The 57,689-nt window shown below is 45.8% G+C and overlaps 2 protein-coding genes and 1 non-coding gene across 3 annotated transcripts; 2 read left to right on the top strand and 1 right to left on the bottom strand.

Annotated features, from left to right (window-relative positions):
- Positions 1–3,800: 3,800 nt before the first annotated feature.
- Positions 3,801–19,680, top strand: LOC117057136. Its single transcript, XM_033167940.1, has 11 exons — positions 3,801–4,243; positions 6,053–6,169; positions 8,070–8,214; positions 8,586–8,895; positions 10,734–10,840; positions 11,667–11,821; positions 15,199–15,346; positions 16,537–16,668; positions 17,687–17,884; positions 18,780–19,112; positions 19,591–19,680. The coding sequence occupies exons 1-11, from the start codon at positions 4,070–4,072 to the stop codon at positions 19,662–19,664; spliced, it is 1,893 nt and encodes a 630-aa protein (XP_033023831.1). The 5' UTR covers positions 3,801–4,069; the 3' UTR covers positions 19,665–19,680.
- Positions 19,681–19,984: 304 nt separating this feature from the next.
- On the top strand, positions 19,985–49,088 carry LOC117057001. The gene is made up of 9 exons (XM_033167715.1): positions 19,985–20,034; positions 22,748–22,917; positions 28,275–28,470; positions 31,017–31,111; positions 33,388–33,508; positions 35,049–35,266; positions 38,282–38,367; positions 45,348–45,417; positions 48,865–49,088. Exons 1-9 carry the CDS (start codon positions 20,025–20,027, stop codon positions 48,940–48,942), a joined length of 1,044 nt encoding a protein of 347 aa, XP_033023606.1. The 5' UTR covers positions 19,985–20,024; the 3' UTR covers positions 48,943–49,088.
- Positions 49,089–52,132: 3,044 nt separating this feature from the next.
- Positions 52,133–52,204, bottom strand: TRNAC-GCA. Its single transcript has one exon. It is a non-coding gene; the product is annotated as a tRNA-Cys (tRNA).
- Between the last annotated feature and the right edge of the window lie 5,485 nt (positions 52,205–57,689).

The following is a 57,689-nucleotide window of genomic DNA, read 5'->3' as shown; positions in this document are numbered from 1 at the left end:
ATAAAGTTAAAAAAGCCAGGCACAAGGATTATCTAAAAGAGCTGCAAGTCACCATGGCTATTGGCAAATTCAAAATCCTGCATTCCCTTGCTCCCTTTTCCTTCTAATTGCTGGGGGTTTAAAAAAAGAAGTGCAGGAGACAGAGAGCAAAGAGGGTAATGATTAAGGCTTCAGTGTGTATTGATCATCCGAGGAGAATCACCGAAAGCTACTAATATTTTGACACTTCTGACTTAAGCAGTTTAGTCCAATCTGGTGCTTAATATTTCAGTGGTGTTTAAAACCCTTCACCCCCTCCCCACCCTGGCTGCAGCAAGCATTTATCATCTGCAGCTGAGGACCTGGCTGCCAGAGAGCAGTAAAGGCCACATTTCCTGCAGTGTGTCATAAAACCCGTAATGTGACAGCTGTGGCTGCTGTGCTCTCCGCTCCCCCTCCTCTTTTGCCTGGAGAAAAGTGATTGATGTTGATTAAAAACTGCAATAAACAAATAAAGGCAACTTTCAGGGAGAAGGGAATTTGGGGGTCCTTAGAGCAGCTGGGCCCAGAAGCAGCCACCAAACAGCAGCAGTTTTCAGATGATAAGGGTGCAGATCCACACCATATGTTTCAAGCACATCCAATGTGCATGGATTTCCCCAGTGAATTCTGGGAACTGTGGTTTGTCAATGATGCTGAGAATTGTAGCTCTGTATGGGGAAACTATGGTTCCCAGGATTCTAGGCAGGGAGAAGCAAGGGGCTGCTCAGGCTAAGAAATCAGGGAACGGGGGGGGGGGATGGGGAGTTAGTAAGTGAGAACATGAAAGAGGTGTGTAAAATTATCCAGTGGTGTGGAGAATGCAGCTGTTGTTTAGTCATTTAGTTGTGTCCGACTCTTCGTGACCCCATGGACCAGAGCACGCCAGGCACTCCTGTCTTCCATTGCCTCCCGCAGTTTGGTCAGACTCATGTTGGTAGCTTTGAGAACACTGTCCAACCACCTTGTCCTCTGACATCCCCTTTTCCTTGTGCCCTCAGTCTTTCCCAACATCAGGGTCTTTTCCAGGGAGTCTTCTCTTCTCATGAGGTGGCCAAAGTATTGGAGCCTCAGCTTCAGGATCTGTCCTTCCAGTGAGCACTCAAGGCTGATTTCCTTAAGAATGGATAGGTTTGATCTTCTTGTAGTCCATGGGACTCTCAAGAGTCTCCTCCAGCACCATAATTCAAAAGCATCAATTCTTCGGCGATCAGCCTTCTTTATGGTTCAGCTCCCACTTCCATACATTACTACTGGGAAAACCATAGCTTTAACTATACGGACCTTTGTCGGCAAGGTGATGTCTTGACCTGTCCATAGCTTCCCTGAGTTATTCAAGCCCCTTCGCCACGACAAGGCAGTGATCTATTAAGGGGATAATGCAGCTAGAGAGAGGTTTTTCTCCTGCTTCCATAGTCCTAGAATAGGAGCCATCAAATAAAGCTGAATGTTGGAAGATTCGGAGCAAGCAAAAGGAAGGACATCTTTGCACAGTGCATAGGTAAACTGTAGAATTTGCTCTCACAAGAGACAGGGACAGTCATCCACTTGAATGGCTTGGATTAGACAACTACAAGGAAAAAGAGGCTTATCAGTGGCAACTAGCCATGATGGCTGTGTTTTGCTTCTAGCTTCAGAGGCAAGATGTATCAGAATATCAGTTGTTGGGATTCACAAGTGGGGGGGGGTGCTTCTGCTGCACTCAGGTTCTGCGTATGAACTTCCTTCAGGCATCTGATTAGTGACCTTGGGAACAGGAAGCTGAACTAGATGGGTCTTTGGCCTGATCCAGCCAGGCTGTTCTTGTCAACAGTTATAGCAGTATAACAGAGGACTCTGCTGGTTCCTTGGGGCACCTGGATCCAGCTGTGCTGAAGAACAGCAGTACCATCTTGGAATGAGGAGCAAAAGGGCTGGAAGCATTAGACATGGTAAAAGGCAGGCTGGTGCTCTGATGGTGTGGCAGTCTTCGTGCCTAATGAGTGGGACACATTGCTGGAGGAACAGTACTATAGCGGCAGCCCACCCCCTGCTGGTTCCTCAGGTCACTTACTCAGGACCACAGTGCCTTCCTTCTCTGGTTGTTCTGGGGGTGGCAATCAGTGGTGGCTGGTGCCTGGTAGGGTGGAAGGCAGGGAGCCAAACAGTAGGGGGAGCCAGAGCCAATGGCAAATAGAGCCAACTCATTCTAGTTTTGTCCCCATCCTCCCTCTCTCTGCTGAGTTCTCTAAGGGTCAACTGAGGAGGAGAATCTGGCAGTTGTAAGCAGAGAAACTGGTTGTAAGCAGTTAAGGCAAGCAATGGCTGGTGGAGGGGAGACTGAGCTTGGTCAAACTGTGCCCCTTTTGCCCTAATCAACTAACCTCCACTGGTGGCACTGCAGCATAGGAAATACCATGCCCAGTAGCTCTGTCAGCCTGCAAACTGCCTCGGTGCCACAAAAAAACAAGCCTCCTGAGCCCCCTGTTGCTGCCTGAGCCCCCTGTTGCTTTACAATGAGCATTGTATCTGGTGTTTTCCTTCTGTTACAAAGGTGCCTTCAAAATTCTGTCTGCCAGCAATGGATGCTGTTGTTCCTGTTCTTATTTGAGGCATTTGTACAGCTGACATTCATACCAGTCGAGAGAGAAAACCTGATGGGAAACACATAAACCAAATCTTTCCGAAATGTCAGTTGCAGCAGAGAGAGAAAGCAAATAAACACCCAGGCGCTGCTTTCTCCTTTGGCAGCCTCCCGGGGGGGGGGGGGGGGTTCTTTTGTTGCTTGGATTTAACTCTCCAGCCTTTCTTGGCAGTGGCAACATGCAGCATCTCTGTGACCTCCTTTAAAAACACTTTTAATAGACACCTTGTGGGGAAAAAAACCTGACATGTTTATCTCCGCAAGTTATCTCCTTGGGGACCAATTTTTGTTTAAGAGTTGGAGGAAAGAGTTGTTTAACAATGCTTCATCTGCTGATGAGTTCAAGGTCCTTGCAGGACAGCCTTGAAGAGTATTCAAATAATATATACCTGCTTTTAGCTAGGTTAGCTCTCTCAGATAAGGAGAAGGATGTGAGGGAGTAAGTTTTACTCATTTGATCTCTGTGTGGACGGACGTGTGGTGTGCCCTTGCAGAACAACACCTCAGAACCTTCTAGAACTAACAAGAATGAGCAAGCACTCATGCCCCTGTCTTGAGGAACATATGAAGCTGCCTTATCCTGAATTAGATCATTGGTCCATCTAGTGCAGGCTTGTTTTCACTGACTAGAAGCAGCTCTGAAGAGTTTCAGATGGGGGAGGGGAATTCCCAGACCAACCCGGAGATGCCAAGAATTGAATCTAGACCTTCTCTGTGTAAAGCAGATGTTCAGCCACCAAGCTATTGGCCTTCCCCTAAAAACAGATTCTAGTCCTCATGGTTCCAAATAAATGACTGATAAAATTAGAAATGGCTGATATAATTAAGGAGATGTATTATACTGAGTCAAGCCATTGGTCCATGTAGCTCTGTATTGTCTTCACCAGGGATGGGGAACCTGTGGCCCTCCAAATGTTGTTGGACTACAACTCCCATCATCCCTTTCCATTGACCATACTGGCTGGGGCTGATGGTAGATGGTTCACAGTTTCCACATCCTTGATATACACTGTCTGGCACTAGCTTTTCAGATTTCCTTGAGATTTATTTTCTGTCCATGCCCATGATAATCCACTGGAATGCCCTTTCCTGTTTGGGGTGGGGGGAGAGAGAGAGAAATTCTGCTGCTAAGGAAGGATGTGTTTCACAGTCTGTTTATGAACTATGCATTATCTTTTTGATTTAGGCAATTATAAATGTTTGTTATTCCTATACTACCCGCTGCAAACAAGTCTGCTACATACTAATGCACAAAATATGGGAAGCAGTGCTGAGCTGTATTAAGATGCTAATAAAATCCCTTCCACTTTTATGTCCCAGAATACCATTTCCACTTTGCTTCTCATTCTAGGTATTTCGTTTGTTACCAGAGGACTAGGCCATTAATCTTGTGTTCCTTTTTTGCAGCCCAAGAACTCCCTTCAGGGAATGTCTCTGTTCCATCAGCAGGTCTCCATGTTTCTCTCTCAAACATCTCTATTGGATGTTATCTGGTGGAAAGCACAACTGGACAGTCACATGCAGAATCAGTCATACCCCTTCCTTCCTGAGATTCCTCCCATCCACTTCAGCCACTTTGCTACCCTTAACTCAGACTCCATGGTAACGTATCCATGCTTTGCCTTTGCCCCTGTTTACTGATGCTGACATGGGATGGGCAAATTTGTCAATTTCCGTTTCTCATTTTTCCAATTTGAAGTTAGTCTTCTACATTTGCACATCAATTTGCAATTTTAAAAAAAGTCCTCATGAAAATTCATCTGGATTTTAGTGCAATTTTCCCCAATATGTTTTAATGCAATTTTGTCTGATACACACATTTTTGCAAAGCAGTTTCCCCTGCCAAGATGCATTGGATTTTTAGGTGTGCCATCTCTAGTATATGCATTTTTGTACATATTACTTGGCTGGAGAACTGCATTGCAGAATCTGGAATAGTGTGAATTTCAAAGTTCTCGTTTCAGTTCTCGTACTGTTTCAGAAATTAAGAATTTGGAAGATTTGGCATCAAATGTGAACTGAATCAAACTTCTTCCCCATCCCTACCGATGGCAGCACTCCCAATAGTTTTAATCATTGTTAAACAAAGAGGGAGTGGACTGACGGATTGCACAAGCTTTCTCCCACTCGCTGCAGCTCAGAAGCCCAGGTCCAGCTAGGGGCTGGCATAACAGTCTCCAAGAGCCTTTCATTCCACAGAGCTGGCATGCTAATGTAAGCAGTGTGTCCAGCATGAAAGCCTGGAAGGATGGTGGAGTGCTAGGCTAGGCTCCAGGCCAAAGGGCTGCCCCTTTAAGCCTCCGTGCTCCTCCGTGAGAGGGCCCAAGAAATGTAGTCAGGGAAGAAACATAAAAGGGCTGAGTTGAGAAAGAGAAGCTATTGGAACAGGTTGTCTGCTCCCTGAGCTCTGTCCAGGGTGCTGAAAGACCTGCTTTTCTTAACCTCCTTATTCTACACAGGAATCCTATCCCCGATGAAAACTTTTTTCTGTTTCTGGCTTCTCTTCTTGTACACTTGAGGCTGCTTGCAGGATTAGTTCCCGTCTGACTATACCATGAGTTATGCCTCACACAACAACAATAAAAAGGAGGGGGAACTGTCCACTGGGGCACAATCCCTTGAGAACAGCCATAGTTCAGCGGTAGAGTATTTGCTTTGCATGCAGAAGGTCCCTGATCCAGTCCCTAGAAACCCCAGAGAACTGCTGCCAGTCAGTGCACACAGAACTCAGCTAGATGGTTTGGCCTGCTATAAGGCAGCTTCCTGTGTCCCTAAATTCTCATGTGTGAATGCCACTGGAATTAATAGAGCTGCATGAGAATATAGTTTCCATTTCAATGGAATTTATTTATTTATATTCCACCTTTTTATATCAAGGTGGTGCACACATCTCTCCTCTTCTCTGAGTAGACCCACTGAAATAATTGAAGACTGAAATCCATTTATTTCCGTGGGAATACTCTGAATATGACTTAGATACAGCCCAATCTTATTTACCAAGATGGATGAGTTTACAAAGCAGTTTTGATGAGCCATTGTGGCCATTAGTTTAACAGCAAATGACATTTTAATCCCCAATGCATAGTGCTGGTTTATCTCCCTTTGAGTGTAGTCACAAATCTGTAGAGATTCGGGGTGCAACTTGCTGGAATTTCTTCCTGCTGTTGTTTATTTGCCCCAAAGTGCCAATTAGGGCAAATGGTGCCACTGGATTTAGCTTGGTCTCCCTAGCATCGGACTGGCTGGCACAGAAACAGCAGAGGAAATGATGTGTTAGTGACTAATGCCTCTGCTGCGCCATCTCTTCTGATTTCAATCCTTGGCATTCACTGTACTGTCTTTATTTTCCGTCCCTGCCTTTGAAGAATCAAGATAATTCACAAACAACAGCTCTCCCTTTGTGCATTTCAGGCGCTGGAGAAGGCCTTTGCGTTGCCAGCTGGGTTTTACTGGCAGACCGTAGAGACGGATGAAAAATACTTCCCCAGCAGCAGTGATATCAGGGAGAGCAGCAACATGGATAGTGAGGTACAAAAGAACCAACACCCACCCCCAAAATATCTGCCTCCTTGCTTCTTCAGAAAGCCCAGGTAATTCATACTGTGCAGGCCTACTTCCTGCCAGTGTTAGGTCATTCAAAGGTCATGACAATTCTGTATGGAAATGAGAACTTCCTAAAGCAGGTGGCCCTCAGAAGACTGCCTGTGAGAAAGGTTGCCTACCCCTGCCCTAAAGAAATAACCAGAAATACATTACTTCACATTATTCCTTCCTGTATACCAGAGGCCCAAATGAAGTGAAGTGAAGTGAAGTGAAGTGAAGTGAAGCATCTTACGACCAGAGAGTTGGGGGCCTTCTTTGTGGTGGCACCACTGTTGTGGAATGCCCTCCCCAGAGAGAATCTCCTGAAAGTTTCTTTATGGTCATTTCAGTGCCGGGTAAAGACTTCTTTTATTCTACTAGGCCAGGTCTTTGTCCAGGGTCCTGACCTGACCTTAGTTTCCAGTCTATTCAGGAGCCCTGGGTCTACTGGTCTCCATCTTGCTTGGGCCATCATTTGATCTCAGTGGTGGATGTCACAGTGGTTCAGGACAGGTGGACCAGATAGACCCAAGTGTCCAGATGATTTCTACAGTTTGAACTGGTTACAACTGTGAGATGATCTCTAGATAATGTAAACCAGGGACAGGGAACCTATGGCCCTCTAGATGTTAGTGGACTCCCAACATCCATCATCACTGTCCATAGCCTATGTTGGCTAGGAGGAATGGGAGTTGGAGTCCAGAAACATCTGTAGGGCCACAGATTCTCCATTACTGATGCAGGCAGACCTAGGGCTGAAGAGAGTTTCAGAGGCTACTGGCTTGGGATAAGGCCTCATGTGAACAAGTTTTGATAGAATAACCTGTGGGTTGCAGAAGCAGGTGCTAAGGTCAAGTATGTCTTTACAAATGATTTGCAGATTCCAGTTTTATTTTTTATTATTAAAAAAATAGGGTCAGCATCCTTTATGCGATGGGAAATTAACTGCAGGATGGTTTCTTATCAGTCAGTTCAAGGCAAAGATCAATATATGGGGAGCTGTAATTAGTTTGATAGAGCAGAGTGGGTTTTATTCTTCTAGCTGGAGAAGGCTTTTTATTACCTTAGTAGATTTATAACTGTGTTTATTATAATGGAGTAAACCTCAAGATGCCTTTATGGAGAAGGAGCATTTGGTAACACTCCATTTCAAGTGCCCGATAATGATGAATTCATTGGGTGTTTATTGGCATAAGAACAAAGCTAGTTCTTGGAGGTAATTCAAAATAAAGTGTTATAGGAAGAATGCAGATCCTCTAGTCAACCCAACCACTAGAAAACAGCTATTCTTTCAGGAACTAAACCCACACACGTCTATAGAAAATGTTTTGCCTTTTTCCAATTTCTAAGTCTGAAATCAGATCAAACACAATTCCAAGTGAATCACATTCCTAACGGTGTTTTTAGCCAATGAAACCTGCAATTCATTTCAGCTGGTGGCGGAAGACTGAATACTTTGGGACCAGCAATGTAGGTGCAAGGGATTTAGGATGACCCTAAAATCTTGCAAGGCTGGGCTTAGAAAAACAACTAAAGCCAAAGGGTGTGTGCCATTACTGCGTAGGCCCAGTGGGAGTTGGTAGCCCAAAACACCTGGAGAGAAAAAGTTTTGGGAGAGGTGGATCTGTACTGACTGCCAATGGCTCCCCGAGGTTTCAGAGAGGGATCTTGTTTTTTGGCTTCACCCCTTTCAAAAAGGTTGTGTTAAATCTGTGAGGATTCTCTCTCTCTCTCTGAAATCTGAAAAATAACCCTTAATTGTAAATTTTAAAATGCCCCCTCCTCCTAAGTGCATGAATGTCTGGAGCCCTATCTGTTTTCTTCCTGCTTTCTGTTCCCTGCTCAGGTTGCCATGGCGCTGCTGTTTGAGACCCTGCTCAGAAGCCCCCTGGCTGTCCATCACACACTCCAGCTGATTCTTGCCTCTGGTTTGGATATCTGTGGATTCCGCCTGCTCTACCCGCAGCCGGACATGTTCTTCTCTAGCACAGGTGAGAGGCATGGAGTGTCTGGGCAACTTGGACTGCAGCACAACAACAGTAGGCAGTTATTGAGCCACCGCCGGTAAACTTCAGGTACATTCTCATTGCTGTAAAATAGTAAATGGCAGACAGTTATTAAAATATGGCAAACATATTGGACTGCAGCAAGGAAGGAAGAGAGGTAGAGTATCTGTTTTACATATAGATGGTGCCCGGTTCAACCCCCGGCATCTGCAAGTGGGAAAGACTCCTTCCTGAAACCCTGGAGAACCACTGCCAGCCATTGTAGGCAGTACTGAGCTAGATGGATGGAGAGTCTGACTCACAGGTTCTTGTGTTCCATTTTGTGTCTTCACCTCTCTGTTATTTCTCTTCCCCAGTAACGCCACCTTCTTGTTATACCCAAGAGAAAGGGCCCTCTGTGCTAGCACTGAGCCTGAGAGGGCCAAGAGCCCGTGGCATCCTGCAAGATATCATGGGCCCCTCTGATGTGCAGCTGGCCAGAGTTACGGACTGCCGCTCGATCAGCGCAATCTATGGTTCAAGCCGATCTGAGCCCCTTGCCTACCTCCCTCACATGGACAGCCGAGTACACAGGGAGCTGTGTTTCTGGTTTGGAGGGAGGGTGAGCTGTGACGGGACACTTCACGGTGGAGTTCCAAATCCTGTTGGCGAATGCAGCAAACCAAGGTGACAATCCCAGATGGGTGTGAGGTGCTGGAATTCTGCAAGAGTAGCTTGTGGGTAGTACTGAGCTGAAAGATCTCCATGGAAAGAAATTTTTAGTGAATAATCGGTGGAAGGGAATGTTAGCAAAGTCACTTAAATAGCACAGATGGAATCTGGGGAGAAAAGTCCTGATAATACTTCACTGAGGATACTGAGCAGAAAAGCAGTGTCCAGTTTAAGGAGAGGAACAGAGAGGTTTTGTCTTTTTTTTTTGTTCAGTCCTTGTACATAGCAGGGAGGCATTCAACCAAACATACAGAGGAAAACTCCCTCAGAATTACACAGCCAGTCAGAGCTCATGCGACCTCACTGTTGAAGGATAGCCATGTTTCAGTTCATGCATTGGCTTAGGAGGTGTGGAATTAAGTAGGTTCTCATTGAAATAAAAACCAAATCTGATTTCTCCCCCATCTGTAACTGCATCATCATGTAATGTCTTCCCGAGGGGGTTACTGAGGAGAAAAATTGTGATGACACAGCTATCAATAGGATCACGGCTGCTTCTTCTTTGGGGAGCAGCAAAACTAATTTGGATTTATTTAATTTTAAGGCAGAAAATCTATTGCTGGCCCCACTTTCCCCAGGAAGCCAGTCTCAGCCCCTGAATATTTGTAGAAACACCCCACCCCACACTTTTTAAAAAAGTTGTGGGAATTAATTCTAGGGAAAGTATGCTCCAAATCACACCATGAACTTGAACTGACTATAAAGATTTCAGTCCTGACCATTAGATTCTGCTTGTACTTTTGAACACCCATGCCCAGAGAATTTTCTTTGAGAAATTTGAGCTGCTGGTTGGACAATAAAGAGAGAGAGAGAGAGAGAGAGAGAGAGAGAGAGAGAGAAAGAGAGAGTTTCCTATTCCATATGTTTTGAGATGGAAGACTAAGACACAAACAGCTTGGGTTTCTATTACCAGCTCTGATGTTCTGTACATTTCACCTTGCTGGTTCCCTCCTCAGCTGGCCAAAAAATGTGTGAATCTGAAAGATGGCTGTGAATGCTTTTTATCAAGGCTATAGAGGCTGAGGGGTGGTGAGAATAGATATCGCTTGCCAAAAAAATTGCTGCTTGCTTTGCTCTTTTGATGTGATGTTGGCAGGTGTAAAAAGGACTAGGCTGTGTTTGAAACTTTGCAGTTCTATCCTTGTTGCTCTGCCATAAGATTTCAACTACATCCTGTGATAAACTTCCATCCAACAAGCCACTTCATCCCAAGTAGGGATGGATGACTCTGTCAATTTTGGTTGCTCACGGTGTCTCATTTTTCCAAGCTTAAATTCTGTTCTCCCCATTTTTGCAACAATTTACCAATAGTTGTGGGTTTTTTGTTTTCTTTAATACTCGTGAAAATTCATCAGTATTTTAGTGTGAGTATTTCAAAACATACACATTTTCATATGCACTTTTGACCAACATACACATTATTGCAAGCACATTTCCCTAAAATAATGCATATTTGTATGTTTTTTTAATGAATGTCTGCATTTTTAAGCTCACTGTCACCTACATTTTTGTACGCATTGTTTGGCTGGAAAAATGCATTGCAAAAATTCACAGAAGGGTGAATTTTGAAAAATAATGGTCTCTTGATTTAGGTATTATTGCTCTCTGCAAACTTCAGCCCAAGCAGTTGTTTGAAGGGAATATTTGTATAAGTGTTGGTGGATTGGTGCTCAATCCAAAATGCAATTCCCAGAAGTTGCTGGGGCACAACCGTGTGGGGTGATCCTACCTGAATTCTAGACTGCAACTGTTCAATATGTCTGTCTTTCTCACTTATACCACCTCTACCCCAGACTTCCTAGGCCTTCACTCCACAAGGCAGATGCTGACCAAGAACCAAGCAACTTGCAGGACGCTACAGCCTTATGGCCTCCAGCGGCTCTTGTCTCCACCACCAAAGGTTGTTCTTGCGAAGCAAATATTGCACAAGAAATTGAATCTCCTTTTCCTTACATAACTCTTCTTTCATGCTGCCACCACTTGTTTGCAGTAGGTCGCATTAACTGTGTCGCATTAAGCTCAGTCCTTAGCCAGCTAATTTGGTAACGTAACCCTGTGATCATCACCAGATGCCCTGCTTTGTGTGCCTCCTCCATGAGAGGTCAAATGGGTGGCAACATGGAGTGGCTCCCCGTTTGTGGGATGTTCTCCTTAGGGAGGCTCAACTGGTTCCTTTCACTATTCATGTTTTTAGGTGCCAGGCAAAAGCTTTGCTCTTCAACCAGGTGTTTGGCTGGTCATTTGGCTTATCATTCTATGTACTTTAAAAAAAAATGGGGTGGGGTGGGTAATTGGTTTGTTTTGTTCTTGTTTTTATTATGCATTTTGTGTTTTTATGTTGTATTTATATGCTGTGAACTGCCCTAAGATCAGTTGAAGGGTGGTCAAATAACAAATAGCAAAATGGTGTAGTAGTAGTAGTAATAATAATAATAATAATAATAATAATAATAATAATATAACCCTGTGGCCTCCCTGACTGATGTTGCCTGCAGAGAAGATTCAGAGCAAATTGGCCCTCATGTCTCCTCCTTTGCTTCCAATTTGTCTCTGATTCCATAATTAGGCAACAGTGATTAGAACAAAGGATGAGGATGATATTCTAGTACCAGCCTTCTTCTTGGGGTTAGTCACTCGTAAAAAGGTCCCTGCAGTGGTACAAAGAGCCCCTCAGAGCCAGTCTGATAGCCTCCTTCTGCTTCCCTGCCCCACATTGCATTTCCCAGGAGACATTATTTTGGTGGCATCTCCTGCTGTGCCTCCTCACATCTACGGCCTTGTGATTTCAACCTGCACCCAGAGAGGATTTGCACTCCAGGGGACCAAACAGCTGCAGCTGTCGCCCAAGCAAGCTCACGTGCTCGGTGTGCCAGCAAGCCAGGTAAGACTGTGATTTTGGGGTTCCTATCTCCTGCCCTCTCCAAGTGAGTGAAGATTGAGAAGAACAAGGAGGAGGAGGAGGAGGAGCTCCACCACCCACCCTCTTCTTAGCCTCGTTCTGGTGGGACAATGCCAGTTGGGCCCAGAAGGAAAGGCAACACATATTTGAACTGTGGAACTAACTCTCACAGGAAGTAATGGTGGTGGCCACTAACTTGGATAGCTTTGAAAGAGGATTGGACAAAGGCTATCAAGGGCTGCGATCCACAATGGCTATGCTCCTCCTCCACGGTTAGAGGCAGTAATGGAAATCAATTGAGTGGTGGGTGGGAGTGCCATTGTGCTTGGGTCCCACTTGCAGTTTCGCCACTGGGGTGTCAGTTGTCCACTGTGAGAACAGGATGCTCGACTAAATGGGCCATTGGCCAGATCCAGCAGGCTCTTCTTTTGTTCTTATGGGCAATGGCAAGAGTTCTATTGCCTTTCAATATAGATGACACTGACAGCTGTGGTCAGTGTGGTGTGAGAGCCAGTGTAGTGTGGTGTGGTGGTTAGAGTGTTGGTCTAATACCTGGGAGACCAGGTTCAAATGCCGGCCATGAAGCTCACCTTGGACTGGTGTCTGTCTCTCAGCCTCATCAACCTCACAGGGTTACTGTGGGAAGAAAGGTGGGGTGGGAAGGAATCATGTACGTCATCTTGAACTCCTTGGAAGAAAGGTGAAATATAAAGAGGATTATGATAATTCAGCCATTCTACCATGCTCCCCCTCCATGCATCCTTTTTTCTGTGGTAATAGCACACAGGTTCCAGCTTTCCAAATACAATACGTTCCCAGGAAATGGTTCCTTAGGCGAGCGTTTGCATAATGAGCGGACAATTGCCATTATTTCCTATGGGAACATTTCTAATCCGTGATTTGTTCAGTCTCCCACCTCCCTCCATGGTATCTTCCTGAAATGGCTGCAGCCAAGCACCAAGAGAGAGACAAAGGGGGGGAATGATTTGTCCGATCTCTCACTTTCCCTCCCTCCATGGTTTCTGCCTGAAAATGGCTGCTGCTACCAGCAGAGCACAAACAAGAGAGGAAGTAGCTGCTTGCACATCTGAACCAGCCATTCGTGTAGCGATAGCGGGACCTGTGTATTGAGCATTGTGATAGCGGGATCTGCGATCCAATTTCCACTTTCCTAACATAGTTGCCAAAAGTTGGTTATATCCCTCTAAGGCAAGAATGAGGAACCTATGGCAGCACAGATCTTGGGGACTCCAAATCCCATCAGCCCCAGTCAGCATGGTCAGTGGTCAGGGATGATGGGAACTGGAGTCCAACAACATCCAGAGGGCCACGGGTTCCCAATCCCTGCTTTTAAGGCATGGGAAATAGTTTTCTTCCAGTTTTTTATTCTGTCCTTATTACTAAGCTCCCATAATATATGCACTCTGTTGCACATGCAGGGTATGGAAACACTGGCCATGTAGCCCACATGCGCTTCATGCATTGATGAATGAAAAGATAGGAACATGGAATTTGCTACCAAGGAGTGTGGTGGAGTCTCCTTCTTTGGAGGTCTTTAAGCGGAGGCTTGACAGCCATCTGTCAGGAATGCTTTGATGGTGTTTCCTGCTTGGCAGGGGGTTGGACTGGATGGCCCTTGTGGTTTCTTCCAACTCTATAATTCTATGCTGCCTTATACAAAGCCCATTTCACTCAGTACTGTCTACATTAACTGGTAGCAGCTTTTCAGGGTTTCAGGCCAGGATCTCACTCAGCCCTAACTGGAGATGCCGAGAATCGAACCTGAAACCAGCTGAAGCCATTGCCTTATTAAAGGAACTGGTTTGGCAGGTTCTGCAGCCTCTTCTGCTAGATTCCAACCCTTAATGGATACAGGATCATAGGGTCACAACTTTTAAGGCAGAGTTGGGGGACCTGTGGCTCTCCTGACATTGCCAAACTTCAGCTCCCATCAGCACCACCGAGCATGGGCTGCAGTCAAGGATGATGGGAATTCTAGTTCCAACAGCTGGAGGGCCGCAGACTCTGCTTAAGGATCCACTTGGGATAGCAAGACGTCTTCTCAAACTGAAATCAGCCCCTGAAATTGGCACAAAAAAGGACGTTGCTTTTCCAAGGAGATCCCATATTGTTGATGACAAGCTTGCAGACATTTAAAGTTTCCCGTGGGATGAAAAGGCAACAAGACGAACACTTGGGCACATAATACAACCTTGCATCATCAAGAGGCAGCTTCCTGACACACCGACGTAAATGCGATGGTGAATCATCGCGCTGAATCATTGAACCACAAGAAATGTTTGAGGAGCTGTATGGATGAAATTTCAGGGCTAATAAATGTCCTCAAGCCCATTCGCCTGAGAGACACAGGCCAACGGTGGAGCACCCTGCAAGTATTGAAAAGCCATAGGTGGTGGTGTTGGGGAACTTGGTTGTCAGGGGCCCAGTGATTTCATGGATTTCCTATTTGGGGGAAAGGGCTGCATATTTAAGGGCATGAGAAGATCCCTGCTAGATCCGGCGCATGTTCCATCTAGTCCAGCATCCTGTTCTCACAATGGCCAACCAGATGCTCGTGGGTGTTGAGGCAGGCTTTTGGGGGCATGTAATTATCTGGTGCTTTTTAAAATCTCCTGCGCCTATCTCTGTTTTTATTACACTGTAGAGGCTCGATTTTTTATAATGTTATTTTTAGAACATTACTGTATTTTATAATGGATTTCAAATCTTGTTAGCTGTTCCGAGTGATGTGTAAGAACTAGAAGAGTATATATCATCATATAAAGAAAGAAATACATCTTCTGGCAAAGAGCCATAGCTCAGTGATAGAGCATCTGCACCCAGAAAACTTAACGTATCGGGGAAAGGTTTCTAGTTCTGGTGTGCAAGGCGGTCTTTTTTCTATGTGAGGAGATCTTAAGGGAATGTGGGGTGGGTTGTGGAAAACCAGCCACGCAGTCAGCTGCTTGCAGTCTGAAGTGGTACAACCCAAGAACAGCTTTTACCCGTTTTTTGCAGACTAGGCCTAATATCGTTGTGAAACCAGCACAGAGTCATGAGCAAATTGTGGTATCACAATGGCAGAGTCACCTCAACCTCTGCAATGATTGACTAATGTAGCAAGCCCTAAAATTAGCCCATTAATGATCAGTGTTCAATTTAAGTTTTCCAAAGATAATACATTAGTGGCACATTTTGAGTCCATTTCCAGGAGGCTGCAGATCTGCTGAAATTTTTGTGTGTGGGAGGATTTTGCTCAGATGGCAAGTGCCCAGTGGAACATTCTGACACTCAGCACTTTTTCATAAATTGGTTGCCTTGCCATTTAGATCAAAAATTGCTGGCTTGTGTCATTTCAGGTAACTGTATTTTGCCCTAGCATGGCTTCATGTATACCAGAGAGGAGTCTCTTGGAGGATAAACTCCCCAGCCAAACACGTTTGCACTGCCTGGCTTTGTTGTTGAGAAAGGAAAATGCCAGCCATCATGTCTCTGCGTTGCTCAAAGGTAAAGAAAGGCATGAGCATGAGAGCTGGGAAAGTGTGGCCCCTCCAGTTGTCCTGCAGGCTTAGTGTACACACTAGGGATGCCTGGTGATTTCAAGGAAAACAGAGACAGGAGTGGAAATTGCCAATGCTCGCTTATTCGTCCCATGTCCAGAAAGGAAATCAATCCAGTGAATACAATCAGTATCTGCTGCTGCTGTTGCTTTCAGTCCACAAATGATACATAATTGATTACATCACGCACGCACTCAGTTTGTGTTGCCTTTCCTTTGGATTGAAATGAATGGGGTGGAATAACATACATTCGTACCTTGGTTTTCGAACAGTTTAGTTCTCAAACGTTTTGGCTCCCGAGCGCCGCAAACCTGGAAGTGACTGTTCCAGTTTGCAAACTATTTTGGGAAGCCGAACATCCGACGGGGCTTCCGATTGGCTGCAGGAGCTCCCTGCAGCCAATCAGAAGCTGTGCTTTGGTTTCTGAACGTTTTGGAAGTCGAACGGACTTCTGGAACGGATTCCATTCGACTTCCAGGGTACGACTGTAGTGACAAGTGGGTTAACAGTCAATCCTTCTTCATAGGGAACTCTGGGAATTGTAGTTCTGCGAGGTGTCTCCTTGTTGGGGCTCTTTACAAACTACAATTCATAGATACTTTGGGGGAAGCAATGACTCTTTATAGTATGATACTGCTTTAAATGCACAGTGCAGATGGGACTTAGATGAGATCTGATCCAGCATGTTTCTTCTTTGCCTTGCAGAAGGCAGTATTTATCCATTAGTGTAAAGGTATGTATGCACACATATGTATAATTTCATTTTTTAAAGAAGCATGTATACAAACTCAGCAGTAACTCATAGGGCTCATCCTTGGCCAAAAAGACATCAAATTCGAACCAGCACTCTGATTGACAGGTTGCTGAAACCCTGCCTCATCTTTTCCATCAGCCTCTGTGGTTTGTCACCAGCAGAAAATTGCTGTGGCTTCCAAATGTTTGTATGGCACAGTTAATACAAAATTGACTGCAGATACCATGCACTTACTGTACTATAAGGTTTCTGGAATGGGCAATTGGAAATATGAGCCAGGAATATTATACATAATGACATTGCTATTAGATTGTACCATAAGCGGACTCAACCATCTCTTTCTTTATCATTTGTTTCTGTTTCATTTGTTTGTTTTAACCTAGGGCTTATGAGTGCATTGGCAGAGAAAGGTTTCTTGGAGGACATTCAAAGCAGTTTGCACTCCCATGCTGAACTAGAACCCAGTCTGTGTTTTCATGCGGTTCCTTATACCGACAGTTTGCTGCAGGAACTGGGTGCGTCACATAATCTGTTAAGTATTAGGAATCTGAAGATGAAGCTAGTGGTGAAGAATCCATGGCTTCACATTATGTTTGAACCCAACCAATGACCATGTTCACACATGACAGATAGCCATAAACCAGGTTTTGTTGTTGGTTTAGCAATCTTAGTTGGTTTGGGCAAAATAAGCCAAGCTTGAGACATGTGGTCTCCTTAGTGGTTAGTCCACCTGACCACAAAACGAAAGAAGGCTTTGTGCACATTCACTTATAATGTCAGTTTCTTTTCAGGCTACGAATGTCAAGAGAAATTGCATTGTAATAAAAGCGAGCACTACTGTCAGCCATGATGAAAACCCAACAAGGCTTTCGTAAATAGAAGTGGGTTTCTCCTGCCCCCTAAAATAATTCAGAGTAGCTGCTGAGTATATATGAGGAAGGGTATTCCATAGTTGGGATCAGGGGCATAGGAAGGGGGCTGCGGGGGGTGCAGTCCGCCCCAGGTGTCATCCCTGAGGAAGTGACAAAATGGCACACTGCGGTAGGTGGCACTTACCGTGGGGCCTGGTCTGCAGTGTGCCCGAGCCATATGTCTCTCCTGGGAGTGACACGGTGGCTCGGGGCCCTGCGCTGCCCGAAATGGCAGCATGGGGCTTTCATCTGCCAGGCGGACTCCGTGGGCAACTTGCCCTGGCACCCCCATGCGAGGATCGCCGTGGCACCCCCATGGGTGGATCGCCCCACCCCTGATGCTCTGGGTGCCAGAGCAGCTAGCTACGCCCCTGGCTGGGATAGCCTAACCTTCAAAGATGGGAGCGCCTGGAGCAGACTCCCAGATGCAAACTGAAGCATATTTCGACAGTGACTTCTTTCTACAGCAGGTGTGGAAAGCATGGCCAGGGACGATGGGACTTGTAGTGCAGCAACATCTGGAGGGCCAGAAGTTCCCCCACACCTGCCCTGCAGCAATGGAGCTGAAGGTTTCCTCTGCAGTAAAAAAAAGTTTCCTCCTCCCCCCACTTTTCTTTTGCAGGTGGCAATTTTAGTGTTGTGCCAGATCCCTCGAACATTCCCCTGGAGGTTTTGCACAGTCGGATGTATGCCTCTGAGCCTGAAATGGAACAAGTGGTCCTGTTGACCTTCACTGGAAAGGAAGCCATGAAAAGCGCAGGCAGCGTCCTTCACCAAATCCTTGCACTAGGCTACAGGAAGCAGCATGCTCAGACTCCAGGTCATTCCCAGCTTAGAGCCTGTGTGATAGAGAACATAGCCTTGATGCAGAAACCCTATATGCACTGTGATTAGGAACAGGGCGGAAATTCAATTCAGTTCATTTTAAAGGTGAACCTAACTAACCTGCGCTTTCCAAAAACAATACATGAACCAAAACGCAGCCCTCCTTTAGAAGTCACACTTCTTTGAATTTTGCAATGTAGTTCTCCGGCCAAGTGCTCTGTATTCGGGGAAAATTGCTTTGCAAAGGTGTATATTTGGCCAAATTGCATGGGGGAAATTGCATTAGGAGAAATTCGCAATACAGTGCTAGTGAATTTTCATGAGGAATTAAATAATAATAATTAGCAAAAAATGTGGAGTCACTGAAATGGATATATTTCCCCACCCTAATATTGATGTATGCATTGTGATATGTGCATAATTAGGGTAAACATGAAAGACCTATCTAGCACAGCATCCTGTTTCAGCCAATGGCAAGCCAGGTGTCTATAGAAATCCAGGGCATGAGCACAGTGGCCCTTCTTTATTGTTCCCCAGTTGACTTGGCTCTCATTGGATGAAGGAGTAAAACTCAGATTGCAGATACTGTATATATTATGCATAACAGTTGGTGAAAGTGACATTAAAATGCATTCTATTTAGGGAAATTGCTTTGCAAAGATGTGTACATTTGGCAAAACTGCACACACATGCAAATTTTAGGAGAAATTTGCACAGAAATCCTGATGAAGTTTCACGAACACATTTTTTTTTAAAATTGCAAACTGATGTGCAAAGGTTGAGAACTGAAGTTAAGATAGGAAAGTCATACTGTGATTGGATACCAGGGGAGGGAATATTCCTCAAGGGGGCAAAATAGTAATTCATGCTGGCCATGTCTCTTTCGGCAGTGTTGGAAGACTTGGACCTGCCATTTGAGCTTCTCACTCTTAAGTGGTTGCCCTGCCTCACTCGGATACAGGCTAAGGAAACCACACCCTTCGAAGTGGGAGACAAACGCTGGCAAACAAGTATTGATGCGCTCATGAGCAGCCCTGCCCTCATCTGTGTGCTGCGAAGGATTGGTGCCTTTGTGGTCCTTGCCGACATCCTGAAAACACTAACTCCGCACAACAGCAAAGTGAGCTCTGGCTCCGGCTCTCTTTCGAGAGTGATGTCATCAACCCCAGAGACGGCCTTCAGGCAGGCAGCGCTCTTCTTCACCGAGAAGGATTTTGTAGGCGGTGGGTAGAGTATTTTCATTCTTTCCCTTCACCAAAGGATGCTGATCTGGACCATGGCTTGGCTGAAGCTTCTTTTGGTGTCAGAAAACACATTGGTACCCTTTCTGCTAATTAATGCAAGACACTCGGCTCTTACACCTTGCATTGCCTAAATTTTTCTAAGCATTTGATAAACCAAGAGTCCTTTCCCACAGGCTTCGTTGCAGGGAGAAGGATAGGGGCAAAAGTAGAATGAGTTGGCTGGTGGCCTCCTGCTTTACGTCCTCCCTGTTCCAATTGGCACTTGTTATCACCGTACCAAATTCTTTTTTGCCGTCCTGCAGGAGCCCTTTCTTTAGAAGAACAAGCATCTCTCACAGGTCTTTGCATTTGTTGTTTGGATAGGCTTTTGGCTACTGTTCTCTTTGCCAAAAAACCACTGTGGGTGTTTTGTCTTTTTCTTCTTCCTCACAAAATGCCCATCTCTATCCTTTTCCAGATCCCAAACGTCGACCTGCCCTGAAGTACTTGCCACCTCCCCCACAGCACCCCCAGTCTGAAGGTAAGACTTGACCTTGCATCCACTTCTTCAACACAACACATAAATTAATTTTTGGAAGTTGCTACCAGGAAGCCATCGGTTCCAAGATCGCTGACCTCCCTGCCCCCCCTTGCCCCCACCTGGAAACAAGGTGGTCAGGCAGGAGGCAGTTTTATGAAACCCTTTGCTCATCCCTGGAATCCCCACTTTCAAGCCAAAAAAAGGTTCTGAACAGAGATCCGCCTCAGCTCTGTCGGCAATGACTGCCACTGTACAACTCCATGCCGAGAACCCTTCCTGTTGTTGCTCTTGTGCACTAACTAAAGTCCTTTCACTTTTCTTATTCAGCAGAAGAGACTCACGCAAGCCATGCAGAATTGCTCTTCCGCTCCATGCAAGTTGGTAAGGAAGCCAAGGCTAAGCAGGCCCTGCTGCTTTCTTGGGGAAAGGTGGATCTGTCAAATTCTGTGCAAAGAGGGCTCCATCATTTAAAAAGCTAGACTTAAGTGGACTTCAATAAGGCCAGAGGAGAGGCACCATGTTTGCTGTCTTGGAATGTCTTCCTTTGCCTGAATTTACTTCTTTGGAGAAGAGAATATACACCACGCTTGCCACCCTGGAATTTCCTTCTTTGGCTTCTCTGCTTATTTTTAGCCAAGCACATGTCTCTAGTGGAGGCTGGTCCATTAGGGTAAATAGGGCACTTTCTCACCAACCTCAGTCTGCCCTAAGCCAACCACCATCTGCCTGCCTTCTTACTTGCAACCAGCCCTGGCATTAATGCCCTCCTCCTTAGTTGTCATAAAACTCAGCGGAGGAGGAAGAGTTGATTCTCAGGCCCTCCAAGTGTCCCTATTTTCCAGGGACGTCCCTGATTTAGAGAAGCTGTCCTGGTTTCTGATTTGCTCCCAGGATGTCCCGCTTTTCCTTTGGATGTCCCTATTTTCATTGGAGAAATGTTGGAGTGTGTGGAATTATTTGACTCCCAAGCTGTCTGAAGGCAATCCTGTACAGGGAAGTTTTAGTAATGTTTAATGTTTTATAATGTTTTTTATATGTTGGAAGCTGCCCAATGTGGCTGGGGCAACCCAGTAAGATGTGTGGAGCATAAATAGTAAAATTAGCATTATGGAACGGGACGTCCCTATTTTCATTGGATAAATGTTGAAGGGTATGGATTCTGCCTGTCATTGACTCTGGCTCCCCCTACGTTTGGGCTCCTGGCCTACTGTCCCACCAGCCCAAATGGGCACCAGCCACCACTCAGAATTAAAAATGGGTTTCTTATATGGGACAGCTACAAACAGCCTATTGATCAATAAAGATAAAGCATTGATCATTGTGGGGTTTTGTTTTGTTTTTAAGCCCTAAAATGCTAGTCAATATATTAATGGAGAAAAAGACAGAACTGGAGATTTGTCTCCAGCCAGAATTAGTCACGATGCAGCAAGTTCAGGATTTCCAACCCTGTGTTTGCAACCGAAGATTAGTTTATTATGCTATGTTATATTGCTTCATTTATGACTCTATTCTTGCAAAGCAGCTGGAAGCGATTTCACAGTATCATAAAAACGTGTCTAAAACAATTGCATCTAGGAGAAGAGTTAAAACAATTACATTTATAAAAACATGTATTTATTTATAAAAACAGTTTCGAATACAATACAGATACTGACCAGGGGTGATTTTCAGAGGAGAAGCAGCAGGAGGCTGTTCCTTGCCCAGTTTCATCCAGCTGGGCTCTGGGACTGGTAGGAAGCACGGCTGAAGGAAAAACAGTCTGGGTAAGGGATTGCAGGAAACAAATGGCTGGCGGGGGGACGACACAGTTCTACATCCCATTTCTGTTGCAAGTGCCCATCTGCTTTCATGCATTTGTATTAGGGAGCAGAGTTTCAGTTCCTATAGAATAATATAGCATAACATTGAGCAAAGAAACTTAGAGAAAAGCTTTTAAAAATAGTCTACTAGGAATGAGCAATCCCTCCACCCTGCAATAAATAAATAAATAAATAAATCACTGTCCTTTTTGCAAGCTGTGAACAGGAATCCCACGTCGGTGATTTGCTGCAGAATTGTAAACAAGAGCAAAGTGTTTGACCACATAACCATAGCAGTGATCACACTTCTGCTGCTGCCTTTTTTAAAACCTGGGGTTTTTTTTACCCATGAGATGCCACAGTGAGAGGAAAAGGCATTGCTCTCTTTGCGATTTTACTTTTGACATCCTCATCACACTGGCTGTGTTGAGTAATCATGAAGCCAATGCAGAGTGAGGGCATGCTTCCCTCACTCTGCATTGATCAGAAGCCAAGCAGAGCTTAATGATCTCTGTTGCCAAACTATGGACAGGTGGCAAAACGTAATGAAAACGAGGGTGGGAGCTTCCGAAAAGCCCCCTTGTGAGCTGGCAAAGTGTGCTGGCAAACTGCTACTTTAGCTCTAAATAAATCTTGTAAAGAATTGAGAAGATTGCTAAAAGCAATCCAAGACACTCAAGGGAAGGAAGTTACAAACCTCGAGGAGCAAGTTTAGAAGAGACACTGACAAATGACATCATTTTCCAGCATGGAGTATTCTTACTAGTCTGAATGAATGTTATGACTAGATCATATGCTGCCTACAAGAAATCTAAAAAATATTTTAAGTTTTTGAAGGGAATCGTGAAATATTAAATTCCACGTCTATCGAGGCATATGACTCACATTTGCTAGAAAGACTGTAAAGGCTTCCCCCCAAAACATAGCAGGTTTTATTTTTAAACAATCAAGGTTGTGAATCAGTGTGAAGAGCCAGATTTGGAAAGAACTAAACCAGGGATGATGAAACCCCCCCCTCCCCACATGCCTGTTGGAAGCTACATTCTCTAGGGGTAATCTTTGGAGAGGCACATGGTGTGGTGGGGGCAAAGTTTTCTACGGTGGAAATTTCCATTCTGTGACCTGCTGCCACCCGCAGTCAGCACACAACTTGTTAGAATCAACACACTGGTTTACTACCTCTCCCCTCACCCCCCGGCCGCCCCTGGGAGAGCTAGGCCATTGTTCTGCTGGCACAATGCTCCATAGAGCAATACCTTTACATTACATCCTCCTTTTGTTGATCTTTTGTACAGGAGCCCAAATCCTCTGCACTGTGCTGCTGCTCAAACCAGGCACATGGACCCGTAACCTAGCAAGGATCCTCCGGAAAGTGTTTCTAGAGAAATTCAGCCTGGTTGGAATGAAACACATAGACCTCACCCCAAAAGATGTCAAGGCACTCCTCTCATCTGAAGCTAAGCAGGTTTGTTGGAATAAAAGACCAAAGGGCATCAACATAAGAGCAATACATCTGGCTGGGCACTGTGAGAAAAGGGTGCTGGGCTAGATGAGCCATTGTCATAAGAAGAGCATAAGAAGATCCTGGTGGTTCGGGCCAGTAGCCCATCTAGTCCAGCATCTGGTTCTCAAAGTGGCCAACCAGGTGCCCATAGTTTAAGTAGGACCTGACTGCAGCAATCTTCTCCCCTCCTACAGTTTCTAGCAACTGGCATTCAGAGGCATACTGCCTCCAGCAGTGTAGGTGGACTGCAACCATCAGCTTAGTAGCCATTGGGTAGCTAGCCATCTCCTCCCTGAATTTGTCAAGAGTACAGAGACTACAGAACACGAGAGGTGGATGAACTGAGCATAACTGAGAATTCTGTATGTCATTTACAATGCTAGTCTTTTCAGGTATCAGACCTAGCTTTTAATATCAACCTACAGCATGGAACCTACTTTTCATTTTCATTTTATTATTATTGCGTTTTTCCTTCTCTCTCTCTTTCCCTCCACCTCCCTTTTGTGTTTGATTGTCTGCTTTCTTCTTCTTCCAATTTTCTTTGGGCGCTTCCAGGCCGCTGCTGTTTTGGGGATGCGTTTTGAGCTCAAAGGCAGCGAATTCAGGTTGTGCAATTAAAGCGACCTCAGTGTCCTTGAGGAACAAATTCGCTTCCCAAAAAGTCCGGACTTTTTGCAGTAAGAAATGTGAGGCGGAAATGTATGGAAACTGCGGAATGGCAATTATTTGATGTTGTGCTATGTAACCTCCATACAAGTAAATAAGAATGAACACTCAGCAAACAGCCTCCCTGTGCATGCAAATTGGGATGACTACTTGGTTAGCAGGTCATCAGTGTGTTTTGCTCACTTGCTGTCCCTTGAAAGCAACACAGCTTTTCTTCCTGAGAGTATGACTGCACTAAGATTGCCAGAGTTCCCAGAATTGGCCCAAGGTTCTTGGGGTCTTTCAGGCAAGATGTTCTCAGCTGACCCCATTTAAACTGTGAACCATCTCCTTTAAACTGCTTTTTCTAATAGCCACTGGATAGCACTCCCACTGAGATGTTGGAGACTGTCCCAGTGGGGTGACACAATCTCTCAGTTTCCAGTAGGAGGGGCAGCCAGCTGTCCCACTGCAGCTGTACTTGCCTGAGATTTTCTTGATCCAAGGGAATGCTTAGATGTTTGTGTGGAGCAGAAACAGGATCTCTCTGGTGCCTCATGTTAGGGCCCCCCCTCCACACCCCACCAGCCCATGGGCCTCAGAAGGAGCCCAGTCAACACCACACACTGACGCTGAGTTTCATTTGCAGTCATGTGTCTTGTGATCTGCAGCAATCTGAGCCGATCATTATTCTTTTTCTATCTTCATCATCAATATAGACATTCTGAGTCACTCCTCCTGGCCTTTGGACACCCGGTGCATAATCTAATGCACTGCTGTGGCTTTCTGATCATATTAACCATTGAAATACTTCTCCTTGCAGATCAATAGCAATGCTTAATTTTGAAAAGTCACCCTAAAGCTCTTATAAATCTGAGTCACACCTTTATAAAATGTAGATGTGCTTTGCAAAGGCCTACATCATAAGTGTATGGAGCTGCCTTACCCTGCTTCAGATCCTATTTTATTTCTTCATACATAGCAGCTCTTTCTCCCTTCTGCCTCTTAATATGTTGAGATTTCCTGAATTAACTCTGGGAAAGAAATAACATGGATAAAATATCAGTAAGGCACCTTACTCCATAAATACAACAGGTTATTTCCAACTAAATCCTACTCAGAGCAGACCCTCTGAAATTAATGGACAAAGCCCCTTAACTTCAATGGGTCTACTCTGAGTAAGACTAGCATGAGATACTAGCATTGCTGATATCTAGTAAGTTTTTTTAAAAAAAGTTTATGATAGAACTGGATGCTAAAAATATATTTGCTGATACTGGAGCCTAGGATTCTTAAATATAATTTTAAAATTATACCATAAGGTTAGTAAGAGGGGGCATAATGGAGGTGTATTAATTATGGAAGGTGTTAAGAAAATGAGAAGAGAAAAGCTTTTGTCCTCTCTTAATGCTAGAATTCAGGGACATCCAAGGAAACTGAATGTTGGAAGATTTCAGAGAGACAAAAGTAAGAACTTCTTCACATAATGCATATTTAAACTATGGAATTTGCTCCCACAAGAGGCAGTGGAGGACATGGCTCGATGGCTTTAAAAGAGGATATTTAACAAATTCAAGGAAGATAAATCTAACCAATGACCATCAGCCACAATGGCTAAATGTGCTACCTCCACTCTTGAAGGCAGTATGCCTCAGTAGAGAGTTGCTGCACCTAGGTCCTGCTTTTGGGCTTCCCACAGACATCTGGTTGGAGACCTCATGTTCTAATACAAAGATTATTTTCAGGTTTACTGTTAGGCCACTTTGAGTACTTATGTAACGTCTGGTGGAAAAGTGACTCATGCAAGCTATCAATAAGTAGAATTTTTAAAATGGTTCGGTTTTCTTTATCATCAGCAATCGGCTATGAATCGTGAGGAAGCAGGTTATCACAGTCATCCGACAGAGATCTTTCATATTCTTGATATAGCTCAGTGGTAGAGTATCTGCTTCGATCCCTAGCATCTCCATCTAGGGCTGGGAATGTCCCCTGCCTGAAACCCTAGAGACCTACTGCCCATCACTGCAAACAATAATGATCCAAACAGGCCAATGGTCTGACTCTGTAGAGTGAAGGGATGTATCCCAGTGGTAAAGCACCTGCCTTGCAAGCTGAAAAACCCAGGTTGGATCACCAGCCTCTTCAGGTAGAACTTGGAGAGTCTGCCAGGCACTGTAGACCCTCTCGAACTAGAGAGACCAACAGACTGATTCAGTATAAGGCAGCTTCGTAGGTTCCCTGGGTTGAGAATGAAACTTTCCAATGGGGAAAGGCTGCGGTTGTAGATTATTCAGAAGGTCCCAGGTTCAATCCCTCCCATCTCAAGGTAGGGCTGAGATCGTCCCCTTTCTGAAATCCTGGAGAGCCACTGCCAGTCAGTGCAGACAGTACTGAGCTAGGTGTGTCAATGGTCCGGCTCGATAGAAGGCAGCTTCCTATGTTTTGGGGAAAGGGCCACAGCTCAGCGGTAGAGCATCTGACGCAATATAAGGCACCTTTGTATGTTCCTAGGCTATGAGAGAAGGTCATGAGGTACACAAATCTTAATGCAATAAGTTGTGGCCTTCAAATTAGTTCAGCCTCCCAAGAATTGCAGCATCTCTTCCTCGGTTTCTTTTTTGATATCGTCACACCACCTAAAACATTTATGTACACTTTATGGCGTCGTTCACATTGGAGTATCTCCCCTCTCAAGCCAAGGAAGGCTCTTGCATCTTCTTAGGGAGTCTTTAATCTTTATGTATCTTTAATCTTTATGTACGACTCTCTGTGAGTCCCAAACCACTAAATTAGAGATCTAGTATTACAAGAATGTATGATGCTGATGCTGAATCATTTATGAAGCATTTGAGTTTCTGAAACTGATTGAAATCTTAAGATTGATATTCTATAGATGAAAAGCACTGCTTGCCTATGGGGCTGACTTGCTAAGAGTTGGGGGCACTGGTGGGTCAGAAATGAGATTTGAGCATTGGTTTCATCACAGGGGAAGAAATGCCTATGGGCAGAGTCAAGGGATAGAGAAAGGTGAGCAGAGCCAGAGGGTGTGGCTTGTCTAGATATCAGAATTTGGGTACATCAGCTGTCATTGACATGATAGCACTGGTCAATCCTGGTCAAGCCAAGAGTCAGAACGAGCCAGGGGTGTGGAAGGCTTATTGTTGCCTAAGCAGAGGTTACATTATACATGCAAAGTACTCTTACACCACTTCAACAGTCATAGCTTATCCCAAATAAATAGTTTGCTAAGTGTGTTGGTAATCATAACTCTGTGAGGAGTCTTCTAACAAGTCTCAGCACCCTTAACTACAATTCCTAGGGTGTTTTTTTTTGGAGGGAAGCCATGACTGTTTAAGTGGTATAAGAGTGGGTGGTGTGGATGTGGCCAGAATCCCTATCAGAATAGAGCCTCTTCCTGTAGGAAAGAGCAACTCCTTTACCTTCACAGTTCTCCCCTGCATCCCTGGTGGTTCATTGCCACCTGGGCCTTTTCTCACTGAAGGTGCCAGAGACAGAACCTGGGACCTTCTTCATGCAATGCATGTGCTCTGCCATTTAGCTATGGTCCTTCCCATGAAATGTCTCCCAGGCCGCTAGACCCAGGTGGTGAGGAGCACCCTTAAACACAACAAGCCACATATTATGCAGGAACAGGCAGAGAGCTAGGGGCTCCACACCCCGATCCTAGCCCTGGCAGCCCCTTGTTCTGGAGCTCCAGCCTCCTTTGTTCCAAGAATTGGCAGTGCAGAGGGCTACATGAGATCATAAGAGCCTGTAGCCATCACTGCCTTTTGCAGAAGTGAATTCCATCATTTAACTATGCACCGTGCGAAGGATAACTCGTATTTTGTCTGCCCTGTGCTCATTGCAGCTGAGCAGGTAGACAGACCGGGTGGGAACTGACTCTAGGATGTAGAGGCAGCTCCCTTGTTAGCTCTTGACAAAGCAGGAAATTGCCAAAGCACATTGGTTCAAGCTTCTTGGCAGGCAGAGTATGACACTGGCTTGTGGGACTTGCCATTGGCTGGCTGCGCATGGAAGATGTGGCACCAGAAAGAAAGGACACACCTTATTAAATCTGCCTGCTTTGCATGTTATGGCCAGGCTGCTGGGTGGGTCAGCAGCCCTGAGCATAGCTGTCAACCTTTCCCTTTTTTGCGGGAAATTCCTTTATTATAGCATTGGGAAACAGCAGGGAGGTTGAAAGCTATGCCCCTGAGAGAATGCAAGCTGAGGAGAACGTGCCAGTATGGAAACAGAGTTTGCATCCTGCTATTATCAGTAAAGTTGCATGCACAGATATTAGGAGAAATTTGCACACAATTCTGAAGAAGTTTCATGAGAAACCTTGTTTTTTCAAAAAAGAAAAAAGCAAACAGATGTGGAAATTGCAGAGAACTGAAGCTGAGATTGGAAAAAGGAAGACATAAGAGAAACTGAAATTGACAGATTTGCCTATCCCATGACTCGATTGACTCCAGCCTCCCTCCATATGTCTAACTGGGTATAAAATATTCTTTTTCTAAACCTCCTTTCTTTCCTGTCACTCACTGCCATGGAACTGTGTGCTAGGCTTTAGCTAGCTAGCTATTGCATGTTTGCTTAGTTTAGCGGATCCTATTTCTGTCCAGGATGCAAAGCTTCTATAAGCCTCTCTTTTCTTTTCTGCCCAGGACCCTGCTGCCTTGGAGGCTCACTCCAGCTACCTAACTTCAGGTTCCTCCTTGGTCCTCTGCCTTCAGCGACAAAATGCGGTGAAGAAGCTCCTGGACTTGCTAGGCCCTGAAGACCCCAAGGAGGCTCAAGCAGCTAATCAGTTCTTTTGGAGAGCTCAGTACGGCCACAGCTTAATCCATAATGGGTTTTATGGTGAGTCTGTCTGTTTAGGATCGCTCAGAAGGTTCCCACTTGAAATAAGTAGTTTTTTATGGAAAGATTCTAGATATTTAGATGTAAGAAGGAATTGGTTTCTGTTCCGACCTGTGTTTATCACATGCAGCGCTGTTTCCCTTCTGCTGCAGTTCAGCTTCTAACTAAACCACATAATTTGTCTCACTGTCTGCTGTGGCAGAATTTTATACAATTAATTGTGTTATTATTATGTTATTTCACACACTTATACAAAGGAAATGTACAAAGGAAATGTAATGCAAATGGGAACAAGTAATCAACTGTGCGTCATTTGTGGACTAAAACAAACAGCAAATACCCATCGTATTCGCTAGATTCATTTCTGCTCCAGACGTGGGATACTTAAACAAACTTTGGCAATTTCTACTCCCATTTTGGTGGGAATTCTCTGACATCCCTACTCCGAAGTAAGTCTCATTGAATTCATTGGGGCCTATTCCAGAGTAAGTGTGCATAGGGTTTAGAAGCAAGTGCTGTCCAAAATGGTTCCTTGACATTGTGGGTGTCAGAGTGATGTGGTCTCATATTACAGGAACAGCTTAGAATCGTCTCCCTTAGGTAAAAAGCATCTCCACCCCCAAATAAGTAAAGTGGAAGCCTATTTCCGTGGAACAATTCTCCGGGCAGAGATGGCAAGGCTCCTCCTCACCCAGATCTGTTGCTAAGGGACACACGGCCTCTGCAGAGTCCTGCTACTAAGGGTGACAGCTCCCATTTTCAGCTCCACAGAGCTTTCATTCAGGCACACCATTTCCGCCTAGAGCTGTGCTCTACGGAGACAGAAGCTTGTGCATTGTCAGCAGTGGAAGTGGGTCAGATTAAAGGGTGGTTTTTCCTGCTCAGTCTCCATGTTCACAGAGAAGACGTTGGAGAGAGGCAGTGTGGTATAGTAGTGAGGGTGTCTAGCTAGGACCTTGGAGACCCGGGTTCAAATTCCTCTCCAGCCATGGAGCTCACAGGTTGACCTCAAGTCAGTCACTGTCTCTCAACCTAACTAGCCTCACAGGGTTGTTTCGGTAGATAAATTGGAGGAAGCAATGTATGCCATCACCTTGAGCTCCAATAGGAAGAGTGTTGCTGTAGTAAGTTGTTATATTTATAGCTCACCTTTCATCCAACGAGCTGAAGATGGCCTCTGTGGTTCTCCCGCTCCCCACCTTATCCTCACAAAAACCAGGAGGCACAGGGTCCAAGGGGGCGTCTTCCTGCCTCCTTCCCTAATCCTAGTAAGTGTTGGGCTTTGGGAAGGAAGTGTGATGGTCTTGTCAGGGTCCTAGAGTCCACCTTCCTCCTTCCCAAAGCCTAGTTAGCGCTTGCCCAGCTTTGGGGAGGAGGTGGGAGGGCTCTCGTCCCCTGCCAGAACCTGCGGCCTCCTCCCCAAAACCCGGCGTCTTGCTTAGCCAGCATTGGGAAGGCAGCTTTGGGCAGGGAGGTCATAAAGTTTTGGCCTTGTACAGGGCACCATATTACCAAGGTCTGCCCCTGGAACAACCCTGTGAGGTAGGTTAGGCTGTGGGAATAGCATGTTTATGATGACGATAGGAGCAAAGGAAACACACCAAGTCAGACCATTAGTCCATCTAGCTTAACACTGACTACACTGACTGGCAGCAGCTCTCCAGGCTTTCAGATGAGAGGCACTCCTTGCCCTACCTAGAGATACCAGGGATTGGACCAGGGACCTTTTACATGCAGAGGAAATGCTCTCCCTGTAAGCCATGGCCCTTCCCCATGATGATGATTATGGTGATTATACTATCCCTGCACATGGAAAGCTAGTACATCAGGGAGAAAATTAGGCTACTTTCTCCCTGACATGCTAGCTTTCCGCAGGTAGGGAAATTCCCATGTGGAACAGTCCTCAAGTAAGCCATCTTCCCACCTGCATTTCAAAGTGCTGTTGTGCCAGCAGGTGTATACTACCACATATACTTTCCCTGAATGTGTAGGGAAGCCTTCTGACCCTGGGGACATATAAAGAGGTTGTTGTTTGCCTTAGTCCTACTGAGTTTCATTCCACTGCTACTGGCATGAAAAAAATATATATCCAGGCCTTCCTATTTACAGATGGCGAAAAGAACTAAAGATAGTGTTATTATGTTGGACCGAGGCGCCAAAATGATTTCATTTCCTGATAACTCCGCCGCATTCAGCAGGCTCCCCCCCCCTGCCAGGTATCTGCAGCAGCTTCGCTGGCTGCCCTGCTCTGAGTTTTCCAACACTTTATTTCTTGGCTGCAAAGAGGAAGAAAATGGTGACATTGTGTTGGTGTGGAGAACAAGCCGAGTCACAATAGAGTGAAGTCAAAATAGCAAGGAGACAATGAAACTGTTCTCGGCGTAATAGGTTTAAATGTTTGCTGTTACAGTGTATAACAGCTGCCCTTTAAAGCAATTTCTCCAGGAATCTGTGTGCCATCAATCATCCCGAGAGAGGAGCAGGAACAGAGACAATGTTTAATTCATGGGCTGATAGAATCATCTCTTTGTATTTATCTCTCTTAGGCTCCACATCTTATTGGGTTGCTGTGCGGGATGTGAAGCTGTTCTTTCCAGAAGGGCTGTGTGTGGCTGGGCACCCGTCTCTGGACGGACAGGAGGTAGGACCCTCCTCATTCCTGATGTTCATCCGTGATAGCTGGAGCTCTCGCCTATCTGATTTCTCTCTTTTGCCCTCTTTTGCATCTGTTATCTTTTCCATTCCCACAGCCTCATCCAAACACGCCTTCCAAACACAGCTAACCGAAGGTTACCATCCACTCCAGCCTTTGCCAACCTGGTGCTCTCCTGATGTTATGGCCCACAACATCTGGATTGCACTAGGTTGGCAAAGCCTGAGTTATTTCCATGGATTCTGCAGGCAGGGAGTTTTCAGACAAACCCTCTTGGGCAACCTGCTCAGCCCCCCGACGTTGACGTGCATTCTGGGTGGCATGCAGCAACTGCGTGAAGGAGCCCTCTGTGTGTATAGATGTACACACAAAAGTGAGGGCCATAGCTCAGTGGCAGAGTGTCTGCATTTCATGCAGGTTTGGGATTGATCCCAGGTTCAATATCTGGCATCTCTAGGTGGGGTGGGGTGGGGGTGTGAATGAATCCCATCTGGAATCCTGGAGACCCACTGCCATTCAGTGCAGATGACAATGTGCCCGATGGACCAATGGTCTTCCTTAGCATGAGGCAGCTCTGTACCCTTCCAGTCATGATGGCGGGACTCTGACTGACCCAGGACCCCCCAGGATGTGGAGAAGCTCCTATGTGTTTACAGCTCTAGACACATGGCAGCCGAAATACCCAGCAATGCAGGCATGGCGAGGGCACAGCCAGGCAGCACGAACCCACAACCCACTTGTGTCTGTTCCACATCTTTCAACACAAGAGGGTGTTTGTGTGAACCTCCCTTAGAGGCTTTCAGCAATGTGCCAAAGACCCAGGAATCTACACTGTTAATGAAATTCGCTGGCCAGGTATGTGCTTTGTAGATTCCTTGTTTCTTTGCTGAAAGCCAACAGATTTCATAGCATGCACACGCACAGATAATGGAGTATGAAATTTAGGTTGTGTACCAAGACAACTGCTCAGACACCAGGAGGTATGGTGTAGAATTATCATTGCCCGTGGTTTAAAGGTAAAGGTAAAGGGACCCCTGACCATTAGGTCCAGTCATGTCCGACTCTGGGGTTGCGGCGCTCATCTCGCTCTATAGGCCAAGGGAGCCGGCGTTTGTCCGCAGACAGCTTCCGGGTCATGTGGCCAGCATGACAAAGCCGCTTTCTGGCGAACCAGAGCAGCGCACGGAAACACCGTTTACCTTCCCGCCGGAGCGGTCCCTATTTATCTACTTGCACTTTGACGTGCAATTATTGGCTTCAGCTCCTGTCATACACATGGGTGTCTGCACTGCAGGGGGCATGCACATAGATACCGGGTAATACAGCCCAGGGGGAGGGACTGGCCACATGGGGAGCCATTCCGAGAGCAATTGCATCATGCAGTAAGGATCCAGAAACGGCGTTTAGCTTCCTGCCAGAGCGGTACCTATTTATCTACTTGCACTGCGTGCTTTCGAACTGCTAGGTGGGCAGGAGCTGGGACCGAACAACAGGAGCTCACCCCGTCGCAGGGATTCGAACCGCTGACCTTCTGATCGGCAAGCCCTAGACTCTGTGGTTTAACCCACAGCGCCACCTGGGTCCACCTGGGCTCGTGTTTACACATTCATTATTCTCTCCCTCCACAGTCCCTGATCAAACAGTTTTTCAGACTTCTCTAGTGCTTTGATCTGTATCTATACTTGTGGGGACGAGGACGACACAAAGTTAGTCCCAGAAGCATGGCCATTGGCCAGGGTTGATATCTGGGTGCCTTTTGGGTTGACTGTCATGAGTGCCTATTATCCCGCATTTGTATTGCGTCACATAGTTCTTCCTTTCAACACCTGGATTGGTTTTGCTGTTCCCCCAACCCCCCAGTTGTCTCTTAAAAATGTGAAAAATAGACGCATGTTATTCAGTGTGTGCTTGTGTAGCCTTAAAAAGGCAAACGGTGCAAGGTTGGCGTTAAGAGGGAAATCAACTTTTTATTATGTACTGCAGTAACAAAGAATATGGAATCCCAATATATATTGACAGGTGAACTTTATGGAGTGCTGGGCAGGTGCTTTGCCAGGCAGTGCAGGATCAAACCCCAAGAAAATCAGGGACAACGAACCCTCTCATCACTCCTGTGGCTTTTGCAGGCTGGCAGATGATGCATGGATTTCTAGCAGAGTTGTGGGCAAGCCCTTTTGACTCCTTCTACCAGTGTTTATTTGTCTCCCGGCAATGCTGGCTCATGTGATGTGTGTTGCTATCTCTCTCTTCCACCTCCCCTGCAGATTTGCACTGTTGCGCCTGACCCCACAGCCTGCCTTGAGATCGACAAACAGTACAGGCTTGTGAAAAGAGAAGCGAGAAGGCAGCTCAATTTACCGGGCCCTGAGCAGTCACAGACTCTAGGTAAGGAAATGTACAATTCCCTCCTCATTATACGAGCCTAAAATGGCTATTGATTAATTGGGTAGCAAGATAAAAACAAAACAAAAACAAAAAACCAGAGGCAGCCTAGAGTTGGTATTGATATCTAGAGAATGAGAATTGCTGCTTAGAATGGGGGAGGGGGTGTAGTTTAGGCCTTTAACTCACTGAATGCTGAGCCCATCAAGTACCAGGAGTTGGGAGTCTGTTAATAAGTGTGGGGTCCCCCCACCCCTCTTTACTTAAAAATACATGGATGCTTGATGGATTCCTGATCACAGCACTCAGATTGTTAATAAAAATGTCTAAACTCCCCAGAGCAGCTCCTTGCATTTGGGCCTTACAATTGGTCACTTTCGGGTGATCTTGCAATGTGCCCATTTCCCCCAACTCTGTCCTTTGTAGCTCACAGGTTAGATCTGTCTATCTCACTCTGCCCACCCCACCAATTATAGTATGGAGGTCACCCACTTTTTAAAGTCCATGGATCTGAGTGAGTCCACACACACCCCCATGAGCCCCCACAGAGAGTCCAAAGTGAAGAGACAGACAGACAGACAGACAGAGACACCCATTTGGTGTAAAAGTCATACCCAGCAGAATAAACATAACCTTGAAAAGCACATAGAGCTATAGTGAGGAAGTGGGAGAGAGGTTCACTCTTCCAACTTCCTCCTTCGGCTCTATGTACTTTTCGAGGGTGGAAGTTAATAACCACCCTCACTAACTCACAATCAAGGTGGCAGGGAGTGGGTGTGCAGGTGCTGAGAGGCTTAGTGCATGGCAGGGAAGACCTCAATGGCACCATGGTGCCCATGGGTGCTACTTTGAGAACCCCTGCTGTAGTGGAACTGAGTGGCAGAGCTGTTCCTGGATTCACATTGGGCAGCAGGCAGAGGGGGCTGCACACCTGAATGCTTATCCATGAGAAATGGATGCCCCCCATCACCCACCTCATATCCGCCATTTAGTTCTGCTGAACATGTAATGAAATCTTTGCTCTCCCATTTGAGTGCCTCACATAAATTAGCCCTACTTTGCCCCGGTACTGCCTCTTTTCAGGCTCTTGAGTACTACTGTGCAGTAAATGGAATGGCAGTGGCATAGCAGCTGTCAGATCCTTTCCAGAACAGGATTCTTCAGGGGAAACTGGTGCTGCTTGCTGGTAAACAGGGTGCATTTTTCTGCTCTGAATCAGGCTTGGCCACTAGAGGGAGAGATTGCACACCCAAGAGCTTGATGTCCTTTGGATTTGGTTCAATCCCCTCTCCTGCAGATATATGAGCAGATGTAGCATTTAATGGAAATGTGGAACATTCCAAATTGAAAATTGAGTTAACTGAGTATTTGATTTTGGGAATATATATATATGCATGCAGCTGGATAGATATCGGTCTTTCTCGGATACAATGGTAAATTGGACAAGAAAAATAATGCATTTAGTATGTGATAGGGTTCGAACGGCTGGAGCTCACGAAGAGATCAGTTAGATATTTGATAGTTCCCCTCCTTTCACTTCCAGAGTGCTCTCAGCTTTCTGTGCTCTGCCAAGCCACCTGCCTGATCCTTCCAGAGGCATCCCTGTGGAAGGTGAGCCCCCCGCCCTACCTGGTCCTGCTGGAGCGACTGATTGGCCAAGGCTTCCTGGTGACGGGGGCACGACTCACCACCATGGACAAACCGCGGGCCTGCTTCATCTCTGCAGTCCTGAGTGCGACCGACAGGGAGGCACCCGTCATGGTAGGCCAACTCATAGGAAGGGCCCTGATACTGTGTCCGATCATCGCTCCAGTCTTCACACAGACTGACAGAAAAACCCTGCCTTTAGTGTTGGACCACAGCTCCCATCATCTGTGACCATTGGCCTTGCTGGCTGGGGCTAGTGGGAACTGGAGATCAGCAAAATCCATGGGGATGCAGATCCCTTATAGCATGGGTTGGCAAACTAAGGTCTACGGGCCAGATCAGGCCCAACTGCCTTCTAAGTCCGGCCCACGGGCGGTCTGGGAATCGCTGTGTGGATCGCCAGCACACACGTTCTTTCGCTCTCCCTCCCTCTCCCTCACATGGCAGTGGTGGCACCTCCTCCCTCCCTCCTCCTGGCTTCTCCCCGCCCTGCCTAGAGGAGGAATAGGGCTGGGCTTTGTTGGTGCCAGCCCCTCTCCAGAGCCCTTTCGCACGACGCTCATCGTCCCGCATTCATCCCCCCCACCCCCAAAAAACATATAATCTGGCCCCGCACAAGGTCTGAGGGACAGTGGACTGAAAAAGTTTGAGGACCCCTGCCTTATAGCCAGTGCCCATCAGGGCAAATGGGGCTCTGTCCCACCAGCCTCTCTTACAACTGGTCCAGGAGGGTGACTTTGCCTGTCAGCTTCCTCCTCCTTGGCCTCTGTGTTGTCCTTGCAGATCTCAGCAAGGAGGATGGGGGGAAACATAGAATGAGTGGACTCTGCCTGCCATTGGCTCCGGTGCCACTTACTGTTAGGCTCCCTGCCTTCTGCCATGCCACTTTCAGTGGATGCCAACCACCATGGCTCACACATTCTCTAGAGCAGGGGTCAGCAAACTTTTTCAGCTGTGGGCCGGTCCACCGACCTCGGACCGTGTGGTGGGCCGGACAATATTTTGAAAAAACTAATGAAAATAATGAATTCATATGCACCACAAATAACCCAGAGGTGCATTTTAAATAAAATGGACACATTCTGCTCATATAAAAACATGCTGATTCCCGGACCGTCCATGGGCCGGATTGAGAAGGTGATTGGGCCGCATCCGGCCCATGGGCCTTAGGTTGCCTACCCCTGCTCTAGAGGGTCAGGCAGGAGTCTTTTCCAGATCTACCTGGAACTTGGGACCTTTCAGGTGCAATCTATGTGCTCTAACACCGAGCTGCAGCTTCTCCCACAAAGCTCCCCTCTTACATCTAAGCAGCACTGCTTAGTTATTTACAGCTTATTACACTGATGGGCCCATTCGGTTTCTTCAGGCAATAGTTAACTGGAGCCTCAATGGTCAGACGGAATATACCACTGAATATTAGTTACTGCCAAAAAGCAGAAATGGAAGAGGGCTCTTGCCCCGCTTGTGGGCCTCACAAATGAGTTCTCCACTTTGCCACGGCAATTTGCAATCTTTTAAAACGATCCTCATGAAAATGTGCCAGCATTTTGTTTGCAAATTTCTCCCCCAAAACACAGTTTTGTATGTGGTTTTGACTGATATACACATTTTTGCATGTGTTTCCCTTTTTGTGCACTCATGATATAAACTATTTTTTTGTACGTACTGGTTGGAGAATTGCATTGCAAAATGCACAGATTTTGAAGGATAGCTGTGTTTTGTTGTTGTTTTTATTTTGGAACATATGCTATTAATTCCCCAGGAATCCCTGTATCAAGAGTTATTATAGGTATTTAAGAAGTGCTAATAACAAAGTGTCCTAAAATGCATTGCTAACTGAAGGCTGCTGAACATTAAGAGACCACAATATATTTTTTGTGGTGTGTGTGTGTGTGTGAGATTCCTCCAGTTAATACAGCCTCAAATGTTCCCTTCAGCCTTAGCATGGAAGTTATTTTTAAGAGCGGAATGTTTAATCAGCAGCAGCTGTTTTAAGGTACATCTGTGCAGGAGAGCAATTACATCGTTCACTGAGCAATTAGACTTGGTTTTGTAACCTGAGGACACCAGTAAGGCCTCCGCCACAAAGGTGGAAACCCAGAGGTGTGGGGAGGCAGGGGGAAGTCTTGCATTAACAGGGCAGCTCTAGTGGGAGACGACAGACCTCTTTCCCTTCTAAGGTGGACTCTTGTCCACCGAAGGGAAGGACCTGTCATGCTTCCAGCCAGAGCGGTTGTATCAGAGCCAAAGGGAAGCTTTCTGGGATCTCCTCTCCTCTCCTCTTGCCAAACAGATCCTTGTAGGGGGTCATCAGTGGCACAAGTTTCCCTGCCATTGTGAAGTGTGGCAACTGCAGATTCGCCATGCAGCAGGCTGCTCTTCTGGCACCGCTTCCCCCTTGATTTTTATGGAGTCTGGCGAGTGCCAATCCATCAAAAGGCAACACCTTTTCTGTCCCTCCTGGTTAGAGATGGGGGAAGGAATTCTTCTCAGTTTGCACTTAAAGGTCAACCTACCTAATTCGCACTTTCTGGAACAATGTGCAGAAAAAAACGGCAAATTGCTACAGAAATCAGAGAAGTGAATTGAAGATTGGAAAAATAAGAAATGCGGAGAACCCGCATGAACCAATCCAGTGTGGTGAATCCAGTGTACATGAAGCCAGCGTGGTGTAGTGGTTAAGAGCAGTGGACTCGTAATCTGGGGAACCGGGTTCGCGTCTCCTCTCCTCCACATGCAGCTGCTGGGTGACCTTGGGCTAGTCACACTTCTCTGAAGTCTCTCAGCCCCACTCACCTCACAGAGTGTTTGTTGTGGGGGAGGAAGGGAAAAGAGAATGTTAGCCGCTTTGAGACTCCTTCGGGTAGTGAAAAGCGGAATATCAAATCCAAACTCTTCTTCTTCTTCTCTTCTTCCATCCGTACCTCTGGTGCACCACTGGGTGTTTGGGTGAGAAAACAGGAAGCCCACTGGAAAACCGTGTGTAAATAATGGGTGCCTTTTGGATAGAGTAGGCTGCATTACTGCCACCCAGCACAGCATGTGATGTCAGATGCCCATTGGACTCCTGGAAAAGTGCTTTCACTGGATGCCTGTAGAAGGCAGCTCACATTCTCTTTTCTCTTTCAGTGCTCTCAGTTACTGAAGGGCACCTGCCTGATCATTGCAGCCCAGCGAGACAATGCAGTGGTTTGCTTTGATGCCCTGCTGAGCAGGTAAGCAAGAACATCACTGTCCTGTTAACTCACTCACCTCATCACTTGTCTCTGGGCCTACTAGGCCAGAGGAAAGATTCAGCTAGTCGGCCCAGTATGCTGACTCCAACAGGGAGCAGACAAATGCCCGGCAGAACTTTACAAGTAAACAGCGTTGCCAGTTTTTTTCAACCAGACTCTGTAGCTGTGCCTTATAAGAGTGCCTTGTGCGATGTCCCTGCTTGACATGGCTAGGGCCATTTTCAAAGTGCCCAACACCATTCTGGGAGGCTGGTGGTGAAAGCAGCTAGTCTCCACTAGGGAGGGAGAGAAATTCAATTCACTTTGCATTTTAATGTGAATCTGCTTCTGTTGCACTTTCCCAAACTTTTGCACACCAAAACACAGCTAACCTTTAGAATTCACACTTCTTTGAGTTTTGTGATGCAGTTTTCCAACCCCAAAATGTGCATATGAGGGGAGAGTGTGCATAAAGATGCATAATTAGGGGAAATAACTTTAAAAAATGCATTGTAGCCAGGAAAATTACATGCAAACATTGTGGGGAAATGCTGGCTAATTTTTGTGAGGATTTTTGTCTTGGTAAACAAATTGCAGATTGCTGCAGAAATATAGCAAGCTGAACCTAATAATGGAAAAGTGAGTAATGGAGAAACACCATTCCGTCCATCACTACTCCCAAATAGTATCCCTGCTTCATTTTCTTTGGCTGAACATCCCCCTCCAGGAGCCCATTCTGCCCATTGCCCTGACCCTGCGGAAAATTCAGAAGTGCAGGGTCACTTCATGACAGTTTCAGCCCCACTCCCTGACAGCCACGTCCCCTTCTAAGATTATGCAATAATCTTATAATTGTACAGTTATACAATAATAGTAATTAGGGATGCATTGCAATGATTAATGCAGATCTCCATGTGTTTCCTTTTGGCTAGACCTATTTTTTTCTGTGCATATATGTGGGCAAATTATTTGGACTGCTTGAGTTGTGTTTTCCCTGAGGTCCCATTGTACGCAACAGAACATACACACCGTTCTCCTTGTGTTTTCAGTTTCCCTAAATGCTTAGGCTTTGGAGCATACAGTGGCTAAAAAAGCTGTACTAACTGAGTGACTCTTAGGATGCTAGAGACAGGGACTCTGCAGGGACCCTGCTGCAGAAATAGTCTTCAACCCTTTCATGCAACCCTGGGCTGCCCAGTGTCATCCTTGCCAGGCTCTCAGGAGCCCCCAAGGAAGAAGAAGCCCTAAATCCATTCCTATCTCCCTCCCTGCCCCTCCCACTTCCTCCTTGTCCCTAAAGCAGAGGTGGGGAACTCTTTTCAGCCTGAGGACCACATTGCCTGATGGGCAACCTTCACACACCACCCCAATCTCCAAATGGTGTGAGATTCCAGGCGTGCTTACCAGGGTCTATGTTTCCTTTTGGACAGGGAGGCCCAGCATAGACTGTGGTGTCTTTATGATATATGGTTTATTTATACATAGATACAACCTGAGCCTACATGGAGAGTGCAGAGCCTTCACATCCCAAGAGGTGCCTGTTCCTTCCATTGCAGCATCCTCAAATTCCAAGGGTCCCCCAAACATCTTGTTTGACCCATTTTGCAGCTTAAAACAAACAGCCCACCTTGAGCTCTGCACCCACCCCATCTCAAGCTTGCAAAACTGACACTTTCCCCTTGTTCGCTTACTGCAGTCCTAAACTGAAACGACTGGTCTTTCGTCTTACTAATGGTCCCCCACTTGCGGCTGGCATAGCCTTTGCTTTGCTGATGGCCAACCTTGATGGGTCATGACTCTGTATTCAATTCTTAATGGCTTATCTCCAGGCGATTCTCTGGTCGGGGTGGGGGGACACACCAAGTTTAGCCTGTTTTTACACTGCTAAATTCAATGTCTGGCACGTTCTCTTAATACTCCAAGTATTGGCTAAATCCTCACAATTACTAAATCTAGGACGTACAGGTGCCTTGCACCCACAGATTCTGGTACCCATACCAATAACAATTGGCTGCATCCCAGCCATGCAAAACCCAGAGGTTTCTGCACACACCACTTGCCATTCAGCCAAGCGAGCAGCATGATCACAATTCAAGGGCACATTCCAGTCACTCAGGGAGGGTGTGGAGCAGGACTGGTGAGGGGAGAAGCCTGGGAAGAAGGGGTGGGCTGCAGAGAGGGCCTTTGATGCTCCTCCCCAGCCCTTCTTTGCATCCTCTTGGCATGTGGCCCCCAGAAGGTTGACCGGATGGGAATGTGGCCCCCACGCTGAAAAACATCCTCCACCCACCACTCCTGGCCTAACAGATTCTCAGGTGAAGCACAGGCAACCTCAAGGCTTTGTTTTCTGATGGGAACTTGGAGGGTCCACCCCCCCACACCACCACCACCTTTGACACAGTGGAAGACCCTAAGCACAGAGGACATGAGTTGCCCTTTCCATCCCACTTCTCTTATTCATAGAATCATAGAATTGCAGAGTTGGAAGGGACCCTGAGGATCATCTAGTCCACCCCCCTGCAATGCAGGACTATGCAGATTTATCTTAAGCTGTTCTCTCTCCTCTCCTCCCCTCCCTCTCTCTCCCTCCCCCCCTCTCCCCCCTATCTTTTGAACTGCAATGCCAAGGAAGGTAACCCTCCCCCCCCCCATTATTTAAACACATAGGGCCACTATGTGAGTCCACACTATCAAAAGGTTCTTGGTTTTGGAGGCTGTACATTGAGAGAGGAGGCAGAACCCAGTGGCTAAGGGAAAGCTCTTCTCAAGGTCAGAAAAAGAGAGATAGAGAAAGAAGCGCATCAGGAGGCTTTCCGTGCTGGTCGCATAGCTACAGGGAGCTCAGCGAAAGGGAAGTCTCTCTTTGAGAATCAGCCGGCTGAATCAATAAGCTTCCCTGGAGAAAATCACCACATTCAGCATTTGCGGGGGGGGGGGGCGAGAACAACCCAAGTCTACATCAAAAGGCAGACTGCAGTGTGCAAGAAGAGATGTGCTGCAGGAGATCTGTGATCGATCAGATCTCCTGGATTTCTTTTTGTCTACTCAAAATCAAATTGGTGTGTGTGCGTGTGTGTCTGATTTTGATCAAAGCAAAGGTGCCGGCAGCAGGAGAGAGGGTGTTCAGTTCTCTCACGTACATTTTTCCTGACCTACATCTCCCCCTCCCCCCCCCAAGCTGGTATTCTCCCCATTGGGAACAAATATAGTCACAATATTAGCAGGGGCTGGCTAATAGTTGAGGAGGAGATCTGCATTAACTAATTTTATATCATGTCTTTCCTCCAAAGAAGCTTAAGACTCTCCCTCTCCCCTCCATTTTATCCCCTGTGAGGTGATATTGGCTGATAGACAGTGACTAACCCAAGGAGCTCTGTGGTCCAGAGATTTGAACCTGGGTATGCCTTGCCTTAGTCCTACAGTCTAGCTATGTTATGAAAGAGAGTTGGGCCCCTTCCTGCTGATCCACAGAAATTTAGTGTCTTTTTTATTGTGCATTCATGTTGATTTGTGCTCATGATGCTATTGGGGCAGTTAGTCATTCTATCCTGCCAGGATATACTGTAGCATGTTAAAAGAGACACTGTTGCTTTTGCTAAAAAGGAAGGGAGAGAGAATAAATATAGCTAACTCTCTGGAACAGGCTAATATGCACTAACACAGCAATGTATGGGGAGACAGGCAGGTTACTGGGTTGTTGTTCCTCCAACCCCATGGGACTAATAACCTTTTCTGGACTTTATTTGTGAGATTGGTTTGGCAGGGATGTGCAGATAGACACCTCTTTGTCCTGGACCAGTCAGAGTCATTTAACACATGCAGACTTTTGACAGGAACCAGGATCCTTCCTCAAGCGCTGCTGGTGGACACAAACACACACTGTTTATACCGGTAATTAATTTGCGAGCCTCCCAAATTGACTCTGCTTTTCATGTTGTGGTTGTTTATGTATTCATTAACAATATTTACATGCTGCCCAACAGCAAAGATCTCTGGAGAGCTTACAAAAGCAATAAAAGACCTCTTCAAACACTCATCCCTCTTCTTGTGTGTGTGTGTTGTCATCTGCAAATCCCCTTCACCCAACTCAGGGAGAGCCGATGTGAGTGCTTTTTCAGAGTTTTGGGACTCCAGCACCTGTGATCATTGGCAGTTTTGGCTGGGGCTGATGGGAAGAGTTCACAAGGTTGGCTGATCTAAGTCACTGATGGCAAAGAGTACTGGGCCCAGGACAGAAGCCTGTGACACCCCCTTAATGCCTCCTTCTGGTTTGATGAGGAGCAAAAACAGTTGAATGGACCTTTGTTCCATGGGATGTAAGTAGTCCTAGGCAGGCAGACATACATGGAGATGTGGGAGAAATCTGACTCAGTTCACATTTAAAGGCAAACGTCGAGTTCCCCCATATATGCCCACTCAACCACTCCAATCTGCGGAACTGGCATTGCTACAGGTGTATTTGTAAGAAATTCATATTTTAGCATGGCAGCAGCTGCACTTTGGAACTCCCTGCCTATTGACATCAGGCAGGTGCCTTCACTGTATTCTTTTTGGCAGCAGCTGAAAACATTTTTCTTTAGGCAAGCCTATCCAGGCAGGTAGAATGTTGACGTGTGTTTTAATCTAGTTTTCAGCTTATTGTTGATTTAAATTTTTAAAAATGTTTTTAAATACCATATTTTCCCATGTATAAAACAAGGGTTTTTTTTTTTAACCAAAAAATTAGGTTTAAAATTGGGGCTCGTCTTATACACGGGTAGTGCTGAGAGGTGTTTTCTTAATTTGGAGTCCCCCAAAATAGGGGGCATCTTATACATGGAGGCGTCTTATAAACAGAAAAATACGGTAGTTCCTTTCAATTGGCTTTTATTAATTTTATTGCTTTGTTCTTTTTGTAAACAGCCCTGAGGTTCCATTACAATCAAGCTGCTTATAAATCTTATGAACCATTTGCAAGGCAGCACTCTAGGCAAGCACTGTGTACAAAAATGCATTGCCTGGGTAAAGTGTGCATTTAATGTGCACACAAACTGCTATGTACTCCTACATGTTGGTAACTGTGTGTGTGTGTTGATCAGTGGGTATGGTGCAGTACTGGCCTTTTGTTATTTAAAAAAGGCTCTGGTAAGGGTGGGGAGGAGAGAATAGTAGTACCATCACTGGGGGGTGGGACAGTGGAGGCCATTTGCCCCACCTTAAGTTACATGGAATGATACACAGTGCAGACCATGGAACATAATGCAGACTAGACAAGCCACATCAGTTTGTAAATGCTCATCCATAAGCCTATTTCCATCCTGTATTAACCTAGTGTAAACCAACAATTATGCTGTAGCCAACTGAGTTTTACTCATAGTAGACCCATTGAAATTGCTGGCCTTAAGAGAGCCATGTCCCTTAATTTCAATGGATCTACTCTATGTAGGATTAACATTGGCTGAAGCCCTAAATTCACACATTTTTTAAAATTTAAATCCACATTGTTCAATATAGATATTTCTAAACATCAGTTTCCCTAAAATACTCATTTTTAAACATATGTTGGTACATCTGTTGAGCTGAAAGAACTGTATCACAGAATTCAAAGAAGTGTGGTATCAGGTGGATTGTTTCATTCAGGTTGGCACATTAACCCAGGAGGTGCAAATCAGGTTGGTTCCCACTGGAATTCACAGGAATCTAATTCCTCAAATATCCCTAGACACTACTGGGAAGTGCAATCTGTGGGGATTTTTTTTTTTAATGTATTTATTTCAGTACATTTATATCCCATCCAAGGAGCTCAAAGTGCTGAACATAGTTCTTCTTCCCCCCGTTCTTTTCTCTCAACAATCTTGTGAGGTTGGTTCATTTGAAAGCCAGTGACTGGTCCAAGCCTAGTGAGCTTCATGGCTGAGTGGGGATTTGAACCCTGGTCTCCCAGGTCCTAGTCCAAGACTCTAACCACTCCACCACACTGTCTCTCAGAAGTTGCTGAACTCTAGATCCCATCAGCCACAACCACCATGGCCAATACTCAGGCATGCTGGGAGTTGTAGTTCAACAGCTATACACTGTCATCAGGGTGTTGGTTTGCTCCTTAACAGCAGTCTGTCTCCCACCCTTTGCAGGATGCATAGATTAACTCTTAACAGGTGTATTTTCTTTGGGCTTGGGGGTTAATTGGCAAATCGATCTTAAATAACAGAAATGCTGCATAGGCTAGAACAATTGCTTCCCTACCTATAAGCATCATTCAGATTATGGTCAGAAAATGGATACTGAAAACCAGAGATGTCTCTCAGCTCAGCTGCGAGGGTCTTTGGAAGTCTGCCTGTCCAAAGAAAATAAAATCTATGATGCTTTAAATGGCTGCGATCAAGTTATTATTTCACTTCTATCTGCCTGTGGATTTTATTACCGGTAAATTAAGTTTTACTCAGAGTTGATCCACTCAAATGAACGAACCTGTTAGCCATGTCCATCAATTTCAATGGGTCTACTCTGAGTAGGACTAGTAGTGGCTACACCTGCTTTGCCTTTTACCCCATGGAGTTTCAGATGCCATAAATGGGATACGCAAAGGGTCTCCCATCCAGACGATGACCAGACTCAGACCTGCTTAGCTTCATCCTGGTGGCTGCAATCTCTGCTTCCAGGCTGGGGTTTCCAGAGCTATTAAATGCCCATAAGCACCTCTTCCCCCCCCCGCCGCCCCCCTCCTCTCCTACATTTCTAGAGAGCGTCTTACATAACAGGTCATTACTGTGTATATTGAAGGATTATATTTTTAAATTCTCAAATCCATTTAGGCAAAGCTTTGTTGAACCCTGGATTTAAAGGGCTTACGTGGTTCAGCAGCAGGCACAGGCAGGCCGAACCATAAAGCCCCCTCCCCAGAACTAGGCAGTTTCCAGGCGTTGACAGATTCTGCTGCAATGTGCTAACAGTTGCTTTCCCCCCTTGGTCTTCCTTCTCTCCAAAATGCCCCCGCCTCCCAGTGATCACTGTCAGAAACAAGCTGTGTCAGATTGCATGAAACAACTTCTGTATCCAAAGACTGAAAAACAGGCAAGTGCAACTCTCCTCTTGCTTATCTATGCCCCTGATTTGACACCCCACTCCTTTTTCTCCTCTTCCTGTTACCATTACGTGCACCCCAATCTCTGAGCAGCAAGAGACTCCAGCAATGCTTGTGCCTACCCGGGGTTCAGTTCCCTTGGAATGATGGTCAATGGAGACTGTGGTGTCCCTAGGATATAGGGTTTTATTTAGACATATAGGCAACATGTACATAAGACAGGGGCAGGGATCTTGCCTCGCCAAGAGATTCTCAGGGAGATCCTGTAGCTGCAGCTTTGAGTCCAGTCCAGAGCAAAACAAGCCCCTGCGTTTGCAAGCTCCAACATCAGCCAAAACACTCTCTCTCTCTCTCTCTCTCTCTCTCTCTCTCTCTCTCTCACACACACACACACACACACAGCCCCCCTTGGCTTCTTGTTTTCCCTTCTAGGTTGATGTGGCATCCAGCCAGAAGAGGTGGGAAAAGGACTACCCTTTTGTCTCTACGGCAACAGGGAAACCTCTTTGGATATGTAAATGGAAGTACTTAACTGGCCAGCTCAATCTTACAAAGAAACTGGTCTGACTGGCTCAGCAGATAGGTTTGGGAGGGGCTCATAGGTATCATCCAGACGGACACACACAGACCCTGGTTCCATAAAAGCTACTGCTGCTAATACTACTACTACTACTTCAAATGGGGTTGCCAACTTCTTTTTATTTTTCTGGCACCTGTGTCTTGGACGGCAGCTTAGCGCACAGAAATTGTGCACCCTGAGGCTTTTCCCTTTGCTCATCTCCCTGCAAAGAAAAGCCTCACTTACTAAATATCCGTGTGCCAGGCTGCTTTTAAGGGCAGAGGAGTAGGGTTGTTGTTTTTTTAAGAAAAAGGTTGGCAACCCTACAATCACTACCATTGTTAGAATTGCTACTAGATATTTACCCCATACCAGCATTCTGAGAAGAAGGCTTAAATGCCGAACTGCTCAGACAGTCACTGAAGCCACACCCACATTACATATTTAAAGCAGATAGCTTCCTCCAAAGAACCTTGGGAACCGTAGTTTGCTAAGGGTGCTGGGTAACTCTGATGGGGATGAGCTACAGTTCCGAGCTGCCTTTGGGGGAATCAGTGTGCTTTTAATATATGGTGTAGCTGTGACCATGCACAACGCACAACCTGAAGTGCTCCTATGCTCACTGCTTTGGCAGCAGTGTGATGCGCAGATATTAGCAGAGGATAATGTGAGGATGGCTCCAGCCGTGTCCTTTAGCATCCCCCATCACTCCCCCATTATATCTATATAGGTAGGAACTCATACATACACATTGTTTGGCCATTAAAAGGACCAAAGTCTGTCCCTCTTCCCATCCTACCTGCTTCCCGTTGGATGGCTGCGTCTCCTTAAATCACAGCACACTTTCCCTGGGAACGAACTGGCAGAAGAACCTGCCTCCGAAAATTGTCTCTAGAAAGAAAGCCCACTGGATCATCTTCTGGGCGCATCAGAATGAATTTGCGAAATGCCAGCCAAGACCCTTGAGTCAGGGCTTAGTGCAATATATTAGGCATATCAGCAGGGTTAAATAGCAGGATTTGAGATCTTAAATCCTTGTAGATAGAAATGGCTCCTGGGGGCACAGCTGCAGTGCTCTGCAGAGGATGGAGATCAATCCCAGGAAGCTTTTCATATTTTTTAAGAGTGCTGCGCATTTTGCTTTCAGTGGACCACAGCCTGACTCGCCGGTTGCTTCCAGTGGTCAGCTAGTTGTAAATCAGGTTGTGCCTCTCAGCCGAGAGGCAGCTTCGGGCTGCATACACACCATGTATCTAAAGCACAGGATTTCCCCCTGGGAATTGCAGTTTACCCCTCACCAAAGTCCTATTCCCATAACAAACGGCAGTTCCCAGGTTCTTTGGGAGGGGTGGCCTGTAAAGGGAGCCATTGTGTTGTTAAGCTGCCCCAATACTCTGAGACTGAGAGGAACAAAGAAACAGATGAGGGCAGCCCTCGCCATAACAGGATTGTTCTAAAAAAGAAAATAACCAGAAATGTGACAGGAGGCCAGGAAGAGCGCATAGCATTTGGCTCCCTTGTTCAGAACAGCAGGTTGATGGTTCCACCTGGAAGGATCCCAGCCAGTTAGAAGTCCTGCAATGACCCCCACACTTACATAAGCTTTCCCTTGGATACAATCTCACGCTGTCCCCATCAATTCTGGATATCCAGCCCATGCAGTTTCTTGGTAACTGTACATGTGCATCTTTATATGCAGCCTCGGCTGGCCAATCAACATGAAGCATTTTCTAGAATCTCAGAACAGGGTTTTTTTTTTATTTTATTTTGGGGGTTGGGCAGATGCCTAACTTACAATTGCACCCAGACCTGAATATTCCGATTGCTAATCTCTTCTTTTCTAAACCCTCAATTTATTAGACAGTTCAGGGTACGTGTTAGCTTCACACTTGATGGGAAGCAAACCCTTGTTTTCAAAGGTGTGTACATCTAGCAGAGAGCCTCAACTGCTCCAGTCTTGAGCTGCTGTTTTCTGTTTGTGTCACACATAAAGTGAATTATTATTATTATTCTTTTTTTAAAATAAACTTTATTTATCTTTAACAGTTATACAGTTACACCATTACACGATTACACAATTACTCAATAAAATTCCAACATTCCAGTTTCTAAAAAAATATCAAAAAGATAAGAATAAGAAATATATTTTAAAAAGATGATAGAAATAGCAAACAGAAATAGAAGAAAAGAAAAAAGAAAACATTGATAGATTATATCCTATTTACAATGCAAGGGCCTGAAGGTTAAGTCTATAACTACATTGTCCACATTGCTCATCTTTACTATAATTTCCTATATTATAGTAATTATAATTATAGAATTATTATTATTGTTCACTTTTTCCAGCAACAACAGAAGGAACTCAGGAGTGACTTACAAAAACAAGCGTATGTTCAACTGTTGTAAACCACTCTGATTTTTTTTTTAATGAATAGTGGTATATAAATATTTTTTCTATATGATTTAATTTTAAAAATGGGGGGCAACCGAATGTTCACAACAATGTGCATAATAGAGCAACTCAACCCCACCCCACTACAAAATATGCAGAGAATTAAGATCCAAAGGTTTGGGTGGGTAACAATGTTTTTCCTGGCACCTAAAAACAGTTAGGGATGGTGCCAGGTATGTCTCCTTGGGGAAAGCATTCCACAAATGGGGAGCCACCACAGAGAAGTGCCATTCCCTGTTGCTGCCCTTTGCACCTTCCTCAAGGAGAAGATCCCTGGACTGAATAAGCGAGCATTGCCTTGTGGGCTGCCTTTCTGAACAGCAGGCAAGGATGTATGGGGACTTCATGGCTGAGTGTTGGTTTCGAACCTTGGCTGTATCCTCGTCAGAGTCCAACAGTCTAATGGCTATTTGCTTTCCTTCCCAGGCTGAGGAGCTTCTCTGTGTCCTCTTTGACTCTCTGACTTCTGATAGCAGCTACCAGATTGAAATCCAGGATCCCTAGCCAAGGGCCCCCTGGACATCTGCTTGGATCCTGCTCATTCATTATTTTTATCTTGGGGGGAACAAGGCAAAGCCAAACCCCCAAAAGAAGAACGTATGAGTACAAGGCGCACCCACAGTTTCAATAATAAAGTATATCCTTTGTCAAATGTCTCAGGTCTGGTGGGGGGATTGATATTGGTCTGCGCGCCCTACTTTCCAAGCAGTGAGAGGCTTCAGGGAATGGGATGCCAGTGCTTATGCTACATCTGGTTTTCTTGGAATGGAGGTCACTGGAGACCACAGTATCTTTGAGATGCATGGCTTTATTTACATAGATATACAAGCCGAGTGTAAGATGGAAGAGTTCACTGTGTTAACCCCTCCCCCCCACACACAACAGGTTCTTGCTGCCCTGTTAGATTTTGAGGGAGCAGCAGCACCCCCCCCCCAATCATCACCATCATTTTGGCTTCAGCACACAGAGTTAGTCAAGTCTCTGTGTCTTCTCCAGCTTCCCCAGGATAAAGTGGTGTCCAGAGAGGCAAGAAAGAGAAGCCTACAACTTCCTTCTAGAGGCATCACTATCTAGTTGTTCCTATGGCAACACATGCACACTGGACCAACTCTTTAGACATGTAAAAAGAGTCCTTAACTAGCTTGGCTAGAGCCATTAATTCCGCAAAGGGACTAGTTTGACCACTTCAGCAGTTCCTTATACTAGGGACTCTCATCTTACAGATACACAAGCATGGAGGGGACCTGAATACATCATCCAAACTAGCCCCCCCCCCTTCTGCAACACTATATTCGTTTGCTTGTTTCTTTAATATTTTTCTAGCCTGCCTTTTAGAGCCCTCACAAGGCAGCTGGTAAAAACAAAGGAATTTACAAATCACAAATGGCTTCAGATAAAATACGGGGGGGGGGGGAGACAAGAAAGTCATTGTATGTCCGCAATTTACATGCTGATTCATTCACATTATAATTGCATATGCCACTTGTTAGCTTGATATTGAGACACTGCTATCATCAGTCGTCACTGCCTTCCATTCAGCTACAGCAAATACTAAGGTGGAATTTGGGATGGGATACCTGCTGATTAGAAAAGCAGGCCCACTCTGCCGCTATGCCTTTAGTAGCCACTAAACCTGCAGAAATCAGCAGGTGGAGCTCATCACAGCATGGAGGCAGGCATTATTACCAGCGAATGTCTACAGAACGAACTGCGGTTAAAGGCACAGGAGCAGAAGCCTGTTATAAATCCGGCATCCTTCAGTCTACTGGGGCCGGTAAGAATGCAGAGATGAGGCAGAGAAAGGAATGTCAGGGAATGACACAGATACTGGTGCCATGGTGGTTAATTGGAAGGAGTCACTGGCTTGACCGCTTTGTACTGTTGGTGAGCTTATCATTGGAGGGGGGTGGGAAAGAATAGCCTAACTTGCTCCTTTTCCTGCAACGAAGGTGTGGCCTCCACATATAACTTTGCCATGGAAAACAAAACATTCCCACCAGCAAAGCAAGATCTTGTTACAGGGGCAGACCTTGGTGATATGGCGCCCATAATTTGACACCCTCACCCCACTTTCTCCAATGTGGAGAAAGCTTGCTGGGCTTTGAAAATGTGTCCTCCTTGGCTGCACAATGAGTGCAGGTGAACCGGTTGCACTGCCCTAAAACCGCCTCTGCTTGTTAAAGGGGCAGAGCGACAGAGGCCAGTTCAAAAGTTGGCAGTCCTACCCTGTTGGAGCAGGTGTGGGGAACCTTTGGCCCTCCTCATTTTATTTGTTTATTTACAAAATTTCTCTTTTTTGCATTTTATTTATTTGTTTTCTGTTGTATTACAATACATTACATTACAAATCTGTCAATTCCACCACCATTTTCCCTCTCCCCCTCCTCTTTCTGTATCTTCAAACACTCTTGTTTGTTCTTTTCTCTCTCCTCTTACTTTCCTCCGCCCCCCTCGATTTCCTTCCAGTACATATATTACAGTATTCTTTGCATTCTGTGATCTTCCCCAGTTTTTTTTTATTATTTCTATCTTCTTTCTTTACTGAATTCTCTTCTGTCACATACTTCACATTTTAGTCTAGGCATATTAGCTTATCTTTTTTTGAACAGTGCTTTGCCATATATTCCTCATAGCATTTCCATTCTTTTTTTTAATTTTTGGTTTGATTGATTTCTTATTATAGCAGTTAATTTTGCCAAGATTAGATATTCATTTAGCTTACAAATCCATTCCTCCTTTGTAGGTATATTCTGTGATTTCCATTTTGTAGCTATCACTACTCTAGTGGCTGTGCTTGCATATAAACCCTCCCCCCCCCCCAGCGCGGTATCTCTTCATCTAACAGTCCAAGGAGATATGCCTCTGGCTTCTTTGTTAATGATATTTTCAACATCTTCATTTCTTCATGTACTACTATCCAAAATTTCTTAATCTCCTCACACCTCCACCACATATGTATTGTTGTCCCTATTTCTCCGCTGCATCTCCAGCAGAGGTTGGATTTCATTTTGTAAATCTTGTCCAGCTTAACTGGTGTTAAGTTCCACCTATGGAACATTTTAACAAAGTTTTCTTTAATTGTATATTAAATCTGCACTGACTGGCAGCAGCTCTCCAGGGTTTTAGACACAGGTCTTTCTAAACCACGGTTTCCCAACCTTTGGTCTCCAGCTATTTTTGGACTACAAATCCCATCCCTGACCACTGGCCCTGCTAGCTAGGGATGATGGGAGTTGTAGTCCGCAAACAGCGGAAGACCCAAGGTTGGAAACTCTGTATCTACAGTAAACCCTCTGTGGAGTTGCTGGCAATTGAAACTGAGCCCTGCCACTGAGCTTTCACAGCAGCTACAGGTAGAGAGACATTAGCAGGTGATCATGTTTATCTCCCTGCAATCAAAACCCTCCTGTGGCTGATTCTCTAGAAAAACAGCATCATGTTGAAGGCACAGCTACAACAACTGCTTGGAAAGTTGGCAGCCCTGCTGCGGTACGGACCTGCAGTGATATAGTAGGCATTGGTTTGCACTGGGGCTTACAAATCCTTGGGAGTGGTGGAAAATAGTTATGTGTGCTTTTGTCCTGAAGATGCATTTCTAAATGTTATGTGCCTTTGGAGCCGAGGGAGGAATGTAAATGTTGACCCTTAGCTAAGACCCAATCTTTGTTTTTCTTTAAAAGCAAAAAAAGAAAAGAGGGGGCACCTGGATTTGAACCAGGGACCTCTTGATCTGCAGTCAAATGCTCTACCACTGAGCTATACCCCCACTGGCTGCAAAAGCATCCTCTATAATAACACTTACAGATCGTGCTTCTGCTGTTTGCTTCTATCTCTCTGACAGGTTTACTCCGTGCTGCACTCCTTGCTCAGAGTACCTATAATTATATTTCATTATCCTTAATTGTTTAATGGATGTGTTTTCAGGACCAGTTCCATCTCTGTGCCATTACCCCCCTTGCCCAAAGCCTGCTAGCAGCTGCCTCCCAGGACGGGCTTAGCACATACAGTTCCCGCAGCAGCCTGGAGCTGTTGTCACTCGAGAGGCCGGTGTCTGAGGACACAGCCCTGTTGATTAAGAGGGCAGAGCTCAGCTCACATGGCCCAGCTATCATTGCGAAGCCAAAGTGCAGCCCTGACAGCAATCCACAGTGACGCTGGAGGTTGGCCCAGAAAGCCCCACAAATGAAACAAGACAACGTGCGCTGCCCTAACATGGCAGAGGTGGCTGGTGGCTAAAGGAGCCTATAGAATGGAAGGCAGGGAGCCCAACATTAGGGTGAGCCACAGCCAATGACAACTGCAGCCACCTAATGCTAGGTTTGTCCCCATTCTGCCTCTTCCCTGCTGAGCTCTACAAGAGGCAGCTGGGAGCCAGGGCCACCACCTCCTGGACTGGTTGTAAGTCAGGAGGCAGGCAGGTGGGGGCTGCCTGAGGACAGACTGAGTCTGGTGGGGCCCATGAGCCTTAATGGACTAGCCTCCACTGATTCTGGGTCAATGCAGCACAACACAGTTTCCAGGAACTGTTCTGCCCTGGGAACGTGGGACCTGGGAAGTAGGACAGATGCCTCCAGGTAGAACCAGCCCCCAGGTTCAATCCCCAGCATCTCCAGGCAGGGCTGCCCAAGAGCTGCATTGTGTAGACAATGCTGAACTACATGGGCCAATGGTCCTTCCTCCCATGGGGGGAGGGGCAGCCAAAATTGTTGAGCTTTTTCTAGCAGATATACCAAAGTTCTTTTCTTGAGCTTTTTAAAGGAGATCACCCCCTAAAGTTGAGCTTTTCTGGGGAGCAGGGCTGGCTCCATATGGTGCCAAGGCTGAGCATTTGCTAGGTTACCTAAAAAGCTGAGAGCCCACAGCCCTAACATGGTGCCATTTGCACAATGCACAAAGCCCTGATGTTTGCATGTCCCACCTCGTCCTGGAAGGGGTCCTGGCTTCCCCAAGTCCTGGAACTGATAGCATCCCTATGTGCTTTTCAGCAGCCCTCTCTCCTCCTCCTCCTCCTCTCCTCTGTCTTTGTAAGAAAGTAAGAATAGCTCTGATTGATCAGGCCAATGGCCCACCTAGTCCAGCATCCTACCAGGGGAACTCACAAGCAGGACCCAAACACAAAGGCACTCTCCCCTCTTGCAACTCCCAGTGGAGGTGGAGCATGGCCATCATGGCTAATAACCATCAATAACCTTACCCTCTGTGAATGTGCCCAATCCTCTTTTAAAGCCATCCAAGTTAGTGGGCATCACTGCCTCCTTTGGAGGGACTTTTTATTTTTATTTTTCCTGACTCTTCCCACATTCAGCTTCGTTTGATGTCCGCAAGTTCTAGTGTTTAGAAAAAACTTCTCTATCCACTTTCTCCATGCTGTATATAATTTCATAAACGTCTGCCATGTCACTTCTTACTCAAGGCAAATCTAAAAAAAATGTAGCATAAATACCGACAACTGGGAAGCAATGGCCTGCAAGCGCTCCAATTGGAGAACAGCCTTTACCAAAGGTGTTGTAGATTTTGAAGATGCTCGAACTCAGGACAAAAGGGAGAAACATGCTAAGAGGAAGGCATGCTTGGCAAACCCTCACCATGATCAACTCCTACCCAGAAACCTATGTCCCCACTGTGGAAGGATGTGTGGATCCAGAATTGGCCACCAGAGTCACTTACGGACTCACTGTTAAAACGATCTTACCCAGCTACAAGTGATGACCAAAGAAAAGAAGATCCCAGCTTGTATAGCAATTACAGCCCTGTTTGGTCAGGAAAAGTTGCAGGCTGACAGCCCTTTTTAAGTGCTGTTGAATCTCCAGACGTCCCTGGAGCATGAATTACAGCCACTTTGCTGCCATCTGTTAAGGCTATTTTGTCTGTTTCCCCCACAAAGGGATGTTATTGATGCATTCCTATCCAGGCAGCGACACATCCTCGGCGGTCATATTTCTCCCCCGTGGCCAGTGCCCCAAAGGCCATCTCCAAAAACGCATTGCCAGGGGGCAAAGAGCATTTCCTGGTGTTTGCACACTTGTGACCTGCTCTCACCTTTCCTCAGCAAGATGCAGAGCCAGGCGCCTGGAGGTCTCCAGCGGGGGAAGGTGGGCCTCACTCACCTGGTGAATGCTATCTTCTAGGATAGGTGCATAGCCAGCCTCCCACCAATAAGTTTAGCCACTACTGTAATAAGTTCATATAAGCTATAGCTCTTATCAGAGCAGCTGTGGTGTGGAAAACTGAGGTGGCTAAAAGGTACATTGCTGGATGGCTTGTAGTGGGTTGACAAGGATTTCTGATTCCCGATGTTTTATACCATCAACAACAAATGGGCTCCCCCTGGTTTTGCTCTTTTTCCTTTCCTAAATTAGACTGTTAGAATATCGGCCTGTAGTAACTCAGATGTAGATTTCAGTTTGCTTGTTTTCCTCTACCCTGCCCATCCTTTTCACCTTTTGTGTCATCTCTTTTTTGACTGTGAGACAGACAATTGCAGTTTCTCATTTTTTTGAATCTTATTGGGATATGCACAGCTTGCAGATTTAACCTATAGAATAAGAGAACAAGAAGAAGGCACATTTCAAGAAGACTGGAAAATGTTTACTATGGGAGAAAATTGTGTTCATTTAATGTGTTCATCTTAATGCTAGTAGCATTAAGATAAATTCAACAGTGTAAATAAGATTTGATGGATGTAACATTGGATTACTGAATGGTTTAGTTCATGTAAAATATGCAGGGATGTATGGTATGCAAAATGAACCATGGAAGGAGAAGAAGGGAAGTCACTGATTTGAGGTTGTTTAAATGAATATTTTGAAATGTAATTTAGAAAATTTAAATATGTGTGTGTGTGTGTGTGTGTGAATATATTATATATATATATGAATTTTTCCACATTTTGCATCAGTTCACATTTTTTTAATAGTCTTCACAAAAATTCACCAGCATTTTATTGAATTTGTCCTAGTACACACCATTTTGCATGCCATTTCCCCCAATAAACACATTTCTGCAAGCTATTTCCACTAATGCATGCATTTTTACACACATTTTACCCAGGTATATGCCTTTCTGTATGCGTTACGTGGCTGGAGAAACGCACTGTGAAATTTGGAGATGCGTGAAATTTAAAATGTGGCTGTGAATTGGGTGGGTTTGCCTTTAAATGTAGACCGAATCTTATTTCTTTCCTCCCAAGGACTTGAGAGCAGCTTGCATGTGGAGGAGAACAAAATGAAGAAGCTGCACCAGATAGCCTCAAGGTCACATTCCTTGGAAGACAAAGGAGAGGCAATTATTAGTGACAAGGAGGTGTGGGTGATTTCCTGCTACTTGTTCAGGAACATAGGAAGCTGCCTTGGACTGAGCCAGACCCTTCAGCCATCTGGCTCAGTATTGCCTGCACTGACCGGCAGCAGCTCCCCAGCAGTTCAGACCAAGAGTGTCTGCCAGCCCTACCTGGAGAGGTGAGGATTGAAACCTGCACGCAAAGGGGATGCTCTGCTCCTGAACTACCACCCTTCCCTAAAACTAAGTCAGAACATAAGAAGCTGCCTTAAACATTGGTCCATCTACTTCAGCATGGTCTACACTGACTGGCAGCAACACTCCAGGGATTTAATCAGCGTAAATTTGCAGCCCTGCCTGGGGATGCCATGATTTGAACCTGGGGCCTTCTGCACGCAGAGCATATGCCCAGTCATTGAGCTATAGATGCACCCAGTGTGCATAGGAAGCTGCATGATACTGAGTCAGACTGCTGGTCCATCCACCTCTGTCTACACTGGTTGACAGAGGTTCTCCAGAGGTTCAGGAGGGGAATCATTCTTAGTTCTACCTGGGAATTGAACTGGAAACCATTGAACCATAGAGTTGGAAGGGAAGCTGAGGGTCATCTAGTCCAACCAACTACAATGCAGGACTGTGCAGCTGTCACATACGGGGATCAAACCTGCAACCTTGGAGTTATTAACACCACACTCTAACCAGCTGAGCTATCCAGGCTCAAATCTCCTGTATGCAGAATATGTGCTCTAGTGCTGCACTATGGCCTGCCTGCAAAAATAGAGTAAGCTCCCTGTCCCAGAGAGCCACTGTGGTGTAGTGGTTAAGAGCGGTAGACTCGTAATCTGGGGAACTGGGTTCGTATCTCCACTCCTCCACATGCAGCTGCTGGGTGACCTTGGGCTAGTCACACTTCTTTGAAGTCTCTCAGCCCCACTCACCTCACAGAGTGTTTGTTGTGGGGGAGGAAGGGAAAGGAGAATGTCAGCCGCTTTGAGACTCCTTCGGGTAGTGAAAAGCGGGATATCAAATCCAAACTCTTCTTCTTCTTCTTCTTCTTCTTCTTCTTCTTCTTCTTCTTCTTCTTCTTCTTCTTCTTCTTCTTCTTCTTCTTCTCATGCTTCTTAAGATAGGGCTGAATTAAATAGAAACATGGAACTTTGCCTTATACTGAGTCAGGCCATTGGTCCATCTGGCTTAGCTTTGCCTACATTGCTTGGGCACAGCTTTCCAGGAGTCTTTCCCTCCAGCCCTACCTGGAGACGCCAGGGTTTGAACCTAGCATTTGCCACATGCAAAGCAGTTGCTCTAATGCTAAGCTACAGCCTTTCCTTCATGACACCAGTCAGACAACAGCACTCGGAGAAAGTGCTTTACATCTTCCTGAACTCCCCATGATCAAGGGTCTGGAAGCCAAGCCTTATGAGGAATGGTTGAGGGAATTGGGTACGTTTTCAAATATCTAAAGGGCTGTCAAGAGGGAACAAGCTTGTTTTCTCCTGCTCCGGAGGGTGGGAACCAAATCAATGGATTCAAGCTACAAGAAAGGAGATTCTGACTAGACATCAACAAGAACTTCCTGGCAGTAAGAGCTGTTCGACAGTGGAATGGACTTCACTGGAAGGTGGTGGACTCTCCTTCCTTGGAGGTTTATAAGCAGAGGTTGGATGACCATCGGTCATGGATGATCTAGTTGAGGTTCCTGCATTTCATGCAGTTGGGCTACATGGCCCTTGGGGTCCCTTCCAGCTCTGTGACTCTATGATTCTTGCCTTCCTCTCCTTGCATTCCAAGCATGAGGGATTAGCCAGCCTGAGCTGAGTAAAATTAATAAATGTTGAGAGAGGGAAAGAGCACAAAGAGGGAAGTTGCGTCGATGGGGAGGAATTCTCAGCTTTCCGCAGCTGGCCTTTACTTGCAAACAATTCATTTAGATTATGAAAGCAAAAAAAAATTGAGGACAAAACAAGCGAGAT

The sequence above is a fragment of the Lacerta agilis genome, chromosome 13 (assembly GCF_009819535.1).
Source record: "Lacerta agilis isolate rLacAgi1 chromosome 13, rLacAgi1.pri, whole genome shotgun sequence".
NCBI classification, from domain to species: Eukaryota; Metazoa; Chordata; class Lepidosauria; order Squamata; family Lacertidae; genus Lacerta; species Lacerta agilis.
Note: the sequence above shows the minus strand (reverse complement) of the source record. Positions and strands in the feature narration are given on the sequence as shown.

Excerpts from the sequence above, each read along its gene's own strand:
- LOC117057136 (XM_033167940.1), top strand. The coding sequence starts at position 4,070 with ATGTCTCTGTTCCATCAGCAGGTCTCCATGTTTCTCTCTCAAACATCT. Across the intron at positions 6,170-8,069 it reads GCAGCAACATGGATAGTGAG|GTTGCCATGGCGCTGCTGTT; the intron begins GTACAAAAGAAC and ends TTCCCTGCTCAG. Across the intron at positions 10,841-11,666 it reads TCTTGTCTCCACCACCAAAG|GAGACATTATTTTGGTGGCA; the intron begins GTTGTTCTTGCG and ends TGCATTTCCCAG.
- LOC117057001 (XM_033167715.1), top strand. Across the intron at positions 31,112-33,387 it reads CGTCTCTGGACGGACAGGAG|ATTTGCACTGTTGCGCCTGA; the intron begins GTAGGACCCTCC and ends CCTCCCCTGCAG. Across the intron at positions 38,368-45,347 it reads TTTGATGCCCTGCTGAGCAG|TGATCACTGTCAGAAACAAG; the intron begins GTAAGCAAGAAC and ends CCCGCCTCCCAG.